General features: G+C 34.6%; 7 protein-coding genes across 13 annotated transcripts in view; 3 read left to right on the top strand and 4 right to left on the bottom strand.

The window, feature by feature from the left end:
- Nucleotides 1-807, bottom strand: part of LOC113872578 (beta-glucuronosyltransferase GlcAT14A) — a 6,431-nt gene extending 5,624 nt beyond the window's left edge. Inside the window, exon 1 of the mRNA XM_027510230.1 lies at nt 102-807. Within this exon, the coding sequence (XP_027366031.1) occupies nt 102-702 (601 nt within the window). The 5' untranslated portion in view covers nt 703-807. The remainder of the gene's footprint in view (nt 1-101) is intronic.
- A 16,622-nt stretch (nt 808-17,429) lies between these two features.
- On the top strand, nt 17,430-18,931 carry LOC113871541. The gene is made up of 3 exons (XM_027508635.1): nt 17,430-17,524; nt 18,328-18,468; nt 18,574-18,931. The coding sequence occupies exons 1-3, from the start codon at nt 17,430-17,432 to the stop codon at nt 18,929-18,931; spliced, it is 594 nt and encodes a 197-aa protein (XP_027364436.1).
- Nucleotides 18,932-37,301: 18,370 nt separating this feature from the next.
- Nucleotides 37,302-54,128, top strand: LOC113871957 (pentatricopeptide repeat-containing protein At1g76280). 5 transcript variants are annotated; one of them, XM_027509054.1, is made up of 15 exons: nt 37,340-37,508; nt 38,932-39,190; nt 39,258-39,300; nt 40,133-40,290; nt 40,789-40,896; nt 41,656-41,838; nt 48,300-48,636; nt 48,706-48,827; nt 49,181-49,267; nt 49,550-49,723; nt 50,314-50,541; nt 51,288-51,431; nt 51,542-51,730; nt 52,181-52,300; nt 53,209-54,020. In XM_027509054.1, the coding sequence occupies exons 2-15, from the start codon at nt 39,107-39,109 to the stop codon at nt 53,590-53,592; spliced, it is 2,361 nt and encodes a 786-aa protein (XP_027364855.1). In that variant the 5' UTR covers nt 37,340-37,508; nt 38,932-39,106; the 3' UTR covers nt 53,593-54,020. The 5 variants fall into 5 exon arrangements, with proteins under 5 accessions (XP_027364852.1, XP_027364855.1, XP_027364854.1 ...); XM_027509051.1 differs by having other exon boundaries at nt 37,302-37,508; nt 40,106-40,290; nt 48,300-48,827; nt 53,209-54,128; XM_027509053.1 differs by having other exon boundaries at nt 38,932-39,158; nt 48,300-48,827; nt 53,209-54,128.
- An 806-nt stretch (nt 54,129-54,934) lies between these two features.
- On the top strand, nt 54,935-59,393 carry LOC113873075 (hydroxyethylthiazole kinase). Of its 3 annotated transcripts, none has more exons than XM_027511046.1 (3): nt 54,935-54,939; nt 57,877-58,348; nt 58,601-59,393. In XM_027511046.1, the coding sequence occupies exons 2-3, from the start codon at nt 57,881-57,883 to the stop codon at nt 58,991-58,993; spliced, it is 861 nt and encodes a 286-aa protein (XP_027366847.1). In that variant the 5' UTR covers nt 54,935-54,939; nt 57,877-57,880; the 3' UTR covers nt 58,994-59,393. The 3 variants fall into 3 exon arrangements, with proteins under 3 accessions (XP_027366847.1, XP_027366848.1, XP_027366846.1); XM_027511047.1 differs by lacking the exon at nt 54,935-54,939 and adding an exon at nt 55,564-55,583 and having other exon boundaries at nt 57,916-58,348; nt 58,601-59,358; XM_027511045.1 differs by lacking the exon at nt 54,935-54,939 and having other exon boundaries at nt 57,828-58,348.
- Nucleotides 59,394-59,759: 366 nt separating this feature from the next.
- Nucleotides 59,760-62,783, bottom strand: LOC113871540 (dirigent protein 18-like). Its single transcript, XM_027508633.1, has 2 exons — nt 62,688-62,783; nt 59,760-60,590 (listed from the first exon to the last, which is right to left on the bottom strand). The coding sequence occupies exons 1-2, from the start codon at nt 62,781-62,783 to the stop codon at nt 59,760-59,762; spliced, it is 927 nt and encodes a 308-aa protein (XP_027364434.1).
- Nucleotides 62,784-64,665: 1,882 nt separating this feature from the next.
- Nucleotides 64,666-65,400, bottom strand: LOC113873450 (dirigent protein 16-like). Its single transcript, XM_027511575.1, has one exon. The coding sequence runs from the start codon at nt 65,398-65,400 to the stop codon at nt 64,666-64,668; it is 735 nt and encodes a 244-aa protein (XP_027367376.1).
- A 1,328-nt stretch (nt 65,401-66,728) lies between these two features.
- The window catches only part of LOC113871539 (probable serine incorporator), a 7,726-nt gene continuing 3,067 nt past the window's right edge, over nt 66,729-71,387 (bottom strand). Inside the window, exons 6-11 of the mRNA XM_027508632.1 lie at nt 70,165-70,238; nt 69,801-69,867; nt 68,893-68,964; nt 68,396-68,529; nt 68,205-68,278; nt 66,729-66,820 (exon numbers count right to left, since the gene is read on the bottom strand). Coding sequence (XP_027364433.1) covers nt 66,729-66,820; nt 68,205-68,278; nt 68,396-68,529; nt 68,893-68,964; nt 69,801-69,867; nt 70,165-70,238 — 513 coding nt within the window. The remainder of the gene's footprint in view (nt 66,821-68,204; nt 68,279-68,395; nt 68,530-68,892; nt 68,965-69,800; nt 69,868-70,164; nt 70,239-71,387) is intronic.

Raw genomic sequence — 71,387 nt, 5'->3', positions numbered from 1 at the left:
AAGTTCAAACTCTGTTTTAGCAAACTTAGTCGGGCCAGCGCATTTTACTAGCTCTAGAAAGATGGAACCGAAAAATAGAATTGAGCAGTGCCATACCGTACCATCTTGGGTAACAAGAGGGTACGCATCGGCACTGAGGCTAACGAACCAATCCCAGTTGACCGAAAGGCGAAGTAAAATGGAAGCGGCGTGGAGGTTCAAGGAAACGGGTGAGGACCCTTTGGGGTAAGCGAAATCGGGTTTCCCCATGACGTGGACGTTCTGCGCGGCTCTGAAGATTGGGTTGGACTGGACGGTGAGAGCCACGCGCTCCCGGTCGGCGTGGGGGGCAGAGGGGTCGAGGTGGAGGAGGTAGTGGTTGAGGGGGTGGTAGGTGGCGGAGAGCAAGCGGAGGATCCGAGCCGAATCGGCGTGGGAGCCAGAGATGAGATAAGCGATGGAGGGAGGGGGAGGGTCGTAGATGATGGTTCGGGTGGGGTGGAGAAACGGGTCGGGTCCGGATGGGGGAGGGTGTGAGGAAGAGGAGAGGGAGAGAGAGAGGATGAGTGTGAGGGAGAGGAGGGAGATGGCGAGGACTGTGTAGAGAAGAGTGGGTTTTGATTTTGTGTCTCTGAGGTTGAAGAATGACGGAACTGAGAGGGATGACGGCCAGTGGTGTTGCTGTGTTGGTGGGGATGGAGACGATGAATTTGGGGTTTGCATTTTTTGGTTCCAAAGGGTCACTGTTCGCTCAGATGCTATGCTTTCTTCTTTTTCTACTCAGATCTCTATGCCCTGTTCTTTTTCCTTCTTTAGCATCTCCTCTTGTTTCTCTTCGTTTTATTTTTCACAAAATTCAGAATTGCCTAAATCACCCTGTTTAACATTTTTTTAATTATCGGTTATAAAATTTGTAAATTTTACTCTTTAATTAATAATTTTTACTTTTAATTTCAAAATTCTCAGTCATATTTTAATAAATAATTATCATTTTAAAATATTTAAATAATATATTAGTAAAACTTTTTCAAAATTTTTATAATAAGTTTTTATCAATAATTTTTATTTTTATTTTTCTCTCTCACATGACACATTTTATCACATTTTGCTTTTAAAATTTTTTTTAGATTTAAAATAAAAAAAACTTTAAAAATGCCTTTTCTTCAAAAAATAAATAAAAGTCTTGTTTGTATGAAATATATAAGTTGTGTTAGAGTGAAATCGAAATATAATTTATACATATAAGTTGTCTAAAGTAAAAGTAATCTTGACTTGAGTATAAAGTGAATTAATGATAAGTAGAGGTTTATAAGTCAAGTCAACTTAAGAGTGAGACTTAATATATAGCACAAGTGTGCTAGATAGCTATATAAGCGTATAAATTTTATTCGACTTGTTTTGACAAAAATTTGTAAAAGACCAAATATGATTACAAAAATAAAAGAAAAAAACATAAAAAAAAATATTATGGAGCAACAAAATCTCAATCTTTATGGTGAAAAGGAGCACACCTATGTGGAATTACAAGAGCCTGTAATTTATTTATATTACTAATTAAAATAATTTTTCAAAAATTATATTTGTTATATTCATTTTTGTTTAGATTAGTTTTTTTAGTGTTTATTGAATTTTTTTATAATTTAATATTGTTTTGGTGGTTTAACATACTTTATTTTATTTGATACAACCTATGTGTGTCCTCTGTACTAGGCATAAATTGACAACAATTAAGCAACCTAATTCATTATTGCAACCTTACCTTGAAATTGTTAGATTTTGGTACTTATCCAAGTTAAGTGTTATAACTATGATAGAGCATTTACAGTGTGCTTGTTGAGAGATGGCAACCAAAAACAACATTTGGTTTCCAATTTGGAAAGTGCACAATTACACTTAAAGATGTGGCATTCTAGGGTTGTGAGTAAATGGACTAGTTATTAGTGGATGCACAAATGATTGGACGAGATTTCACAAACATGATATCATGACAATTGTGGTAGGATATGCTTGGAATCGTTCTAGAAAGGAGGAACATGAAAAGAAATTGTGTAAACTTCTATTGGTTTAGTTTAAATTTCCAATAATTGCCCAAAAATACAAACTTGGACACAATATTGTGTTATACTCGGGCATATTGTATGCAAAATACTTTATGACTTATTTTTTATAGACAAATTGGGTGCTACACATAATCTTAAATGGCTACAACATCTAAGTGATTTGCATGAGTGCAAGACACTTAGTTAAGGATCTATAGTTTCAACATTCTTGTATTAGTCATTATATCATGCTTGCAAGTTCAATGTTGTCAAAATTGATGGCTATAAGGCCCTTCTGCAATCTTGAGTTTGGTATAGAATGATTTGTATTCACCCTTCTATAGAATGCTTTGTATGCAACCTTCTGGTCAATTTTTACTTAGGTTTCCACTGGCAACAAGGTAAATATACATAAAAAAAATTAGTTTTATATATGTAAAATATCATGTAATTTCTAATGTGAACATTTTAATAATTGACGATTATATCGAGGTGGAAAGGTTTCAAATGTAATTCAGATACACACAACAATCAACTAGTAGTAGCTAGGATAAAAATTGACATTGTTGGTCTTGAATGGATAAGTAAAGTATAATGACATTTTTTAATATGGTTTAATATTATGTTGATATTATTTTATATGTAATCTCAGTGTAGGTGGAGACTATATAATCACTTAATTGTGAGATGAATTATGTTTGCATTACTGTTTACCACATTGAGGTTAACATGGTTGGCAATACTAGACAGAAGATTGATGGACGACTATAGAGATGAGGAAGGTATATCTTCTGAACTGACAAAATACAAGCTCCCCACCCTGTGAGTTTAAAAGATGATGGACCATTATATGAATGAGGAAGCTACTTTCACTGCTCTTTGCAAGCTAGGAACCAAGTGGGAAAGCAAATAGCATGGGAGGTGCAAATTTCTTCTCAAATCTAGTTTCTTACCTACTCCAAAGATCTGGAGCACATTTGTTCAATGCAACATATTCCTTGCATCTTAAAGAAGTTGTCCATCAACTTAGTGTTAGCAATTACAAATGAGATTATTTACATACCAACAATTAAGAAGATTTATCTTCCATATGGCACTTTGATAGCACAATGTTGCATGAGGTAGGGTGTAAAACTTGAACATTGTATTCATGTGCCAATGCCAAACCAATCACAAAGCCTACATTGAAAAATATGTACAAAGTGCCCAATAGAACCTTCATCCCAACAATGACCATCATCATCCACTCAAAGAACACCTATAGAGAAACTTTAAACTAAAGTAAAGAAATTTCAATATAGTAACAAAAGCATTGTTAGGGGAGTGACCAATATAGAATTGTTGGTTAGGATTATAACAAAGAAGCATGAGATTGATACTTCTTTGGTAGTAGAAGGTATTACAATTGATGAGGAAACGATAAACCTCATCAACTTTATTCAAGATAACAAAGAAGCTCTAATTGAAGTTGAGAGAGAAACATAAGCTTAGGAAAAAACAGATGATGCGGAAAGAGAAGTTAAGGAAGAAGCTGAGCTTGAGGAGGAGAAAGATGCACCAACCACTACATTCATTTTACCTTGCTTATGCTTAATAACATAATAAAATTGTTCTAAGAACTCTATCCACTTAGCATGCCTTTTATTTAATTTCCCTTGACCCTTAAGATACGTTAATGGTTCATGGTTACTATGGATCACAAACTCTTTAGGTAAAAGATAATTTTGTCATGCTTAAAGTGCCTAATCAAAGCATAGAGTTCTTTATCATAAGTGATAAATTCATATTCTACTAGGTTTTTAATTAGTTTTCTATGTTATTTCTTTTTATAAAAAAAGGTGATTTGGAAGTTGAAAACTGCAAAAAAATATATATAATTGTTTAATAAAGTCAATTTTTGTCTTTAGTAACTCAAATTGTTTAGATTTAATAGAATTATGATGTAATTTTATTGTTGAACTAGTTTTGCAGGAGATTCTACACAAAAACACATGAGTTAGAGGCATTAAAAGCGTTGTCACTTTTGGCACAAAAAGTGAACACTTTAAAGGTCTAGAATTCAATTGAGAACCAGGCGTAGCCACTTATGGGAGGAAAAGTAGTCACTCCAAAAGCTTATTATGCAGAATCATCATGTGTGTGGTCACTAATTAGGCAAAAAGTGGACGTTCTAAAGGCTTTATTGAAGAAATGTCATGCGAGTGGCTCCTTTTTGTGCAAAAAGTGAGTGTTCTAGAGTGTTGTTAGCAGAAATGGCCTGCGTGTTCCTCCTTTTCTCACAAAAAGTGACAACGTGTAAGCCTGCTATAAAGAAATGACCTGCACATTACTCCTTTTCTCACAAAAAGTGACAATGCATAAGCCTATTATGAAGAAATGGCCTATGCATTATTCTTTTTCTCATAAATAGTGATAATGCAAAATGTTGTCAGCAAAAATGCCATGCGCATGGCCTGTGTGTGGCTCATTTTTCTACAAAAAGTAACAATACCAAAAGTGCGAGAATGTTATAAATAGCCAGAAACTTGGAATTTTTGGGATCTTTTCTCATTTTTTCTTTTCCACACTCTTAGAGAGTTAGAGAGAGAGAGGATTGAGAGCGAATTTTAAGGCTCAAATCTAAAGGAATTAGGCTTGGAACTTGGATTCATGAAGTTCTTCCTTACCTTCTCTTTTACTCTTTCTTTCTCTCTTTCTTTTAGGAATATGTTCTGATTTCTTTTTGTTAGGGATTTGATGGATCCAATTTTGATATTGTAAATTGATTGTTGATATGGATTTTAAGATCTTGATTGTATTGAACATTTAATTATGTCCATAATGAAATTCTTAGATTAGCTATTCAATTGAATTGAACCTAGAGGATTTTTATAAATGAAAGTTGAGTTAATTTCTCAAATATAAATTGAATGTCAAGGTTATTGATATCTTAGGAATAAGTATTCATAATCTTGTGATCTCTTAGTTTCTAATGTCTAATGCAATATTTGATTGATTTACACCTAAGCAATTAAAGTAGTTAATTGAATATTAGGATCATTGAGTCAAGGAATTGAACTTTGATTAATCTAGTGAACTTGATCATCAATTAATTAAGGAACTTAGAGTTCATATCTAATTCAGTTTAGCACTTAATAAAGAGTTAAAGTCATTCTTAACTTCATTCACATATCATTTCATTACTAAAATTCGCATCTTTGTTTGTTGTTATATTTACATTTTTCTGTACTTTATGACTTGGTTTACACATGCTCAAAACTTCTCAACTTTTGTTTAGCTCAAATAGTTATTAATCTTGTGAAGTGGTAATTAAAAGAACTAATCTTTGAGGATGATACTTAGGACTTAAGCGAATTTTGAATTTATTTTATAACTTGCTACAATTACACTAGTACACTTGCTAGTTAGTGCTATTTGAGCTTGTGATAATAAGTAAGATATTTCAAACATGCCCATTAAGTTTTTCGTTGAGGCTTTGTTTTAGAGTTTGGAAGGAGAGAAAGAGGAAGGGTTTGAACGGAGTAGGAAGGGAAGGGAAGCGGGGAAGGAAGTTAAACTCCTCCCTTATTTGGATGTTTAATATTGAGAAAAGAGAGTGTTAAGGAGTTTAATTATATAAATAATTTTAAAATTAATATTTTTTATTTTTATTTTTTTTAAAAAAATTATCATTTAAAAAACTATAAAAAAAAAGTTAAAATCCAAATAATATGAATGAGTGGGAGAGAGAAAACCCTTCAAAATGGATGAACTCAAAAAATAAGCTTTTAAAGAATTTTGGAGAGCTTAGAAAAGCTCCCCAAAACATTCTCTTCTTAATTAAGTAACTTCCAAATAGGATTAGACCTCTTCTAACCCCTTCCTTCTCCTCCTTTCCTAAACCTAACTCCCAAACATAGCCTTAAGCTTTGTTTGAGAATTTGGAGGGGAAGGGAAGGGAAGGATTTGAAGGGAGAAGAATGGGGGGAGGGGGGGGGAAGGGAAGCGAAGGGAAGAAGGATTAAACCCTCTCCCTTGTTTGAATATTTAATTTGAGGAGAGGAGGGTGATAGAGAGTTTAAATATATAAATAATATTATTGGTCTTTATATATATATTTTTTAAAAATACAAAAGTTAAAAATATTTCTTCTTCTAAAAATTAATATTTTAAAAAAATAATATATTTTAAAACTATCACTCTAAAAATATATTTTAAAAATTATATATTTTTTTATAAATTTTTAAAAAATATCACTCTAAAAATTAATATATTTTGCAAAAAATTAATTTATTACTATATTTTTTAATTTTTTTCAAAAAATACACATTATATATTTTTCTCCCTCTAAAAATTAATATTTTTAAAATTCATATTTCTAATTTTTTTTATATTTTAAAAAATTTTGAATCTAAAAACTAACATTTTTTTTTAAAAAAATTGTTATTTTCTTTTGTAAAATTAAAATCAAACTTTTTTAAAAATATTTATTTTGTTCCTATTTCATTCATATAATAATTAATATGAAAAAATATTTTGATTGACTAAAAAACCTCTCAAAATGGAGGAACTAGAGATGACAATGGGTAGGGTATGGGTAGGGTACTATAATATTCATTCTCATATCTGTGTTTTTAAAAAAATACTTATACACAGCCCCATACCCGCGTGGGTACGAACATTAATCCTCATACCTGTATCCTCTAGGTACCTGCATACCCATCTTGTACTCATTACCCGCGCTTATTTGAGAAAAAAATATTTATAAAGAAAAATATGTTTATATATCTTCACATAAGTAGTATAATAATACAAAAATTCAATATGTAATTGTCGAATAAGGTACAACCATAGATAAAAAAGCAAATATTCAAATATCACAAGTGTTAAATGTATCTTAATATAATAATTTTCTAAACTAAAATTCTTAAAAATAATAAATGAAACTAAACACACAAGTTATTTATCAGCGATAACCCTATCTTGTGTGAAATTCGATCGATCAGTAACGTCAGAGCAACAATGAAATAGATCTGTATAATGGGTGGTCCTTTGTGTGAGATCACTTGGTGATATCTTGTGATGGCATTGACAACTAACTCTAATGAATAACATTTCATAGTTGTTAAGTTTTAATGAGACAGACATTGAGAATGAGAATAGAGTTATGGTAGAGAAGTTTAAGTACTAACAAGGAAAAATGGATACATAAATTATTTTTTTTAACTTTTGAATTTAAAATTGTAAGAAAAATAATAGATTTAATTAAAATAATATAATTTAATTAATCTATATATATATATATATATATTAATACTAGTATTTTTAATTCATATTCTACACAAAACTATTTTGTCAAAAATACAAATTTTTAAAAAATTATTTTAATGAATTAAATATTTTTAATATATATAAATTTTAAAAGAAAGAATTTGAATAAAAGATAAATGGTCACAATAAAATTTTATAATAAAGAAATATATGTGTATATAAACAAATTATACTTTTTTATCTGAAGAAGAAATTAACAAATAAAAATTAACGATAATTTTTTATATTTTATATCTTTTCAAAAATTTCTTTGAACATAAATAAATTGTAAAAATAATATTATTTAGATTCAATAGATTATAGTTGTGCTTATAATATATATGTTGCATAAAAAATATTATTTTAAATTAAAATATAAAAATAAAATTTAAATATTATCAATAAATAATAAGTTTACGATAATAGTAGGTGATTGTAAAATTTATAAAATATTTACAATATGTTTATTATTTGTTATTCACGTTATGATTTAAATATGAATATGATTTTATTAACAAAAATATTTGTGTAAAAAATATTTTATGTGTGTCATATATAAATAATATTTTAAAAAAAATCAATCTCATATCAACTATATAATAATTAAATTGTATTAGCCTAATTAAATGATATAAAATAGTAAATAATTTTTTTATTAAAAATATAAACTAGAATAATTTTTTTGGTTTACTTTATTATTAAATATATTTTTATATTAATCTTATATAACTTCACATGTAATATAATAATACAAAAATTTAATGCATAATTGTAGAACAAAGTTCAAGCATATATATATATATATATATATATATATATATATATATATATTTGGGTATGGGGCGGGGTGGGTACTTAGATACCCATACCCGCACTCATCTCCATTAAAATTTGTGGAGTTTTATCCACACACCCATACCCGTATCCATATAGTGGGTAAATACCCTACCCATTGTGGGTAAATTTTGCGGGTGCCCATCGGGTACTTTACCTATTGCCATCCCTAAGAGGAACTCACAAAATTAAGTTTAGGAGAGTTTTGAGGGGTTTAGAAAACCCTCCAAACCTTCCCCTCTAAACCCAAACAACAATTAAACCTTCCTAACCCCTCAATTGCTCTCTTAAATATAACTCCCAAACATACCCTAAAGTAAGCAATAGGATTTCTTTCTTGCATCAAAACAACCCTTACTCTAACATTAGATGCATCACACTCCAATGCAAAAGATTTAACAAAATTAGGAAGTACAAGTATAGGTGCATGCATAAACTTATTCTTCAAAGTATTAAAGGCTTATTATTATTCCTTTTTTCATTTAAAAGTCACATTTTTTTCTTAACAGCTTCATTTAAGGATGCAACAATGGTACTAAAATCTCTCACAAAGCGCCTATAAAAGCTTGTTAACCTATGAAAGCTCCTCACTTAACTCATAGTCCTAAGGGTTGGTAATATTTAATAACTTTAACTTTTTCCTCATCCATATGCGCACCTTTAAAATTAACCACAAAGCCAAGAAAAACTACATGATATTTACGAAATGTGTATTTTTCAAAATTTGCATATAATTGTTTATGCTTCAAGATCTCTAATACACACCTTAAATGCAACATATGCTTATCAAAAGATTTGCTTTAAACTAAGATATTATAAAAGTAAACAACAACAAATTTACTTAAGAAGTTTCTAAGCACATGATTCATTAAGCGCATAAAGGTACTAGGTGCATTAGTTAATCCAAATGGCATAACCAACCATTCATACAACTCATTTAATCTTAAAAGTTGTTTTCCATTCATCCCCCTCCCTTATTTTTATTTGGTGATATCCACTTTTGAGATCAATCTTAGAGAAATAACAAACACCAAACAATGCTTCAAGTAAATCATCCAAACAAGGTATGAGATGTTTATACTTTACAATGATATTGTTGATAACACGAAAATTAGTGAACATCCTCTGGCTCCCATCTTTCTTGGATATCAAGATGACTAGTACAGCACAAGGATTTAGGCTTTTCTTAACACATCCTTTCTCTAACAATCTTTCTACTTGTTTTGGATCTCTTAAGTTTCTTAAGGATTGTTTCTATATGTAGGCCGATTGGGTAATATTGCTCTCAGAATCAAGTCAATTTGATGTTTTATCCTTCTAATTGGAGGTAGACCATTAGAAACTTATTTAGGGAAGACATGCTCAAATTCCTATAAAAGAGAAGAAACATCACTAAGTAAAAGATTGTTAGCAATAAACTCATTATAAGGAATTTCTTTACATAAAAGTAGATACATAGGTTGAGAGACCAATAAAGTTTTCCTCACTTCTTTTTCTCTCACAAACAAATTTTCTCTCCTTTCATATTGACTTTTCTCTTTACTTTTCTTTTCATTCTTATCTTTTTTCACTCGTAAGTGTCTTTACTTTTTCCTCTTTCTTTTTAAGTTTGTCCTTAAACTCACTTTTTTCTTTTCAATTTTTTTTCATCTTTTCTCTCTTACTCTCTTTTCAATCTCCTAACTATTTGATCTTTACATACTTGACTAAGAGTCATGACACTGAAGTGATTGTGAACTCTTTATGTTTAAATGTAAACTATTGGAATAACTATCATGATTAGCTTTCTTGTCAAATTATTAGGGTCTTTCCAAGAGGATATGACTTACTTTCATAGGCACTACATCACATAAGACTTCATCCTCATACTTGCCAATAGAAAAAGTAATCAAACCTGTCTTTTAACAACAACCTCCCCTTCATCACTCAACCATTGTAGCTTATAGGACTTGGAGTGGGGAGTAGTAGTAAGATTCAATTTTTTAAGAAGTCTAACACTAGCCATATTGGTAGACCATCACTATCAACAATAAGAGAACAAATCTTTCTTTTTTGTGACCGATGAGCATTTTCAATGATAACATTGTCATCTTTACGGTACTCGTTTTCTTTATTTGAAGAATTTAATATAAATTCTTCATTATCCTCAGGTCTACACTCTTTATCTTCTTCATCTTCAATCTGTTGATCTTTATATTTCTTGTTCTTGACATTCTGCATTAGACCCTTGAAGAATAAAGTCATTTTAAACAATTCCAAATATTCTAATTTTGCTTCATTCTTTGCAATTTTTTACAGTCTCTCTTTCTTGATATCTGACATAGTTTTGCCAAAGTGATACCACTTAAAAAATAAAATAAAAGTTTCAAATGAATAAGTAGGTATAAAAATCCTAACAAAACAAACAAATGAGGAAAAAAGTACATTAAAAAGGAACAACAAATTGTATAAAAAAAAAAAAGTTAAACTGTTGCAGCAACTAAGATTATAATGTACACAAACAAAGAATGTTAAATATGCCTTTGCAAAAGCTACAAAAGAAAAAGAACTTACAACGTATTACAATACCTTAGATAAGGAGGAATAAGGCATGGCTACGGAAGAGAAAATCCTTGAATTTGAGCAAAATAAACATATATTAAAGATGGTAGGGTGGAAGATCTAACAAATGATTGTTCTTATACTTGGAGAAGTACTTGATGTGTGCAAGAGAAAAAAGGTATAACTGCACATTGATAAATGCAGATTTTACTAGGTTTTTATGTAGTTTTCTAGGTTATTTTTAATAGAAAATGTAATTTGGAAAGTGAAAACTACACAAAAATATATAAATGTTCAATAAAGTAAATTATTGTCTTTAATAATTCAAATTGTGTGAATTTAATAGAATTTTGATGTAATTTTGATAGTTTTGCAGGAAACTCTGAGCTGAGATCATTAGGTTGGAGGATCAAGAGAGAAAGTAAAAGAAAGTAGAAAAATTAGAATCAAGGAACAAGGTTTGGTGAAACAAGAGCTGGGCGTGATCACTTTTCCTTGCAAAAATGATCATTCCAGAGCCTAATATTGAAGGTCAACCTGCGCATGGTCACTTTTTCTTACAAAAGTGATCGTTCCAGAGAGCCCTCTAGCAAAGCAAGTTGCGCGTGATCACTTTTCCTTACAAAAGTTATTGTTCCAGAGCCTAATATTGAAGGTTGAGCTGTGCGTTATCACTTTTCCTTACAAAAGTGATCGTTGCAGTTGTGCGTGACTCCTATTGTTCACGAAAGTGAACACGCGCAGACCACTAAGAGTAACTAACCTCTGCGTTATTACTTTTATGAAAAATAGTAATCACACTAGAAAGGTGGGATTTTTACAAATAAGAGATTAGCTCAGAAATTTGGGATCTTTTTCTCATTTTGCATTTTCACACCTTAGGAGAGTTAGAGAGGGAGATGGGGGGCGACTTTCAAGCTCTGGACCTTGAGGAATCAAGCTGGGGATTGGATTTATGAAGAAATTCTGCAGCTCCTCTTCTTCTACTCTTTCTCTCTCTTTTTCTTCTATGAACATGTTCTTATTTCTTTTTGTTATGGATTGATGGATTCAATTTTGATATTGTAAATTGATTGTGAATCTAGATTTTAAGATCTTGATTGTATTGAACGTTTAATTCTTTCCTTAATGTAATTCTTAAATTAGCTATTCAGTTGAATTGACCTAGAGAATTTTCATCAATGGAAGTTGAGTTAATTTCTCATATCTAAATTGAATGTCAAGGTTATGGATATCTTAGGGATAAGAATTCGTGATCTTGTGATCTCTTAATTTCCAATGCCTAATGCAATGTTTGATTGATTTACACCTAAGGAATTAGGGTAGTTAATTAAATAAGTGAAATTGATCATCAATCAATTAAGGAACTTAAAGTTCAGATCTACTTCCATTTTACAATTGATAAAGAGGTGAAATCAATCCTAACTCTATTCACACATCAATTCATTTCTAAATTCGTCACTTTGTTTTACTGTTATTTTCTGATTTCTACATTTTATTGCTTTTGTTCTCAAATGACTCAAAACATCTCCAATATTCGTTTGACTCAGCTAGTTATTGATTTGTGAAGTGGTAATTGATAGAACTAATCCCTAAGGACGATACTTGGGACTTAAATTGAATTCCAAATTTTATTACTTGCTACAACTATCTAGTACACTTGCTAGTTAGTGTTCTCTTAACTTAGTGACACACATTGAAAAAAAGGTCTTATTTATAGTTTGTTCATACCTGAATATTTATAGCAATTTGAGCATAAGTACTAGCAAGTGCAACATTTCCTAAAGGAATGAAAATATTCCACAATATATTTGCGAAGCTTTTCTCCCTGCTTCCCCCAACCAAAAAACTACTCCTCCCTTTTTCCATTTCAATCGTATAAACCTTTTCTTTATTATTTGATAAAATTATGTACGAAAGTTATTAAATAAAAATAGAATCTAATGAGACACAGTATATTTGGATATAAACAAGACAATCTTACTTGAAGATCCAAAGTACAGAATCAAACAAGAACCTAGAAAGTAAAGAAGAAAAGACATATCTTTCCAATACCTATAGGAGCTCTTTGTAACAGCTCCAACACCTATTGTATTTGGATAGCGGTTTCACTCTTTCTGCGCATTATGGCTGGTTGCGTTAGTGAAAATAAAGACAAAAGTATAGAGCGAAAAAAGTAAAAAAACAAGCGGGAAGAAATATGAGCGCTAAGTTTTTCTTTGTTTCTTAGGTATACATTCTTTATGAAAACTTTTTTTTAATTTTTGCTCCTTGATTTATTTCACTTACAAGTTTATCTATCTAATATAGTAGTTTCTTCTGCAAAATAGTGGAATCATGATTTCATTGGTAGTTACTTTTTCATCTTTTTTATTAATTAAACATTTAATTATAGATTAAATATTTTATCAATTTGTTATATTAAATAAGGTTATGTCTGAATTTTAAACTTTTACACGGTGGGATAACAAATTTTTGCATCTAAAATGAGTTCCTTATTTTTATATGAATTTTCTCCAATTTTAAATTATTTTTATAAGATAATTATACCACACTAATGCATTAGTAAATTCTATACATTTTGTATATAGTCTTACGTAATATATCTCATCAGTATTACGTGTTTTTTTTATATTGTTTATAATATATTAGATAATGCTATTACGTACTACTGTATATATTATATATAATTTATTTAAATAATATATCTTAATATTTTGATACTGTATATAATAATAAACTTAACATGGTTTATTTTTGAATTATTTTTAAAATAAAAAGTATTAATAACAAAAGTTTGTTATTTTAGATGATATTATTTTAAAATTGTAAACTTTAATTTATATTTAAATGATCAATTAATATTGCAATTCATATCTCTATATTACATAGTGCTTGAAGTTCTTCTAAATCGATAAAAACATTAATTAGTTGTAAGTATCTATTCTTTAATTTAATAAGTTTAATTCTAACGAGTGATTACTTGTTATTTTGTTTGACATATATTTTTTTGTGGTATATAGGTATGAGATTAGATAAAAGTTGGATGCAAATTACTGATAGAACAAATCTTTTATATGATAAGGAGTATGTGAATTTCTTGAATTCGCATTCAATGGTTTTGAAGAAGGAAAGTTACTTTGTTATCCATATAAAAAATGCAATAATAATCTTCATTGGTCTCGACAAATCATATATGAGCACTTGACCACAGTTGGAATAAAAAGAGATTATATTCTTTGGGAGTATTATAGAGAAGTGGGTAGTGAATCTGATGAAGACAATGACAATGATGATGAGTAAGATTGTAACAAAGGAATTCATGATATGTTACATTATCTAAAAAATTTCATCAACACTGAAAGCATCATAGAAAGTATGGAAATGAGTTATATGGCCAATCCACACATCAGTCAAATGAATGAAGAAGCTGGTAACTTTTATAAACTATTAACGAATGCCAAAAAAGATTTATATCTTGGTTGCGATAATTTTTCTAAGTTATCATTTATAGTACCACTACTAAACATCAAGTATATGTTTGGTATGAGTGAAAAATCAATTGATGCTTTACTTTCTTTATTGACAAAGGCATTTCCACGAGGTAATAAAGTTTTTGAATCTTATTCTGATGCTCAAAAAATTATTCGTTAACTAGGGCTTGATTACACAAAAATATATGCTTATCCTTGTGATTGCATACTTTATCGAGGTGATTATTCAAAATCTACGTCTTGTCCAACTTGTGGTGTTCCTCGATATAAAGATCCAAAAAAAAATTATCCCAAAAGGTCTTGCATTATTTTGCTTTAGCACCAAGGTTACAACGATTATATATGTCCTCAAATATTGCTACAAAAATGAGGTGGCATAAAGAAAGACTGTTTGAAAATGGAAAAATGAGACATCTAGCTAATTCCTTGGCTTGGAAAAGTTTTGACTCGCAATATCGTTCTTTTGCAGTAGATCCACGCAATGTTAAGCTTGGACTAGCAAGTGATGGTTTTAATCCTTATGGAAATATGAGCACTACATATAGTGTGTGGCCAGTACTGTTAATTCCTTATAATCTACCACCTTGGATGAGTATGAAATATCCTTATTTCATAATGTTGTTGATGTGTATTTGTAGCCATTAGTTGATGAGTTGAAAGAATTATAGGAGAAAGGTGTAAAGACATATGATGCATAAAAAAAAAAAGAAATATTTATATTATATGCATCTATTTTGTGAACTATTAATGATTTTCCTGCATATGAAAACCTCTCAAGATGGAGGACTAAAGGAAAATTTGCATGTCCATGTTGTCACTCACATACATGTTGCTTGAGACTATCCAATGGACAAAAACTCGCATATATAGTAAGTCGTTGATTTTTGCCATATGTTAAAGACCAAAAAGCTATATGTTTTAGCTAGTCAAGCTCACTAAGTGTATTATGTTAAAGACACCAAAGATTTCTCATCGTCTCCAGGCTTTATATCCTAGTGTATCTCTGTAACTATTCACACTAGATCCATTTAGTACTTTATGCTCATCCCATACTATGTTTTGTGTCAATCTCATCATTCTAGTGGAAAATCGTGCTTAGTAAAGCACTCTTGGAATAAGTTCAAAATATGTATACTACTGAATATAATTCTAACACCCAAAATCAGCTAAATATGCTTCAATAACCTTTCACTACCATTCAATATTATTCAATCATGTATTTACATAGAAGAAAACACACAAAAGTACCCTCATTGTAACGTCTCAGAATTTGTAATAATATTTTGATATATTAATATAAGTGTATATGTGTATTGCCATGTGTTTGAATAAATATATGATGATGTAGATATATGTGTATACATGTGATAAATGTGGATGCTGATTGTGCATTGAGATTGGATATGACTGGGCTGGATTGAAAATGGGCTAAGTGTGTGCTACAGGGTGTTCTCGCTATAGCGAGAAGGCCCTAGGCGAAAAGCATGAAACTGTGTCATTCTCGCTGTAACAAGAAGGCACTGAGAGAAGAGGGGTGAAATTGTCGCATTCTCGCTGCAACGAGAAGGTGACAGTGGAGGGTGTATTTCTGGATACAATCTCATTGTAACGAGATTTTGCAAAAACCAGAGTGCAGAATTGTCTAAGATTTTTGCTGCAGCGAGAATATCTTTGTGTAGCGAGAGTGTTGCGATCAGAAGGGGATTTAAGGGGTTTAGAGTTTGAAAAACTCATTTTCCCTTTCCTCTCTTCAAAATCCCTTCGATTCTCCTGACCATCACCCTATTTCACTGATTAAACTGCCTCTAAAGCTGTTTGTGAGCTAAATCGAAAGTTGAAATCACGTTTGGAGCGTTTGGAGGATGAAAGTTTATGTGGGAGCACTTTCATCGTATGATTGAAATGAAATGTATGAGCATGTGTATTTGATTGTGATAATGCTTGGATTGATTATGGTTGGATTGTGACGGAAACTCTACGTGGAATGCGATGTAATTGATGTTGAGTATGATGTGTGAAACAATTGAGCCCAACGTGGGTGGATGTGTGTGTTGACATGCCATTGATAATGTTGCATAATATGAAATGGTTGAATGTGTGTGAAATGGCATGTTGAGGTTGATTGTGATTGTGTTTGAATAAAAGGAAAGTTATGAATGGTTCAGCGATATACTGGAGGTGTGGAACATGGGGGCGATAGAAATACATTGGAGAAGAGAGGGTAGTGGTGATACCGATAGTGAGCGTAGGTGCATCACAGGCCACACGCTCTCCTCCTGACTCAGCCTCTGACTAACACCTTTGCCAAGGGGTCGTGACTGCACATGTATCTGTGAGGTGGGGGCTACCCGGCGACCATCCATGGTATAAAACTGAGTAACTCTTTGAGGTTGAGGGCATCAGGAATCTGTGATCACAGTGTCATAGTGAGCGTGGCTAACGTGCAGTGAGTGCTGTGCGTGTGAGATGATTGATGGTGTAGTGAGAGCACCTGTGTGTGTGTATGAGAATGGAATATTGAAATTATTGTGTTGTGCCTATTTGATGCATGACTGAGTTGTGGCAGTAAATTTGTGAAATGTGCAATGTGAGTCTTTGTGTTTTGTGTGATAGTGTAGAGTACTCACTCTTACATTTATTTTTTAGGTGACTAAGACAATCAGTACCAAGCTTAGTGAAAGGATGGATAAAACGGCTATAGGACTTAGGAATTTTTTTTTTGAAAATTTGATGTATAAATTAAGTCCTATAACAATTATTGATTCAAATTGTAATTCAACCTTATTTTGAAATGTTTATTGAACTTATGCGTTGGGAATTTGTTTGAATGAAAAACGTTTATTATTCCTATTTTTGTAAAATTTATTTATTTCTAAAAACATAATTTAAGGTGTTACAATTTTTGTATCAAAGCAGTTCATCCAAACCGGACTGGGGTAACGGGCTGAAGCGTCCAAGCTGAGTGTTGATTTGTTTTGTTTGCCTGAATTATAAATGTTGCTATTGATCTAACGTGTTCGAGTGTGGTTTGTTACATTGTTTGCTAGCTTAGATTAGAATGGCCTGTAGAGGTAGAGGAGCTAGAATCACCAATGACCTCCTAAAGCAAATGACCTAAGTTTTGGAGGCCTTAGTGCATAACCAAGATGCGGAACTGGCTGAGTACCGAGGGTTGTTTTCCTTCACTAGGCACAATCCTCCTAAGTTTGAGGGAGGGTTTGATCCCAAAGGAGCCCAGAGGTGGTTGGCTAACATGGAGGAGATCATCCATGCTATGGGGCACAAGGAAGAATACAAGGTGAGCTATGCCACATATATGCTATGTGGGGAGGCAGAGGACTGGTGGAGGTTTGCTAATCAGACTTTGCAACAAGAGAGTAGATACATTCATTGGGAGACATTTAAGGCAAGCTTCCTGGGAATTAATTTTCCTAGGACTAGAAAAAGCAGAAGGTCAAAGGGTTCCTTGAGCTAAAACAAGGAAGGATGATAGTGGGGGACTATGCAGCAGAGTTCCAAGAGCTGATGAAGTACTGGCTTCACTATCAGCATGAGGATGGAGAGGAAGACCTGTGTGCTCAGTTGAGCATGAGCTGAGGCCAGATATCTGAGCTGCAGTCAATGTGTTCCAACTGACTAACTTGCCCACTCTGGTGAGCAAGTGTAGAATCTTTGAAGCTAATTCAAAGGGGAAGACTGTGGACACTAGAGGGAGTGGTCTAATGAGGTAGGACAAAAGAGCCCCTAGATTCTCGAAGACCCCTTAGATTCTCAAAGGGGGCGTATTCGAGCTCCAGTCAGTATCAGTCTAGAGGGACTTCATCACAGGAGAGGAGCAGTGGTAGTGGCTTTGGCTCAGGATTGGGCTTTTTCAGAGGGTTGATCCAATGCTTCAGGTGTAGAGGACCACACATAATGAGAGACTGCCCACAATCAAAGATAAATTGTAGTAACTGTAGGAAGTTGGGGCACACTGCCAATGTGTGGTGAGCTGCCAAGAGCAGTGGTAGTACAAGCACAACCCAAAGGCCTGAATCAAGAAGGAGCACGGGGCTGAAGCCGAGTATACCTAGGAGAGTCTTTGCCATGAATGGAGCAGAGGCTTCATAATCTGAGGAGCTGATTCAAGGTAAATGTATTATTAAGGGCAGATTGCTTGATGTATTGTTTGACTCAGCTGCTATGCACTCTTTTGTATATGTGAACTATGTGAAGAGTCTTGGTCTGTATGTAACAGAATTGCCATGCAATATTGTGGTGACTACCCCTACGGGTAAGCCAGTTGTGACATTGTGGGTGTGTCTAGGGTGGACTTGATCTGTTTGCCTCTCTCCCAATTGGATGTGATTTTGGGGATGGATTGCCTTACTGCCAAACCATGTGTTGCTGGATTGCAGAGAAAAGACTTTGATTTTTGGTGCGTCAATGACGAAAATTCTGAGACTTTTGAGTCATGGTGCGTGGGAGAACACGGTAAACGTTAAGGCCTTTATGGTCATGTTTTCAATAGAAGCTGAAAGTGTGGTGGAGTCAGAGTATATCTCGGTGGTGAGAGACTTCTTGGACATCCTTCCTGAAGATGTTTATGAATTGTCACCTGAGAGGGAGATCGAGTTCGTTATTGACCTTATTTCGGGAGCAAGCCCAATTTTTGTGGCACCATATAGGATGTCACTAATGGAGTTGGCAGAGGTCAAGAAGCAAGTGGAGGACTTGTTGCAGAAACGATTTGTACAATCAAGTGTATCATCATAGGGAGCGCCAATGCTATTGGTGAAGAAGAAGGATGGAAGTATGAGGATGTATGTAAATTACCGACAGTTGAATAAGGTGACGATCAAGAACAAGTATCCACATCGCAGAATCGACGATTTGATGGACCAGTTGAGAGGGACTACAATGTTTTCTAAGATTGACTTGAGATCAGGGTACCATCAGATCAGGATGAAGGATAAAGATGTACCCAAGATGATATTCAGGACACGGTATGGTCACTATGAGTATTTGGTGATGCCATTTGGAGTGACCAATGTGCTTGCTGTGTTCATGGACTACAAGAACCGGATCTTCCATGAATTTTTGGATAAATTTGTGGTGGTGTTCATTAATAACATCCTAATTTATTCAAAGACTCAAGAGGAGCATGTCGAGCACTGGAGGATTGTTTTGCAAATTTTGAGAAAGAGACAGTTGTATGCTAAATTCTCTAAGTGTGAGTTTTAGCTATCTCAGATTCAATTTCTGGGGTATGTAGTGTCAAAGGAAGGAATCATGGTGGATCCTACAAAGGTAGAAGCAGTAGCTAGATGGCTGAGGCCAAAGAATGTGACAGAAATCCATAGTTTTCTGATTTTCTAAAATAGCCTTGCCCTTGACGAAGTTGACCTGCAAGGGTAAAGAGTTTAAATGGACCAAATGGTGTGAAGCTAGTTTCCTAGAGCTAAAAATAAAGTTGATCTTAGCATTTGTGTTGGTTTTGCCTGACCCAGAGCGGAAGTGTGATGCATACTATGATGCGTGCAGGCATGGACTTGGGTGCATTTTGATGCAAGACGGGTGAGTGGTCGTCTATGTCTCGAGGCAGCTGCGCACACATGAAGTCAACTACCCTACTCATGATTTAGAGTTAGCCGTGGTGGTTTGTGCCCTTAAGGTATGGAGGCACTATCTCTATGGGGCAAGGTTTGAAATGTTCAATGATCACAAGAGTCTAAAATATTTGTTTGATAAGAGAGAATTGAATATGCGGCAAGGGAGATGGATGAAATTCCTCAAGGGTTACGATTTTACATTGTCTTACCATCCTGGTAAGGCAAATGTGGTGGCTAACACTTTGAGTCGAAAATCATTGCACGTGGCGGCAATGATGGTGAAAGAGATGGAGCTGATTGAGGAATTTTGAGACATAAATCTGGCTATGGAGGTAAGGCTGAGGAGTTTGTATATCAGAGTGATGACCATCCACAATAACTTCCTGATGTACATTTGAGATGCTCAGCAGAGATGTCTTCTTGCAAGATATGATAAAGCAGAAGAATGAGGGGAAGGACTCAGAGTTCCACTATGATGAGAACGGGGTGATTAAGTTTTGGAATTGGGTATGCATTTCCCAAGTGGATAAATTGAGATAGATGATACTTGAGGAGGCGCATAAGAGTAGGATGAGTTTCCATTTGGTGCAACCAAGATGTACCAGAACCTCTGAAAAAGCTTTTGGTGGAATGCGATGAAGAGAGATATTGCGGAATATGTGGCTAGGTGTCTAACTTACCAGAAGGCGAAGGTGGAGCACTAGCATCCATCTAAACTATTGCAACCTTTGAAGATCCCTGAGTGGAAGTGGGACAACATTTCCATGGATTTTGTTTCGGGTTTGCCGAGGACTAGGAACAACCATGATGCTATTTGGGTGATTGTGGATCGGTTGACCAAGGCTGCACACTTTCTCCTGATCAACATGAAGTATAAGTTAGAGAGATTGGTGGATTTGTATGTGAGGGAGATAGTCAGGCTGCATGGAGTGCCCACTAGTGTTGTGTCCGATAGGGACCCAATGTTTACTTCAAGGTTTTGGGAAAGCTTGTAGAGGGCGTTGGGAACTAAGTTGAAGCTTAGTTTGGCTTATCACCCACAAATCAATGGTCACACGGAGAAAACCATTCAGTCCCTAGAAGACTTGTTGAGAGCCTATGTGATTGAGCAGCAAGGGACTTGGGAGGAATGTTTGTCGTTGGTGGAGTTTACTTACAATAATAGTTATCACGCCAGTATTGGAATGACACCGTTTAAGGCCTTGTATGGGCAGAGTTGCAAAACTCCATTGCGTTGGTATGAAACTAGAGAGACGACTCTGTGTGCACCAAGTATGATCTGAAAGAAGAATGAACAGATCAAAATGATCAGAGAGAAGATGAAGGCTACACAAGATCGACAGAAGAGCTACTACGATATGAGGAGGAAGCCTTTGGAATTCCAAGTGGTTGACCATGTGTTTTTGAAGGTCTCACCTGTGACTGAAGCTGGGAGAGCTTTGAAATCTCGGAAGCTATCTTTTAAGTTCATTGGGCCATTTGAAGTGCTGAGTAGAATCGGTCCAGCAGCATACCAGATAGCGTTACCTGTGAATCTCTTGAACCTACATCTGGTGTTCCATGTGTCACAACTCAAGAAGTATGTACCAGATTCGTCTCACGTGATCAACCTTGACTCAATTCAAGTAAGAGAAGACTTGTCCTATGATGTGTACCCGGTGAGGATTGTGGATCACTGTGTTAAGCAGTTGAGGGGTAAGGAGATCTCATTGGTAAAGGTAATATGGAGCCCAAGTGATGAGGGAGATGCCACATGAAAAGTGGAGAGTAGAATGAGGGGAGAGTTGTAACGCCCCAAATTTTGTAATAATATTTTGATATATTATTATAAGTGTATATGTGGATTGCCATGTGTTTGTGTGTTTAAATAAATATATAATAATGTAGATATATGTGTATACATGTGATAAATGTGGATGTTGATTGTGCATTAAGATTGGATATGACTGGGCTAGATTGAAAATAGGCTAAGTATGTGTTGCAGGGTGTTTTCGCTGTAATGAGAAGGCCCTAGGTGAAAAGCATGAAACTTTGCCTTTTTGTTGTAGCGAGAAGGCATTAGGAGAAAAGGAGTGAAACTGTCGCATTCTCGCTGTAGTGAGATTTTGTAGAAACTACAATGCTGAATCGTCTGATGATGTTGCATGATGTGAAATGGTTGAGTGTGTGTGGAAATGACATGCTGAGGTTGATTGTGATTGTGTTTGAATAAGAGGAAAACTATGAATGGTTCAGTGATACACTGGGGGTATAGAAGATGGGGGCAGTAGAAATACCTTGGGGAAGAGAGGGTGGTAGTGACACCGATAGTGAGCGTGAGTGCATCATAGGCCACGCGTTTTTCTCCTGACTTGGCCTCTGACTACACCTTTGCCAAAGGGCTCATGACCGCACACATTATATCTGTGAGGTGGAGACTATTTGGTGACCATTCATGGTGTGAAACTGAGTAAGTCCCTGATATTGAGGGCATCAGGAATCTGTGATCACAGTATCACAGTAAGTGTGGCTAATGTGCAGTGAGCACACGTGTGCATATGAAATGATTGATGGTGCAGTGAGCACACTTGTGCTTGTTTGATGCATGACTGAGTTGTGGCAGTAAATTTGTGGAATGTGTAAGGTGAGTCTCTATGCTTGTGTGTGATAGTGTAGAGTACTCACCTTTACATTTATTTTTAAGGTGACTAACACGATCAGTACTGGGCTCAATGAAGGGATGGATGAAACTACTATAAGACTTTGGAATTTATTATGAAAATTTGATGTATTAATTAAGTCCTGTATTTATGAGATGACCTAAAAAGTTAAGGAAGAGGAAAAATGATGAAGCTCCAAAATAATATATGTAACACACCTTAATTTTTACTTTCCAAAATAATGAATTTCACAAAAATAGGGAGAATAAAATTTTTCATTCAAATAAAATCCTCATTAAAATGTTTCAAATTTAAGGAAAGGGGTTACAAAATTCATAACAAATCACTGCTATAAGATTAATTCAAATACATTAATTTCAAAATGATATCATAAGTCCTATAGTAGTTCTATCCACCCCTTCACTGAGACCGGTACTGATCGTCTGGATTACCTGAAAAATGAATATAAGGGTGAATACTCTACACTACTCATTACACAAACAAATACACAGAGTCTCACCTTACGCATATTTTACATCATTTCTAATACAATTCATATAAATATATTCATAGGCAGCATTACCACTCAATTCACTTTTTATTAAACTCCAATGCACTCACAGCACCAAATAGTTTACACACACGTAATTATCTAAAAAATATCCCGTGCACTCACTGCACCAAGCTCACTGTGGCACTGTGATCACAGATTTTTACTATGAATGGTCACCGGTTACCCTTGCCCCACAGATACCACGTGGGCAGTCATGAATCGCTCAGCAAAGGTCTAGTCAAGGAGAGAGTGTGTGGCCCGTGGTGCACCCACACTCACTGTTGGTGTCACCACCACTCTCTCTTCCCCAAGGTATTTTTACCGTCCCAATCTTCCACACCCCTAGTGTATCGCTGAACCATTCACAGCACAATATAACAACGTTAACATGCCCTATCCACACACATTTAAGCATTTAATCACAATTCACAACACAAAGCCCACAATCATTTATTTTACACGGCTCTTAGGCCCACATTTGTTTGCAATAATTATTTTCAATACACAGCACAAGTGCCCACATGTATTTACAACATAATTCATTTCAACTACACACACAATATTCACCATTGTACAAGGCTCTCAACCTACACTTATTCACATTGCACGGCACACACATTGCCCTTATTTACTCACATAATAATTTCAACATAGTTCACATTTACATTCCTCATTCATCAAGTATTGGTGTACTCACACCACACAATCAGCCATCACGGGATTTCCATATGCTATCACACCTCACAACACATAGCAAATTCCATCAAATACATATTTCCTACCTTGTATCTCAACCACATTGCAATATTCATCAAAATACATGACAATCGAACCCAAAGAGATAGGGTAAAGTCCTCCCTTACCTTGGATTGAAGACCCACACTCGAATTCAATCACGGAAGTGCTCCCTACACGGATTTTGACCTAAATACATAGAAGAACTACATGAGAATCCAAGGAAACCGAGAAACAGAAAAAGGGGATGAAAAGTGAAAACCCTAACCATTAAAACTCACCTCCAAGCATTTCCAACACGAATCCAACCTTCAATCAAGCTCCGGAATGGCTTTGGAGACAATTTAATCGGTGAAATAGGGTTATGGATCGAGAGAATTGAAGAAATTTTGCAGAGAATATGAGAAATAACCTTTCTCAAACCCTAACGCCCTTTAAATCCTTTCTGGTCGCAAGACACCCTCCCTTGCTACAGCGAAAAAATCAGACAAAACTGTACTCTGGTTTCTGCAGAATCTCGCTACAGCGAGACCCTTTCACTACAGCGAGACTGCACCCAGAAATGCACCCTAAATTGTGGTTTTGTCGCTACAACGAGACACTCTCGCTCAGCGACATGGCGACAGTTTCACGCCTTTCTCCTAGGGCCTTCTCGCTATAACGAGAATCCTCTCAGTACAGCGAGAATGCCCCAATATTACACCCTTGACCTATTTTTCAGTCCAATCAATCCAATCCAATCACATACAAACACATTATACACATCCATTTGCATCTATACACACTAGCATTCGGTGTTTATCACGCACTCAAGTGCAAACTTCAATATCCATTCACATCATACATACATACATACATATATATATATATATATATATATATATATATATATATAAATACACAACACAGAAAAGTCAACGCAAACATATTAATAATCAACTATATTACAAAATTTGGGACGTTACAATATAAGCTTAAAAGGCAAAACACTTCCATCATTTGCTTAAGGTGTGGCATGTATGTTGTTCCTGTTAAGGATACACGAGTCTTCTGAATACTCCTTTGTAGGTGTTTAAGCTGATGTAACTCTCTGAATTGTAGATTCCTCTTCCTGACGTAGGGGGTGTACCTGTAAAAGGCACTCCAATGATAAAGTCAGGTGTCGGTATAGACAGTGAATTCTATTTTTATATTTAGAAGTCAACCCCTTACCTGTCCTTCATACCTTCCTTTTATAGGTATTTTTATGGGCTAATGGGCCTTGTGAGTCAGCCCAGTTCCTAGCTTGATAATTAAGCTGATAATATTCTTGGTTTTTTTTATCTAAATAGATTTAATTGCTTATTAATTTATAATTAATGTGCCTTGAGAGGTACTCGTCCTTCGTAGGCTGAATAGGTACTCGGTTTCCTTTTTCTATAAGTAGGATCGAGTAGTGTCCTATTCAGTACACTAGCCCCCTAAGCCCAAGGAGGTAGGACGAAAGGGCTTAAATTAATTGGTGAAGTGCTCGACTTTGAAAACACATGGTCGTCAAGTAGTCGGCTTACTTCTAACGATATCTACATATCAAGTATTCAATTTTAGCAGAAAAAATGATGATGTCAGCTTCGACGAATTAGGGTTTCAAATTTTAGGGTTTCCTCATGGTTTGAGCCTTTGAAACGAAAGGTTGCATGATCTTAGTCATCAGATCTGAGAGAGATTTGACAGTTAGGGGAAGGTGTGACCCTTCGCTTGCCCAAAGCCCTGGCTTTTATAAATATGTGGTGGACCAGGCTTCAATTCACACTTTTTGCTCTAGACCAAAGAGTACCTTTTGTGCATTGCCTTTCACGCTTTTCCATAGTTATTTTCTTCAAACCGAAAGGTACACTTTGCTTCTTTCATTCCTCTCTTTTCCTGTTATCATCATGACTATTTCAATTGTGTGGGAAGACTCCTTGTCGGATCATGTGAGGCTGACTACTACTACCGAGGGTGGGGACCTTGTGAATGGTAGAAGGTTTGAAGAAGTTTCTTCACAACCGAATAAGGATAGTTCTAAGGTTAATATTGGGGAGGATGAAGACAATGCCAAACTGTCCCGTGCAGGTACTGAGTCTGATGAACCTCTTCCGGATGCGAGCCCCCCACGAGAGAGACCTGTTTTCTCCCTATGTTTGATACCTGGATATGAATGAGTGCATGGTGAGATGACCGCCTACTTTTCTCACTTTTAAAGGAGTGAATACCTTCAATCTTTTGTAGATAACTTTGACATATCCTTGTGGGAGGGTTCAAATCTGCATCCTATAACAATAAACACCTGTCGGGGGGACAGATCCGACAACCCAGACTTTGTATTTTTCGGGGAAGGTGTTGAAATGGTTAACACCTTCTACGTGTATAAGTATACATTTAGGGAGTTAGGTATTAGACTCCCTTTTGACGACTTCCAAATGGGAGTTTTAAGGGTTTTGAACGTTGTACCTACTCAACTGCATCCGAATGGGTGGGCAGTCATGCAAGCGTTCATGATCCTTTATAAATTTCATTATATAGAACTTAGTGTAGGCTTATTTCTTTATTTTTTTTGTACTTGTCTGTTTGATAAGGTGAGATGGGTGTTTTTAATAAGGCAGGCCGAGTTTTCCCTATTCAAACCTTACACTTCGTCTTTTAAGGGTTTCAAAATCGGTTACTTTAAGGTAACCGTGAACCCTATAAGTAAGAAATATTTTTTTGATAAAGAAAATCGACCCCTCTTTCCTTTCCACTGGACTCGGGTACCTCGTCGGTATGACTTTTATCCCGAGGAAATGTTATCGGCTAAGGAGTTGTCGGCTCTGGAGTATATAAAGACTCTGTCTAGGGAGCTCCATGCCCATTCCTTTGTTCTGTTGTTGAAGTTCCCCCAACCTCGGTTGGATATGGATGGTATGTTTCATATTTTTGTTTTTGTTTTCTTTGAGCACTGGTTTATATTGCTTCGACTTGTTTGCATTGTAGGGATAATGGCACAAAGAGGAGCTGGTTTGGGTTACCAGCATGGTCTCAAGCTGAAAGCTCACCGACACCCAGTAATAGATCAGTTGCCAAGTGTGGCTGAAGCCCGCTCCCCTCCTCAGGATCCTGCCCTTGCCGAAGGTCGATCAAAGAAAAGAAAAGACAAAGGCAAGGAGAAGGAGTCAGAGAAAGAAAAAAGACCCAAGCATGCTCGTGAGGCTGGGTAGAGTGGTCGGGGGAGTTCCTCTGCTCACACCATTGTGCCTCTTGATACCATATCTGAATCCTTCTTTGTTGAAGGTTTTTGGGTTAACCGAATGGTATGTTCGGATTCCATATCAGAGTCGGGACGAGTCCTTATAAATAAGCAGAACCACAAGACTCGCTGGCAATGGTATTGCGAATTCCAAGCTCGGGCCATGGCAATGGTACGCAACTTTGCTTTGGAACCCTTACAAGAGATGGAAAGAGTCCAAAGCCGACTCTCCTCCTCCGAACAGGCGCTTGCACAGAGTGAAGAGTTGCGGTCAAACTTGGCCGAGACCAATAAGTCATTGGAGGGAGAAGTTGTTCAACTGAAAGAGCACTTCTATATTATGGGGAATTAGCTGCATGCCACCGAGGAGGCGCTGGAAGCTAAAAACTTGGAGCTTAAGGCCAAGAGTTTGGAGTTGGAGGCTAAAGGCTTGGAATTGGACAAGGAGAAGCAAAAGTCTGAAACCGAGCTGAAGGCTTTGACCAACGAGAGTAATATTAAAATCGTTGCAGAACACGAGGCCGGTTTCAATCATGTCGTCCACCAAGCTGTTGAGTTCTGCTAGATCCCCTTAGGCGAAATTTTGATCTAACTAGGGACGTTTTTGGTGGGAAGTTCCTACCATATGACGAAGTTGATGAGGAGGTGGAACCCGATGCCTTGGCACCAAGCCAACTCTTGGACCCCGTTAAAGAGGACGCCCCGACCCATCTGGACACTGAAGGGGGGATGTAGGTTTTTGTTCTTTCTTTTTTGTAAATAGGAGGTTGATAGTGCCTAATTTTTTGTAATGCTTATTGGCCTTGTCAAATGAGAATATACAATTTGGTTTTCCTTTCTCATTCTTATGATATTCCTTAATCATTTTCCAATTCATTGAAGTGTAAACCGAATGGGGTGCTTGTTCTGATAGTTTCTAATTAGCACTTGCAATCAACCGAGATATGTAGTAGTGAAAAGGAGTGAATAATAAATAACTGCACCTTAATCGAGTAGGGGTACTTGGGTGAGAATTTTCATAGAATTCGTCCTTGACCGAGTAGGAGTACTCGGGAGGGAATTTTTAGATAATAAATTCAACCTTGACCGAGTAGGGACACTCGGGAGGGAATTTTAAATAGATTCATCCTTGGCCGAGTAGGGGTACTCAGGAGGAAATTTTTAGATAATAAATTCAACCTTGACCAAGTAGGGACACTCAGGAGGGAATTTTAAATAGATTCATTCTTGGCCGAGTAGGGGGTACTCAGGAGGAAATTTTAGATAATAAATTTAACCTTGACCAAGTAGGGACACTCGGGAGGGAATTTAAATAATTCATCCATCCTTGGCCAAGAAGAAATACTTGGGAGGAAATTTTAATGATAAATTCAACCTTGACTGAGTGAGGTACTTGGGAGGGAGTGTAGTTTATTTATTCAACCTTGGCCGAGTGGGGTACCCGGGAGGGAATGTGTATTTATTCAACCTTGGCTGAGTGGGGTACTTGGGAGGGAATTATAAAATGTACCCTTGCTAAGAAAAAGACGAATGATATCTAAAGTCCGTAGAAAGATCATTTTATTAATAGGGTGCCTCATTAAAAACCTTCCCAGGAAAACCTCTTTTCACGTTTTTTTAAGAGGACAAAACCTGAGTGAGGAAAAGAGTGCACCAATGAGTACATTACATGTGCTTTAACTGAAATAATGCTTTAAATGTGTAACATTCCAGGTCCTCGGTATTTCCTTCCCGTGCAGCATTTCAAGCTTGTATGAGCCATTGTCGAGTTGCGCTGTTATCCAAAAAGGGTCTGTCCCAATTAGCAGCGAGTTTTCCTTCTCTTCGGTCTCGATGTGCTTCCCCTGTTGCCCTCTATACCAAGTCATCAACATGAAATTGTCTTGGATTTATTTTTGAGTTGTACTTTCTAGCCATTATTCTTTGACTGGCCTCGGCCATAATTGTTGCTTGGCCACATATCTCATCTAATAAGTCTAGGTTGACGGCCAGGGATTCGCCATTAGTTTGTTCCTCGAATGTTGCCTTCAAAATGATGGTTCTCCTATTTCAATTGGCACCATGGCATCAGTACCGTAGGTTAGCCGGAAAGGTGTTTCTTTTGTATTTGTCTGAGGGGTACATCTATAGGCCCATAAGACTTCTACTAATTTCTCTGCCCATTCTTCTTTTGCCTACCCCAACCTTCTTTCTAACTTATGCAGGATGACCTTATTTGCAACCTCAGCTTGATCGTTGGACTGAGGGTGCTCGACAAATGTGACCCTGTGTTTAATTTGTAATCCCTCCAGAAACTCGTTGAAGCGTCAATTTGTGAACTGTAGCCCATTATCTGTGATGAAGGTGTATAGAATGCCGAAACGTGTGATTATATTTTTCCAAGTGAACTTCTGGACATTTTTCATCGTGATGGTGGGAAGCGGTTCTGCTTGAATCCACTTAGTAAAGTAATCAATGGCGATTATCAGAAACTTACATTGTCCTTTTGCCAAAGGAAAAGGCCCGAGAAGATCCATTCCCCAGATGGCAAAGGGCCAAGGAGAGTTAATGGGGTGGAGTTTGTCAGCATGTTGACGTATATATGGACCATGTTGTTGACAGGGGATGCACTGTCTGACAAAGGTGTCACAGTCCTTGGATAACGTCAACCAAAAGTACCCAGCCCTCAGGATTTTGGTCGCCATTGTTCATCCACCTGAATGGGTATCGCAAATTCCTTCGTGAACTTCTCTCATGACATAGTTGGCCTGATCGTCATCAAGATATTTCAACATAGGAGTTGAAATTACCCTCCTGTATAGTTCTTTGCCGAGGAGGTGTATTTTGCCTCCTGCATTCTAACTTTTTTGGCTAGTGTAGGATCACTCGGTAAGCTACCACTAGTGAGGTATTGGGTAATCGGGGTCATCCAATTGTCCAGCATGTTTTCAATCACCATGCATTCTGATGTGGAGATACTGGGCTTGTGAATTGCTTGATGAATCATACTTTGCAACTGTCCTAGCTTCCTTTGACTGGCCAGCTTAGCTAGTTTGTCGGCCTGCTTATTCATTATTGTTGGCGTATACCGGACACATACTTCATCGAATTCACCTTCAGTTTTCTTGAACTCCTGATAATACTGTATCATAATTGAGTCCTTTACTTGATAATTATCGTTGACCTGTTCAGCCACGACCTTTGAATCACTCCAACAAGTGATTCGTTTAACTCTAATTTCTTTCACCAACTTGAGGCCGGCCAGCAGTGCCTCATACTCAGATTGATTGTTGGACGCTTTAAACCCAAACTGAATAGATTGTTCTATCATCACAGTGTTCAATCCTTCTAAAGTAATCCCTGCCCACAGCCTTGTCAGTTTGATGATCCGTCTACATGCAGATTCCACATATAAATGCTAGTTTGTTTCTGAGTAGTGAATTCGTTGACAAAATCAACCAGTGTTTGAGCTTTAAGAGGCCCTCGACCTTCAAAGCAGATATCAAACTGGGATAGCTCGATTGCCCATGTCACAAAACGACCAACTAATTTAGGTTTTCTCAAGATTTTGGCAATTGGACAGTCGGTACATACTACAATTTGATGGCTTTGAAAATAATGCCTCAACCGACGGGCTGTGTGAACTAGTGCTAGTACTGCCTTCTCCATTAACTGGTACCGGGTTTCGACGTTTTGGAGTGCTCGGCTGATGAAATATACCGACACTGGTTCAGGTGTTTCGTGTAATAGCACTGAGCTAATGGCAATTTCTGATACAGCCAAGTAAATAATCATGTCTTGTCCTGGTATTGGCTTTGTTAAAATAGGAGGGGCCGCTAATGTGTTTTTATATTGAAGAAAAACGTCTTCACACTTGTCCGTCCATGTGAATTTTTGTGATTTTCTGAGCAGATTCATGAAAGGTCGAGACCTTTTCGCCATTGTAGGCAAGAATCTAGCGAGGGTGACAATTCAGCCAGCTAATCGCTATACCTCTTTTACATTCCGAGGGCTCGTCATATTGATGATGGCTCGGCACTTGTCGGGGTTTGCTTGGATCCCCCTTTCAAAAAGCATGAATCCCAGAAATTTTCCCCCTACTACTCCAAAGGTGCATTTCTCTAGGTTGAACCTCATTCCATGTCGTCTTGCTTCACCGAATACTTCTTTTAAATGGGCGACATGTTCATTAACCGAGATCAACTTAACCACCATATCGTCAACGTAAACTTCCATGCACTTACCGATATGTTTATCAAAGATTTTAGCCATAAGTCTCTGATATGTTGCCCCAGCATTTTTAAGGCCGAATGACATTACTTTGTAATAGAAATTTACTAAATCTGTGATAAACGTCATCTTCTCCTCATCTGGGGGATACATCCAGATCTGGTTATAGCCTGAGTACGCATCCAAGAAACTTAATAACTTGTGGCCAGCAGCACCGTCGACTAATGTGTCGATGTTAGGGAGTGGGTAGGCATCTTTGGGACATGCCTTATTCAGATCAGTGAAGTCTGTGCACATTTTCCATTTTCCATTGGCCTTTTTTACCATTACTACATTAGCCATCCAGGTGGAGTATTGCACTTCTCGAATAAATCCGGCTTGTAATAACTTACTAGTCTCCTCTTTCGCTGCTCGTGCTCTATCACCACCAATTTTTCTCTTTTTCTGCGCCACTAGTTTCACTCCCTTGTAAACTGACAAATGATGACACAAAAATCCAGGTCTATTCCCAGCATATCGAAGGCCGACCAGGCAAATAAGTCTGCATTTCTTATCAACACATTCTGAAGATTTAGCTGGTCTTCCTTAAACAAACCAGTTCCCAAATAGGTAACCTGCTTGGGCTTCTTTCCTAGCTGGAAAGGTTGCTTGTTTTCATTGGGCTCAACCCGACATCCCTCATCTATTCTTGGATCTAGTTCAATGTCTAGATCCGCTCTTGACCGAGGGGATACTATGTTAACATCTCGTCTGCGTTCCTGAAATGGCTTTACACTTAGGCTTGCAAAATAACATTCCTTGGCCATCTTTTGATCAGCATGAACGGTAACAATTCAGCCTTTTTCAGATGGGAATTTCATAGCCAAGTGAGGAGTAGACACTATGGCCCTCAATTATTGAGCAATGATTGACTGAGTAGTATATTGTACGAAGTGTTTGCATGTACCACCAGATAAGTGACCTTGATGCATTTTCCTTCGTTTTCTGATCCGAACAGGGTGTAAAGATCAATACAGCCATGTGTCTCAACTTGTTATCCCAAAAATCTGACTAGTGGCTCATGATACTCGTTCAACTCTTCCTCTGGTAACCCTAGTTGTTTGAATGTATTCTAGTACATATGTTAGTCGAGCTCCCTTGGTCAATTAGGGTTTTTTGGACTGTGCAGTTAAGGATATCGACACTTATAACCATGGGATCATCTTGAACTGGATCCACTCCTTGGAAATCTTCATCAGTGAATGTAATGGGAGGGATTCGGATTCTGCTGCCTAATAATATGTTATTCACAGAGTGAACTTGTCTCATATGCCTCTTCCTAGCTGAGTTAGTCGATCCTCCTCCAGCAAACCCACTAGCTATGGCATTGTTAATCCTCTTGGGATATTTTTCACGCTCATCATATCGCTTGACGGGAGGTTCTCTTGACCGGCTACATTGTCGTTCAGGCTTATTGTCATTGTATCTTCTTGGTGGGTTAGGGTAACGGTCTCTACCTTTTTCAGAATGACCGAGGGGTTTTGTTTGTACAAAACCCTTCAATTGCCCTTTTGTAATCAAATCCTCGATGCAGTCCTTCAGGGCCGTGCACTCCTCGGTGGTGTACCCTCTATTTCTATGATATTGGCAAGACTTGGACTTGTCTACCCGAGGGGGGTGTTGGCATGCCTAGGCATGGTCAGTATCTCTGTTGCCAGAGCTTGGTCAAGCACCCTAGATCGATTGGTATTGAGGGTTGTATGAGAAGGATACTTAGGTCCTCTAGGTGGTCTTTCAGCATCACTGCTTCGATCCTTATTTTCTTGCCTAGGCTTGAAAGCTTCTCTTTTGTCTGCTTCTTTTGAGTTAGATCCTTATTCCAATCACACCTAATTTCGATATTCGGCCAATTCTTCCGTTTGCATGTACTTAGCAGCTCGACTTCTCAGTTCATCTAAATCCACAGGTGGCTTTTTGCAAATACTATTAACAAAAGGGCCTGGTTTCAGGGTTGTAGTGAGATGGTGCATAGCCACTGCCAGCTCCAAATTGTGGATTGACAATGCAACTTTGCCAAAGCGCTCCATGAACGCTCTTAGTGTTTCTCTTTTCTCTTGACGGATGTTGACAAGTGCCAGGGACGTTAGAGGGTGGGGACAGCTTGCAGCAAACTGTAGGTTGAATCGTCTGGTCAGGGTTGCAAATGAATCAATGGACGAGGGGGGATAACCTGGTAAACCATTTAAGTGCTGGTCCCTTAAGGGAAGTGGGAAATATCCTGCATAACAAGGCGTCATTTTCTATATATAGGCCGACTTGAGTTGTGAAAATATCCAACTGTTCTCCTGGGATAGGCTGAATAAAAGGGCTCTAACTCGAGACATCGTCTCGTTCAGTAAGGGTTCCAATTTGTGGAGTTCCCTTTGGTTTTTCTTGCAGTGCCGAGGGCTCTCCCTGCTCTTGAGCGAAAGGGGTAGTCTGAGAGGGTATATGGGTTTTAATTTCCTCCCTCAAGTTACCGTTCTTCCTCCTTAAGGTCGACATCTCAAGAGCATCTCTTTCTCTAGCCTGTTGCATTTCCCTCATCTTGGCCTGGAGCTATCTTATTACAGAAAAAAGGCTTTCATCTCTGATGATGGGTTTTTCCTTGAGGTGTTTAAAAGATTTGTCACAAATACTCATCAAAATTTAAACAAATTAATGTAGTACTAGGGTTACCCTAGATTGTCTCCCGTGAACATTGGCTATTAATATTCATTAAACACGTTGAAGGTATTAATTGAACAAGCAATTAAATTGGGGGTTTTGTGATTTCAATTCAAAACAAAGAGTAACAATCAAACGAGTTGAATTAATTCAAACAATAGAAAGCAACAATCCTTAGTTCATCCACAAAGATTCTATCCTCATTCCACTCAAGATTTAACATTCATCCTTTCTCCCATGAATTAGGTTAATTTAACAAGCGAAAATCAACCTTATGTTCCCAACGAAATTACGCAATTTGTTAGGCTCTAATCTCTCATCCCAAAGTTACGCAACCTTAGGATTAAATCTAGGATTAAGCAATCCCTAATTTAGAATCTCCTTAAACGAATTAAGGTTAATTAAGCAATATCCCCCTCATTCACCATTAATTCAATTCAAGAGACAAGGAAGAAGTAATTCATAAGAAGAAAGGAATTATATTATCATTAAAAACAAGGAACTCAAGAATCAATGTGAACTTACTAAGGATTACACAAAATGTAGTCCTCCATGGAAATGGGGGTCAAAAACGCAGTTGGGAAATGCAGAAAATTCATTAACATTAATGTAAAAGCAAGAGAAATGAGAAACTAAACCCTAGGTTGGACCCTTGGTTGTCACCCAAGGTTGCCCTAAGCTCTGGAAAACGTCCTAAATTTAGTAAAGAAGAGAAAAGGTTCAAAAAGTGTAAGAACTCTCTGCCCTAAGGCAAAAATCTATTTATACTAAAGCTGACGCCCTCCAAAGTAATTACTTTCATTCTTTCATAGTAAACATGCACAAGTTTAGTGGATTCTGGGTTGTTGTAGTTGTCACTTTAAGCTTTGAAAGTGATCACTTTGGTCCCTTTGCTGGAAGTGGCTTGTTGTAATTGTCATTATCAATCTTGAAAGTAGTTACTTTCACCTCAAATTCCTCAAAATCCAATAATTCTTCAAAATAAGCTTGGGAATTCCTGCCACAATATTCAAATGATCCAAACATGTAAAATAAACTATCTAAATCAATGTAAATTAACCAAAACTAAGAAACCTATATTATTTAGCCTAATTGGAATATTTATCTTATTTACACTATCTAAGTCTATTCTTTTCTATAAAAAGTAATAAATGATGTATAAAAATTTAGTAAAATATGGATTCATCAATCTCCCCCTCTTTCTGCTAAAACCTCAGGGATCGATTGATTGAGTGTCACATTTTCTTGTTGACGAGAAGTTCCTCCTTGATAATTCTGTCCCTCCTACTGGCTTCTTGTGAGTACCATGATTTCTTTTTTTAAAATTCGAGGCAATGCAGGCGCCACGGTGGGCGCCAAAATCTACAATTCAAAGAGTTGCGTAAGCTTAAACACCTATAGAGGAGTATCTAGAAGACTCGTGTATCCTTAACAGGAACATATGTCTATAATGGAAATGATTGTAAAAATGTATTGTCTGCTAAATAATTTACTGTAGTTCCTCTTTAAAGAAAGCAAGCAAAACAAAATTTGCATCATAGGGAAAGGTTGAAACCATTGCAAGATCTGGACCTAAAGGGAAAGGGGAAAAGTATTGGATTTGCACCAAACGGAAAAGGCAAGAAGTTTGTTGGATATGCACATACAACTACTAGATTTACACTTGCACATACTTCATCAACTCTATCTGCAACTTAAGCCATTGAACTGTAGTTTCACCTACTTCAACAATGAGTGCATCATTGCCTACTAATTCTTCTCAACAAACCACTATTGCTACACCACTGCCTTTTACAAGTATTGGTTTTCTCCTTCAACCTAGGAACTCTAAGATCAAACTCTCTCCCAATTGATTAAACAAAAAACACAACTTCAGAATTTGTGGATGCAACACTTTTAAGTCTTTTTTTTTCTAGTACCTTTGTATGTGTACAAAGGATCTTTTGGAAAGGGCAATGATACGAACCATTTATTTTTTGCCATACTTTTTAGATGACATTTGTGTGTTATTATACAAGTTGTCATCATATCTTAATATTACAAGAGAAATTTTGTCATTTCAATAGAATTAATATTTGTTTAGTTATAATAATTACAGTGTATATATACTTGATTTATTTAATTGTAATAATTTTTGCTTCCAATTTAATCAATTTGCTATTTAAGTCAAAAGATCTTATTTTATAACACAGTAACATATATTTTATCCTTGAAAAATCAACTATTACATAGCTATTTTGTCCCACAATTGTACATTTGATTCTTGTTCACATACATACATTCATTGTCTGACTCTACTCTACCCATCATTAAATTAACTTTATGTCAACTACATGCTTCAAACTCTATAAATTTTGCAAAGCAAAAACTTAGTACCACCATTACTGTCATACACCATGATAACATTACTATCATCTTGTGCTTGCATACTTATTTTTATAATGCTATTTTGTTACTTTTTAATTGTCTTCATTACATGATAAAATTTGGCTCATCTAACCACTAAAAAAGCTATAACTCTATTTTTCCTAACAAACCAAATAATTGATTACTGTAAACTATCACAAACTAAAATAGAATAAGATGATAAAATATTCTATTATCACAAATAACTTACTCAAAAAGTTTGGACATCAACAAAATATTCTATTTGAATTTTGAGGAGACTACGATGTGTAAATCTTCATCTAACTCCCACAATCACATAATGACACTCTATTCCCCCTCTTGCAAGTATAAACTCTTATAGTTTACTCTATTCTTTGCTCTGCAATTGACTTCTCATTACAAACTAAAATATAGAGATGGAGGCAGATGAAAGATGTATTCTAAAGTTCCATCATAACCACCTTCAAGTTATAGTAACATTTAAATTGTATCATCCAATAATAACTTAACATCTAACCTCTTACAAATGCAAGTTAGAGCATATTAGTCACTTAGGATAAAAGTTCATGTTATCATAACTCGAAGTAACTATTGAGACCAAATCAAAAATTAAATTTCATATAGGAATTAATTTACAAACTTTTACCTATAGATATTAAATTAAAAAAAAAGAATAATGTATGAGAACTAAAATATTATTTAAACCTTGTTTATTTATAAGATCATTTTAACTAAATCATATAAATGAAGAAAATTATTAAAATTAATTGGTATATTAATACTTTAAAAATAAATTATACTATTTCAAATTTTTTCTAGTCAAATTTTATATCATATTAATTATTAAAAAGTTAAAAAAAGATAATATTATAAAATATAAATATATTAAAAATAATAAAATTTCTAAAAATTTATGAAAAATTGCATTAAAAAGTAAAAAAATTATTAAGATAGAGCCTAATTAATATTTTTATATTCTAAGGAGCTAATTAAATTGAACCCACAGTGGGTTTTTGGGTCAACAAAAATGAAACCCATTGAAAGCTGGTATTATACTGACTGAAAAAGTTAGTTGGGTCCTAAATTGGAGATAACCCATGGGTTGGTCCAGACCCTGAAAAAACCCAAAATCTTGAGTGAGGCACTATCGTTCGCCATTTTCGCGGCAACGGCAGTAAGACGCCATCTCCAACTCGTTTGTGATTTCCCTATTCATGAATCTCGTTTTGTTCGTTTGGTTCCCTGTTCATACACTGGTCACTCTCCCTCAGAATCTGTGATTGCTCAGGTAACTAATCTGTGAATTCTTGATTCGGGCAATTTAGTTGCATTCCTACTCATTTTCCCGCTTATCTTTATTGCATTTCATTCTTCTGTTTCGTACCTCTTTGCTGGTTTGGGTCTTGTAATATGGGCTTTATTGTATTGATTGAGGTACCCCCCTTTTTTCTTACTTACTTTGTCGACTCTATTCTCATGTTAAGGTACACTTTACTGATTTTAGCTTTGTTTGTTTTAAAGCACTTACCAAGTGAGCATCATAGTACGATATCACCATAGAATTTCCTGCATTAGAGTCTCCGTGCAATATAAGTCCTTATTACTGAAATTTAGATTTCACAAAGCCTGCAATCCTCTTTTCAAGGTTTTTTTTGAGAAATGTAATACTTTCCTTTATGAATAAATTCAAACCAACTTAATTATTGATTGCAGCGTTGTCTTACTACAGCAACAAAAATTCACTACTATAGTCATGCAATGCTTATATTATTTTGTCTTTTGTTTGTTTTAATAATGTATAGAAAAAATACAAATTATATTATTCATCTACATTTAGTTAAGTTTATGTCATAGGATATTGCTTTTGACAAGTTCCAAGATTATCCGTGTTATTTTGCTAAATTGAAGACAAACTAGTATGTAAAACGTGCTGTTGCACGTGTGAATTTGTTGCATTTGATAAAATTATCCACACTATGCACAGAATAATATATTATTTATATAGAATACACAGGGACTACAACAACTTGTGTTATAAATTGTAATGTAGAAACTTTAGATACAGAGGGACAAATCTACTGTATTTCAAGTATCAATTAGAATGCATGTATAAGACTTGATAACACAAGGTATGCCAAATGATTCGACAACAGAAATATGAATTAAATTGAAGAGATTTTCTTATTCTAAGTTAGATTTATCATTTATCTGATGAAGGTTGAGATCGAGATAAGTACAGTGATCAACTAAACATGAATTTACAACAAATGTTTACTAATAGACTAATAGTCTAAGTAACATGAAAAATTAAGACTTGTTGATCATAAAAGAATGATGAAGATGTTTAATAGTATTCTTCTATCAATTCAAAACTTTGATTAAGGTGTTTTGAGTTGAGTTGCTGTACGAGTATAACATATTTTGTTAGAACAGCAAAAGATATAAGTGGGGAAGAAAATGAGAAAAGTAAAAAGGACTTACAACTATACCATGATTTTATTAAACTACTTGAGTTGCTATAAAAATTCTTTCATTTAAAAAATAAATAAAAAAATTTGGCCAACAAGGCCATATTCTATCCCTGTGGGGATTTTGGCCCTAAAACATATGCGCTAGGACTAGGGTTGGGCTAGTTGGGCTTTATGACAGCTCTAATTTTTATAAAGGAAATAAACTCTAGGCTGAACATGATCTGGTAATTATCTCTCAAGGCCCAGGCCCAAAGACGAAGGGAGTGCATGAGGGGAGATCCATGTCTAAACCAAAGCAAAGCAAAGCAAAGCAAATGCCATGTTAGTGGAGGTTCAGCTATTAATGTCCCTGGCACTACTGCTTAACAAGTGAAGTAGAGACAGAGTAGCCGGTGCTGCAGGCGAAAGTGAAAGAATGCATATGCATGGATTCCGAGGAAGGGTTTTTCTGCGCTCAATTTCACTTTGTAAATCAAAGTGGCATCATCACCATGTCCATGTATTTATCTATGTTCTGTATTCTTACTTTTTCTCTTTCCTAATCTAACGCTTTCCTGTTATTTTAGGGAGGTGAAATCCTTTTCTCTCGAAATCTCACCACCACAACAGGTAATAGAGATTTAATATGACTATTGATTTGTGATACTCTTCTCTTTTCAGCTCACCTAACAAATCAATTGCAGCTCAATAGCTTTCTTTCTTATTTTATTTTTTGATAAATATTGCACATATTATGTGCATTTGTAAATGCGTGAATTTGATTATTATTACTAGAATTTAATTGGAATACATTGATAATGTTAATATAAAATCATTCAGTCATAAATTGCCATATTAGTGAGACTTATTAACTTTTCTAATAATTAATTTTAAAGCCATGCTGTTAGGAAACCACCAATGAATACGGTCTATATTAGGAAATGACAGAAGGGGAATTGAATGATTGATGTAACAGATTGCATGTACAGCAATCATGGGGGTTTGAGTGATTTATGTAAGGAAATAATTGAGTGATTGAAGTACAACAATAAAAAGGGTTTTATGGGTGAAAGTTGACATGGATAGCTTTAAGAAAGCAGTTAGGAAGAAGAAGAAAGGGGAGGAAAAAAAAGATAGAAGTCAGTTAGGGAGAGTGTAGGGTCTCTCAAACACCATGTGTTACCTTTCATTTTCAATTATACTTCTGTTCTGGTGCTTCAATCTATCGGTACCAGAATTAATTAATAATAAAGTGAATTTATCCCAATTCAGGGCGCTTTTGATACAGTTTCTAACACGTACCCACAGTATATTCTGATTAATTAGTTGACAATCTAAAACCTTCTACAACAAAATTAAGGTCTTATTTTTAGCTGGTCAATCAGTAACTTTCATTTGCTTAACACACCAGTTGATAGTGTATAATAAAATGCAGGTCTTGAATTTATGGAACCTGTACCAGGATTGTCCATGCAGATGCAAATAGTCAAGGCACTCTGCTTGGGTGAGAGAAGAAAGGCTTCAGACTTACTTTCTGGTTTTGGTTCTGGAAGCCACTCATTAACAGCTGACAATTTTGTTGATATTTTAAAGTACTGTGCACGGTCTCCTGATCCATTGGTATGCTAAATAAGAAAATCTGTAGTTGCTGATTCCTAATATCTTATAAACTTCATTTTTTAAGGGCCCCAATCCCCTTTTATTTTCTCTGTTAGCAAAATATGTAAAATTTATTTTAAGTATGGCTGTATAAGTATGGGAGGAAATGAAGATTATAGCTTCAATTCAATTATATCCCTTACAATTTTACAAGTTGATCCAATGTCTGCACAACTTTGATTCTCATCAATGTATTAACTTCCAACTGTGATATTAGCATAAACTGTAATGTAACTAACCCAACCAAGTCTAGATGACAACAAATCATATTATGCTTTTCAGCAACAATTAGCTAATAACAACTATATGTTCTCTTCTTTGTGAGTTGGAAGCAGAATAAATATCTCAATTTTTCTTTTTGCATGAGTATGGATACTATCCTTGAAATTCTCTCTAATCAGGATGGTAAAATCTATTGTGAATGTCAAATTTATTCCTTCCCATTTTGATTTGTTGCAGTTTGTTATGGAGATTTGGAGATTCATGGAGTCAAAAGGAGTTAGCATGAACAATATATGCTTATCTCTTATGATGCAGGCCCTTTGTAAAGGGGGTTACTTGGAAGAGGTAAACTGTTAGTCTTATAAATAGTATAACTGAGTATTTTTTTCCTTTACCTTCCTATCAATCTTGGGTTTCACTGAGGAGAGGGGATGGATTAAGGGGATATTGGTATTAGATAAATCCATTACATTTTCAGTGATTTGGAAGAAAAAATTAGTTTTCCCTTTATATCTCCTGAAAATGTATTTGCATATATTGCTATTGTTGGAATCAAGTGTGAATTGAGTCCCACATAGAATGGGATATGAGCAAGTTAGGAGTTTATAAAGAGATGGACTCATGTACCTATTGCCTTAAGGTTTTGGGGTTGCATTGTGGTGTCCTACCCATTACCTAAATACTCCCCCAACTCATTGTAAGGACATAGAAAGTGGTTGGCCATGTCAATTGGTATCAGAGCCTATTCAGTTTGAATGTTGGGCTGCCTATAGATGTCCAATCCTATTGGGTCCACTTGTGCAAATGTCCAGTCCTGCAAATTTTACGCACCAGATGTCTAGTCCTGAGTGTGAGGGAGGTGTGTTAAGATGTCCCACATTGGTTAGAAATAGAGCCAGAATATTCCTTATAAGGGCTAAGGCAGGCCTCCTCTCATGAGCTAACTTTTGGAAGTGAGTTAGGTCCAAGTATCTTAACAGCTATTTTTGTCGTGTCATTGAATTGCATGTCAAGTGCTGTATATGGGGCATTTGTTTGTGAATCACCTTCATCTTAGTTACAAGAATTTAATTTTTCTTCTGTTTTCCTGTTGTATTTGTTCAGGCCATTGATATGATGGATTTGCTTGGAGGAAGTAAATGTCTCTTTCCAGTTCTCCCACTGTACAATAGTCTCTTAAGATTCTGCACGGAAATGCAGAGTATAATTCTAGCAAGAAAATGTTTGGACTTAATGGAAAAGCAAATGATAGGAAAGAATGAAGTTACTTATGCTGAGCTTCTCAAGGTGTGCAGACAGAAAGTGCTAGCATCATTCTTATTATTCTTTGTGTATACCTGTTGAAGTTGTTTTATTTGTCAGGTTATTAAGTCTGAAAGCATTTTCACGTGTGTAGATCTGTGATTCATTTTGAACCATTTGATCTAGATTCAGATGCATGCTCTTAAGAGTACTATTTACAAAATATGCTACTTTGCATCAGGACTAGATCTTGGCTGCTTTTTATTCCTAATCATGGCTATACATTTTTTCACATGGTGAAATTTCAATTTTTAGCATGATAATTTTTACTTACATTGTTGTGGACAGAAGAAGCATATAATGTAAGGCTTTGTGATAATTTCAATCCCTTTTTCAACTTTGCCATGATTTTTCCTATTAACCTTAGTGCTTATTGAAGGAAAGCATATAGTTTCATCACTTCTAAGAGTAGTTACGATTATTAAGTAATGGGTGACAAGGCTTTTCTTTCTTGCCATTGACATCTACCGTCCCTTGACAATGAGAAGTTCCCTTAATTCTTGCATTTTTCTTCTACACAAGGCTTTGTCATGAATTGAAATATATATGCATATGTGTGTGTGTGTGTGAGAGAGAGAGAGAGAGGAGGAAATATGGACCATACAATTGTATGCAGATGGTCAAGATTAAAAGATTTAGAAAGTCATATGATCACTTGAAACAATCATGTGACTTTTTAAATGACTCATATGACTTGTATGTTTTAATCTTCACCATTAATGTTAAGATCTAATGATCTAGATTTGTTTTTCTCACTCTCACCTAGTCACCTGTTGTCAAATTTGGACACGTACACCACTTAATAACTTTTCATAGAATGTAAGATTGACCATTCTAACCATTAAAATCATCTTATATTATCTTCATAATTATATATGTCAAGTTTCACTTACTTTAAATATTTGTGGGTATGTGATCCAAAATTTGATATTTTTTCATATTTTAAAAACATCTTACCTATTAAAATAAAGTGTGGAAATATATTGTATATTTATCTCACTGAACCAAGGATACAAGAGTGGTATAAATAGGGTACAAGAAGAATAAACCTGAGCGCTAATCTAGCCTTGAAAATCAGGAAAATAATTTTTCCTATAAATATTGTACCTAAATAAGGAAAAGACAGGAAATAAATTGATACTATTTATATTAAATCATAAAAGATTGTACAAATCAAAATCGGGTGATTCTGATTGATATGTGCATGATATTTCGCTAATCTTCAACATTCCCCCTCAATTTGGGTGGCAAATGTCTATCATTCTTAGATTGGATCTTATGTTTTCATACATGTTCCTTGGAAGAGCCTTTGTTAAGATGTCTGTTGTCTGCTTGCATGATGGAACATAATCAACACTTATAATATTATGGTCAATCTTCTCTTTAATATAGTGTCAGTCAATCTCCACATATTTTGTCTTGTCATGTTGGACTGAGTTCTTTGCAATGCTTATAGTAGCCTTGTCACATAATATTCTCACTATGTAGTTGATAGGAATCCTGATTTCATTCAACATCTGCTTAAGCCAGATTCCTTCACAAATACCTTGAGCCATAGCTCTGAATTCAGCTTCTACACTACTCGGTACCACAGACTGTTTTTTGCTTCTCCAAGTCACTGTAGTTGATTTTCGGTCAGAAGAGCATCCTGCCCAATCCGAGTCTGTATAGACTTCAATGCTTCTGTTTGAGTCCTTGAAGTAGAGCCCTTGGCCTGGTGTACCCTTGAGGTATTGAAGGATTTTATTCACAGTTTTCATGACGGTCTCAGTTGGATCAGACCTATAGTGACTAGCCAAGCTCATAGCAAACCCAATGTCAGGCGTAATGTGAGTTAGGTAGATTAGCTTCCCAACTAGGCTTTTATATCTATCTTTATCAGCTGGTGCACTCTTCACTTCTTTTTACTGGTTCTATGGGAGTATTGACTGCCTTGCATCCAAGCATACCGGTGTCTTGAAGCAAGTTTAGTGTGTATCTCCTTTGTGACACAGAAATACCAATTTTCGTTCGAGCAACTTCTATCCCTAAAAAAATACTTAAGCTGATCTAAGTCCTTGACTTCAAATTCCTTGGCCAAGAGTCCCTTCAGATGTTTGATTTGATTATAATTGTTTCTTGTGATAACGGTATCATCAACATAAACAATGAATAAGGCTACCTTCCTTTCCATGGAATGTTTGACAAACAGTGTGTGATCCGATTGGCATTGATTAAACTTGTCTTCCTTGACAACTCAAGTCAGTCTATCAAACCGTGCTTTGGGTGATTGCTTGAGGCTATATAGAGATTTCTGAAGCCTGCACACCATGTTTCATGTGCTGGATGATTCAAGTCCTAGGAGAATTTTCATATAGACTTCATCTAGCTCACCGTTTAGGAAGGCATTCTTGATGTCTAGATGGAATGGCTAGTCTAAGTTTACAGCTAAAGAGAGAATGACTTGGACTGAGTTGAGTTTGGCCATTGGTGCAAAGGTTTCTTCGTAGTCCACTCCATATGATTGGGTAAACCCCTTTGCCGCCAGCTAGACTTTATACCTATTTATACTACCATTGGCATTGTGTTTAATGGAGAATATTCACTTGCACCAACCGGTTTCTTCCCTTCTGGCAGAGTAGTGATCTCCCATGTGTCATTTTTAACCAAAGCTTGAATCTCTTCTGTTATACCTACTTCCCATTCAGGTTGTTGAAGTGCCTCTTGAATATTCCTTGGGATATGTGTGTTGTCAAGAGTTGCCACAAAAGTCCTATACTCCTATGATAAGTTTCTGTAGGACATATACTTCTCAACGGGGTGCTGAGTGCAAGATCTCATCCCTTTCCCTAAGGCAATGGGAATGTCAATGTTATCAACAGGTTCAGGGTTAGGAACAATATTACCTGGGGAAATCTCATTTTCTGGAGCTTGGGTGGATTCATGGCTTTGCCTTGGAGTTGTGTTTGACTCTACTCTCTTCCTTCTCCTTCCGAAGTATGTTGTGTAGTTGTTTTCCCATGCAAGTTCTGTTGCATTTTCTTGTTCAGTTTTTTCTGCATTTTTTGATGGTTCTATAGTTTCTGCTGTAGCCTCAGTTGGCTCTATATTTTGGCTTTCATGTTCAGTTTCTACTGCAGCCTCATCTGGCTCTGTATTTGGGCCCAAAAGTTGGGATTCTACCACCTTAGTTGGATAAGTTTGCTCCCCCTGAATGCCAACTTTGGGGTAATATGGCTGATTTTCAAAAAAGGTTAAATCCATAGTGTGGTAAAATTTTCTGGTGTGGGAGCCATAGCATCTATAGCCCCTTTGGTGAGGAGAATAACTGTGGAAGATACACTTTATGGATTTGGGGTCAAGTTGGCTGCGATAGGTTTTAGGTTGTGGACAAAGACTAAACATTTGAATATTTTCAAAAAGGAATGGACGTAAGGATATGACTAATTGGGTATAAGGTTTGGAGAGTGGAATGGGGCGGGGGGTGTTGAAGTTGAGGATCCGAGAGGACATTCTGTTGATGAGGTAGGTTGCAAAGAGGACAACTCCCAAAAATTGGTTGGGTACATTTTTGGCAAGCACGAGAGATCTGGTCACTTCTAGGAGATGTCTATCTTCCTCTCAACAACCCCGTTCTACTGAGGGGTATGTACACATGAACTCTAGTGTATTATTCCATGTTTTTAAAGGTAGGAATTTAGGGCAAAGTGATAGTACTCGCGGCCATTGTCAGTTCTCAGCACCTTAATTCTACTTTGAAATTGGGTTTGTACTGTGGTATGAAATATTCAAATATTCTTCTAGCTTCTAATTTCTCCTTCATGAGGAAAACCTAGGTGACCCGTGTATGATCGTCAACGAAGGTAACGAACAATCTCAATCCAGTGATATTGCTGACCTATGATGGACCCATAGATCACTGTGAATTAGGGAGAATGGTTGAGAAGGTTTATAGGGTTGAGGTGGATAGGTGCTGCCTGTATTTTTGGACAAATGACAAATCTCACATTGAAATAACTTTTGGTTTTCAAAAACATTTTGTGTAAGTACATAAAATTTGGGCAGCCCAGCCTATAGTGCCATAACATTACAGAATCTTCACTACTTGAAAGAATAGCTGCATAAGAGCTGGCTTTGGGTTCTGTTTCTGACTCTTCAACTTGGAGGAAGTATAGCCCAGCACATTCCTTAGCATTGCCAATTGTCTTCCCCGACTCCAAAATTTGAAATTCACATAGGTCAAGGAAGAGTTTAGTGACACTTTAAATCTCTTGTCAGTTTGCTAATGGATAGCAAGTTATAGTCAAGTTTAGGCACATAAATGACTGAATTTAGTGTAATATTTTGTGAGATGGTAACTGATAAAGAGTACCATCAGCTATTCGAATTGTGAAATCATTTGGACATGGAGAATAGTTATTAAACATAGTTGAGTCTCCACTCATGTGATCTGAAGCTCCTGAGTCAATGATTTATGTCTTTGGTTTTTCCTTGCTAGTTGTTAAGAAACTTGGACTTAACTCACTTCCAAAAGTTAGCTCATAGGAGAAGGACTACCCTAATCCTTATAAGGAGTATTTTGTGTTTATTTTTAACTAATGTGGGACATCTTAACACACCTCCCTCACACCTAGGACTAGATATCTAGTGCGTGAAATTTGCAAGACTAGACATTTGCACGGGTGGCTCAACAGGATTGGACATTTGTGGGTAGCCCAACATTATGATATTATGTTAAAAAACTTAGATTTAACTCACTCCCAAAAACTAGCTCATAGGAGGAGGACTACCCTAGCCCTTATAAGGAGTATTTTGTCTCTTCCTAACCAATGTGGGACATCTTAACATTAATATTTAGGGCATGCAGGAAGTTACCTTTTTGTGCTACTGAGGCTGTACCAATTGTTTGCTGAAGAATGTTTTTTGTAGAGCTTCCATTTGCTCTTTGCTGAAGGGAGATGAGTCAGTATTTACTCCAGCTGTGTTGCCTCTGCTGTCCCGGCTTCTGGTTTGTTTTGGCTATGAAATTTACCATGAATGTGCCATCATGTGTCCTTAATGTGACCTGTTTTCTTACAGTGATTGCACCATGGCCGATTTTCTTTTGAAAGAAACGTGACAGGTTCCTTTCTGTTGATCCTTCAATGGATGGGGCTGCAATGTTCCCCTTTGCTGTCATTGGTGATCCTTCAATGGATGGGGTTGTGATGGTTTTCCCAAGCATCACTTTCCTCCTGCTCTCCTCCATTCTTACTTTCGAGAATACTTCCCAAATTTTAGGAAGGGGTTTGTTTCCGAGGATTCTCCCCTAGACTTCATCAAGTTCTGTGTTCAACCCCAATAGGAACTTATAGATCCTATCCTTTTCTACTTGTTCTCTGTACTTCTTCTTATATTCAGTACAGTTCCATTTAACTTCTTCATGTACGTCTAGTTGCGGCCAATGTTGACGAAGTGTACTAGAATATTCAGTGATTGAGAATTCGCCTAGTCGCATGTCACGGAGTATGCTTTTGATCTCAAACATTGCAGACGTATTGTCCACATTGGAGGCATGACATGACTAGACTGTTTTCCAATTGCCATTTGTTGTGGTTGGGGTCCCCCTTTATAGTACTCTTGGAGTCTCTTGTGATGTAATCTTCCTTCTCTTTTCCTTGAAGGAAGATCTTGACTGCCCATACCCATTAGATATAGCTTTGGCCTTTCAATTTGTGACTAGTAATCGCAAGAGCAGGTCCTTCGATCAAGTTGGTAGTTGAACCTTCTTCCTTGTTCTCTCCCATGGTTGGTGGCACTAGGTTAGGATGATTCAGATCAAGCTCTGATACCATGCGGAAATACATTGTATATTTATCTCACTGAACTAAGGATACAAAAGTGGTATAAATAGGGTACAAGAGGAATAAAACTGAGTGCTAATTTAGCCTTGAAAATCAGGAAAATAGTTTTCCCATGCTGTTACCAATAATCACACAGTAGACAGTACTGATCATCTCAAAGGAGATATTCTGTCCTTCGGCCTTGCAGACAATTTTCAGTACCATAACATTTATCAGAAGAGATATTATATTTTCATAGGATAGGTAATCATCACTTTGTTATATTCTTTAACTTGTTCATCAGTTTTTCTCCCTTCCTTTATCTCGTAGAAAGAGGGACGAGGATGTCAAGGAAATGGATCTTATATGTTCTTGGCCATTGCCTCATAATATAATTCCCCTCTCATTTGTCTTTATGTTGTCAATCCATTTGTCTAGTGAAAGTGGATTTAAAATAAAACTTCAAGAAATGATCCTATTCCTATGTATTGCTAACTTTTATGATATCATAAATGGTCTGGAATCAAGTAACAACACTATGTGGTTAATTTATTGCTGTAGCCATATTTTGAAACAAGTTTGCTTTGTTTGAATGTGGAGTTTTTTTTTAAATGTCAAGTATTATTCATCTTCCCTTGTTCTCAGCTTGCAGTTTTGCAGAAAAACCTGCCTGCAGCCCATCGTATTTGGCAGGAGTATATTAAAAACTACAGTCTGAGTATCATTGCTCTGCGTAAATTCATTGGGTCACTTACAAGGTTAGGAGATTTAGAATCTGCGTATAAAACACTACAACAAATGGTGTCATTAGCCATCATGGGAAACATTTCTGTTGCTGAAACAGTTTATGGGAAGTTGTATTCTACAAGATTGGACATACCTGTTCCTTCAAATAGAGAGGTGGGCTCAACTATTTTGGACTTGGAGGAGAAGAAACAACTGGGCTCTTGTATACACCCTCCTCTTTTGTATTTGCCAGAGAGTATTTCTGCAAGTACAGAGCAGAAAAATATTTTTGCGGCAAATAAAAATGCTAAGAGTGCTGAAATAGATGGGCTAAATGGACAAAAACACTCACTGTCTATGAAGGTATTGAGATGGTCCTTTAATGATGTAATACAGGGTTGTGCAAAACAAAAGAATTATATGCTTGCAAGGAAGCTTATGTTACAGGTATATATTCAACTAAGCTTGTTCATGTTATCGTAATGCATCACGTAACACAAGATTGGTAGACTAAATTATTTGTTCTCCTAAATTTTGTAATTGTGAAAGATTCTCTACATAGTATTATGTCAAATATCAATTTTGTCAAACTTCCAACCCCTAAGATTTCAATTATTGAAAGCTGCTATTAGTTGATTCTCAATTACTTATCAATCTTACTGTGTTCTTATACACCTTCCTTTCCCTATTTTTTTAGCATAAATATATTGTATTTATGAAAATTTAAGGGAATTATATCAATTGAAAACTTCATTTGGATTAATATCTTTTAACATCTCGAAGGGCACTTCTCTGTTCAGATGCAAAATCTTGGTTTGCAGCAATCCAGCCTTACATATGATGGCATCGTTAGAGCATTTGTTTCTTTGGAGGATGCCATGGAAGTGGTGAGTTCGATTACGATCATTATGTTCTGAATTTCTTGTTTTTATCTATTATTACTTTTTGAAATTTATTCTGAGTAAACTGCTATCAGTGGGAGTTCCGTGACTTCCGTCCAGAAACTTCAACCACTTAAGTGTAGGTCCAACAGACCCTGAAGTCCAGTGAAAATGGAATTTGAATGTGAGATGAGCTGTGACACAGCTTTCTGATATTGTGTCTGTTGATACTCGTTTTGATAATAGAAAAATTCCTTTGTCCTTATATTTATTTCATATTATGTGCAGTTCGAAAAAATGCAGCAGAAAAATTTGAAGCCATATGATTCAACTCTAGCAACACTTTCTGTCACTTGCAGCAAAGCACTGCAACTAGATTTAGCGGAGGCTTTGTTGAATCAGATTTCTGAATGTCTATATCCATATCCTTATAATGCTTTGTTAGCATCATGCGATGTACTGGTTAGTCTAAATATGAAACTTCAAACCAAAATTCATTTTCTTACCATTTTATTGTTTGCAAGACTAAAATTAGTTAATGTAAGGACCCATTTATATTCTTTAGCAAGAATCTTGTCAAAAATAGCTATTGGAATGTTTTTATGTTGAGAGAGGAAAGATGATAGAAAAACCGTAAAATATATGAATCAGTCAGTCCAATATGAATACTTCTGTATCCTATTTTATATTTCTGAATAATATTGTGGTACCAGGTGATGCACTATAGTACTGTACATTCATATTTCTACACTTCGGATAAATTTTTAGCATGGTTAATAAAATAGGTGCCTTCAAACAATAATGTCTTTCTGTTAGTATTATGTGGTTGGTTACTGTTTGATTGGCTTGGATTTGTTGTAATGGTATGTTAACTCATTATCAATGGGCTGCATGGTATAGCACCCATTAAGACAAAAAAAAATGTAATTCATAACTGAACTATCTGTACCGAATTCCTCTCTTATTGCCGACTCAAGGTTTGGTTTCTGTAATTCTCTTGCATTATGGAGCTTCTAATGGCTTATGCTTATTTATCTAATCAAAATTTGCAGAATCGACCTGAACGTGCTGTGCGAGTGTTCGCCAAAATGAAGCAAAACAAAATTGCGCCTAATATCAGGACATTTGAGCTTCTATTTTCCTTATTTGGTTTTGTAAATGCCCCATATGAAGACAGTAATGTGCTGTCACAATTGGATGCTGTTAAAAGAATAAGAGCCATAGAAAGGGAAATGGCAAAAAATTGCATTCAGCACAGTCATCTTTCAATGAAAAACTTGGTGAGTTCAATTCATGTTTCCTTTTTCCACAAGTTAATGTGGATTTCTTTGTGCTCCAAGCTATGCAAAACTTGTGTATGTGATTTTTGTTTTTGGGGGCGGGGGGGGAAATGTTTTGTTAGTTAGTACTACATCTACATTGCAAGGTCAAAGGAAAATTTTAGTGAACAGCCACATGCCTTGTAGTGCTGAATGATTGGCAGCAAAGAGTAGATACGGATGAATGGACGAGTGACATTCAAGAAAAAATTAGTTTAGGATGTATGTGATAGAAAGTTGAACCAGCACCTGTTGAGGAAAAAAGACAGAATTTTGCCTTAGATGGAATAGCCATGTGGGGAGAAAAAAATAAGAGGAGTTAATCTGATGGAGGATGACCTTATAAACAAAGTAAAGGAAGACTAAGGAAAGGATTTTAATTGAAACCATTAAAAAAGACCTTGACGCAAATGGCCTTTTAGAAAAATTGGTTGTTGGTAGAACACAATGCTGTCATCCAATCCATGTAGCCAACCTTAGCCAGTAGGAAAAGGGTTTTGTTGTTGTTGTTGTTGTGTTTCCTCCATACACACACAAGCACACACTTCTGTGAGCATTCTAATGAGAGATCTAAGTAAAATGCTAATGTTATTGGTAAAACTTATGTTTCAGGGCTCTCAAAGATCACTTGGATTAGATAGGACAGAATTGGTATCTTGTTCATTTACATTGCTTATGAATTGGCTATGTCCTTTGATTCTTTTCAGTTGAAAGCCCTTGGAGAAGAAAGGATGATAAGAGAGATGATCCAATATTTAAATGTGGCAGAGAATCTTTTCATTCATAGAAACCCTTCATTGGGATCAGATATGTACAACATAGTGTTGCATTATCTTGTTGAAGCCAAAGAAGTGAGTGATTCACACCTCTTTACTTTCTCTATCATGACATCTACTTTTTGTAGTAGGTGTGATTATGTATGTCTGGCTGGAATATGAGGTTTTCCCATTTGATAATGTAGAGTGAATTGGCGGTTGGAATTTTCAAGAAGATGAAGTTATGTGGCTGCCACCCTGATTCTGAAACATACAATATAATGATTGACTGTTGTAGCCTCCTAGGAAGTTACAATTCTGCTTGTTTGCTGATTGCAAGGATGATACGGGAAGGGTTTTGTCCAGTGACTTGTACATATACTGCTCTCATTAAGGTTCTTCCCTTTTAATCTGACAGTGCAGTCCAAAGTATTATCTTTTTGTCTAACTTTTTGCAATTGTACTTGATTTATATGAAAAGAGTAAAATGGAGAGATTTTGGACTAGTAAACATCCTAATTCCCTTCCACAGGTCATCTATTTAGCCTGCAAGTGACAAATGCATGCATTTGGTGTTATATGCTTCTACTGATATATAAATTGCAGATTATTATTCACATAATTTGTGCAGAATTAGGATCGTTTACTAAATAAAATAGGCATTGTGTTAAAATCATACTTCTAATCATTATGAAAGTTTGGTTATCAGTGATGCTTGTATCTTTCTGTACAGTGCCCGTTGTGCATGTGCTGATATCTTTATTCTTTGTTCATATCAGTCGTACAATTTATAAATTTATTCTTAGAATTTTGTGTATTCTAAATAATGAGTTTGCTCGCATCAGATTTTGTTGGAAGATGAGAATTTTATTGAAGCCCTGAATCTTCTGAATCAAGTCATATTGGATGGCATCCAACTTGATGTGCTGCTGTTTAATACTTTTCTTCGACATGCATGTTACAAGGTACTTCACCTTTCATATTAAAATATTTCTGTATTGAAAGGGGATAAATGATGGAAGAAAAAAAATCTGTATCCAACTATGTTTGATTATGAAATGAGCAATCCCATGCTGCCATTAAAAATTGATTATGATTCAAAGTGGATGACTCAGTCCATCCAAGTTTCAATAACAATGCCATTTCATTCTATACAAATTTTTCTGTAGAAACTGCTGGTGTTTGGCTATAGTAATTGGGCTTTAAGCCTTAAATAAGGTTTTCTCATTTGGTCCCTCCTTTTTATTTTTTCAATCTAGTCCCTTAAAATTGTCTTTAATTTTCATTTACTTCCTTTATTAGTAATATGATAACTTATTTCATTATTTGCTCACATAACGTTCAAGTTGACTCATAATTTGATTGAGATATAACATAAACAAGGTGTATTGATAACTTCACATCTTTTGTATTTTTCAATGAAATTTTAACTTATGAAGTTAAAGCTTCTGAAATTGGGATTTGGAAATATGAAGAGAATGAAAGTGTAGATATCACATCGTCATTTATGTCAACTCTATGTAATTGAGTCAAGTTGGATGTTACTGAGGTACATACTAGAAAAAGGTAATGAATAAAGGAACTGCATAGAAAAGAAAAATTATTTTTAGGAGATTTGTTTGAAAAAATTTAAAATAAGACATCAAATGAAAAATTTGTGAATTTTTGAGGGACCAAAACTTTATTTAAGCCTAGTAATTGTCTTTCATGTTTGATAATGGTTCTAATATCTGCACACTGTTTACTCCTTGTTATTCAAGGAAAATAAAGTTTCTATATCAGAAAAGCCTAATTGTGCTTATTTTAGTCCATTTATGCTGAAAAATTTAGAACATGTCCTAATTGTTGTCTTATAATTTCTTCCATGAATTAGGAAAGGATCGATGTAATTGAGTTTATTGTGGAGTGTATGCACCGAGAGAAAATTCAACCTGATCCAGCAACATGCGGCTATGTTTTCTCTGCATATGTAAACTCTGGTTTTCACAATACAGCAATTGAAGCATTGCAGGTTTTAAGTTTGCGTATGATGTCTGAAGATGGCAACATACTTAGAGAGAAGAAAAATTTTGTGAACGAATTCATCCTTGCTGAAGATTTGGATGTTGAGTCACAGATACTCAAATTATTTGAAGATTCTGAAGATGAACTTGCAGTTGGATTGTTGAATTTTAGATGGTGTGCCTTAGCTGGGTTCCCAATCTGCGAGTCAGCTGATCAAAGCCTGTGGGCTAAAAGACTGGAAGGAAAGCAATAGTACATCTGAGTCCCATCAAGACACCCAGTTAGATACAATTGCGTGATGCTTGTAATGGAGTCAATTTCCTGTGGAATGGAACTGTGTCATTACATTCCATGAATAGGCTAAATGCCATTACAGGTGAATTTTCACTAGGGAGGCCTCCATAAAAAGGGATTTTTTTTTTCACTCTCCTGTGGTGCATACTCCCTTTCCTTAATTAAAATAATAATACCCATTTTTGTATGGTATTTTTTCCTTACCTTAAATTTTTTAAAATTAATAAAAAAGAAAGCACCAAACAAGGAAATCAACTGCAAGGGAGTATGGATTCAGGAGATCTGAAAATATAATCCTTAAAGAGGTTGGGGGTTCAGTACCGCGGAGAGACACATGGCTCTTGCCAGGTGTAAAATTTTCAAAAGATAATTTAGGTTCTTTTTGGTTTTATCATATCCCATTTTCATTTTCAACGAAAATAGAAACAATAGCGGGAATATATTTGGTTATTCAATCTTATTTTTTTTAGAAAACAAGCCGTTTCTGGAAAATTTTGAAAATAAAAAAAAAAAAAACTTTTTCACTGTTTCTAATGTGGTGATGAAATATTTTGTAACGCTTGTTAATAAACGTATGTTTCTTGCATTTTGCGAAAAATGTATTTTGTGGTTTCTTTATGGTAAAAAAATCATGTTTTTATATAAAAAAATATAAGCAACAAATTATTAAACAAGTTTTAAAGACTTTTAAAATGTAAAGAAAGTTATAACATCACTAAAGCTTAATTCACTGAACGATATAGAAAGTACAATAACCGGGGGGAGATCTTTTTCTAATTACGTACTAAGTAAGAGAAGAAAGCATATTCAGATAAATTTAAATGACAGTTTGCAACTGTATTAGCAATCATAATACTCTAGTTTGAGACTTTTTATAACTTCGTCACAACCGTTAAGAGTATGGATCCTCAGTTAGAGTGTGTATAAAAAACGAATCTTTACCGTTTATTTTATTTTAAAAATTAATATATATATATATATATATATATATATATAATGAAAATTTTGAATGCAAAGATCCAGATTCCAACTGTTATTGTGACTATATTTATTTGTGCCTACTTTGTCGTAATTTCAGCGATCGATATACAACTGTAATTGTATGAATAGGAACAATTTATCAAAATCATATGCTTTTAAAAATAAATTATTAAAATAATATTGTTGCAAAATATTTGCCAAAATGGGTTGTTATAGTAAATATAAATACAAATATTAAGACTAAAATAAATATTTACCAAAATAATCTATCACATTTATGAATGGAATACATGTTTGTGTATTTTTAAAATGGTTTAATGAATTTGTAAACATAAATACATTAAGATAATAAAATATAAATATTAAATTTATGTTTTTAAATACATGATACTTAATAGGATAAAACTAATATATTAAAACATCTAAATGCACTAAATTGGGCATTATTTTATAAACTAAATTAGAATAAGAGTTATTTACCTAACTATCTAAAAGTTATATGAAGTATAATAAAAAAATATATTTCCAACCATAATAACTAAATATTAAATAATAGCTAAATTTAATTTAAAATTAGATGAAATATGAATATGACCTCACTAAAAAATCTATTAATTAGAGGTATTAAAATGAGTCTGACTCAACGAGCCAATCTATTTAGCTCAATAAAATTGACGAGTCGAGCTGAATGTTATTGATCTATTAGCTTGCTTAACTCATTTTGCTTTAACCCGCTAAAAGCAGGCCAATGACAGCCTAAATTTATTTTTAAAAAATAAAAAATAATTAAATATTAAAAATATTAATTTTTATTAATATAAAATATTAAATTTATATATTCAAATACACGACACTAAGTAGGATAAAACTAATATAATGCACTAAGTTGGACATCATTTTATAAGGTAAATTAGAATAAGTGTTATTTACCTAACTATCCAAGAGTTTTATGAAATACAATAAAAAAAAGTATGTTTTTAACCTTAATAATAAGTGTCAAGTAATAGCCAAATTTAATTTAAAACTAAGTGAAATTTATCTTTGAGAATGACAAGATGTCTAGGTCATATTTCTTAGACTAGTACAATTGTCTAAAGATTAACATTAAACATGATAAGGAACTGTGTCTTAAAACATCCTATTTGTAATAACCTCTTGCAAATGCTTTTGGAGCCGATTAGGATGCTTATAAGATGCATTAAGAGTGATATTCTAGACGTTGAGTACCTTATACTCATCACTGTGTACATTAATTTCTAAAAGCAACATGAGAATATGAATATATACAATATGATTGTATAATTAAGGAGACTATCAAGGCTAAGCAAGACACTGGCAAGTAAAATTGTGCAAAGTACTTATCGGTATGTTTTAAGTTTTTATGTTATAGAAGTTAATCTATTTCCTTTTGCATATTGGGCATTAAATATTAAGTGTGGATCTTACATAAGGTAAGAGATACTATTAGTTGCTTAAGTGAATAAGAGCGCTACTAGAGAATTGAAAAAAATTGCTTCAGTGAATATTTTTCTTAACTTTTTTGTCATTTTCTTAAAATTTACTTGAGCAAGCTTATTTTTGCTTAAGTAAAAATAACACTAGATGTTCAATTTTTGCTACAAACGAGTGAAGAGAGAATCTGTATTCTATAATGACTCTTTAGGTTGAGTGTGAACCTCAAGTATTAGAATCATTTCTTACTATAATGTTATTTGTAAGATTCAACGAAAGATGCATTCTCGTTTATGTGGAGGAAGACATAGGAAGTTGTAAAATTAAAATTCTACAAGATATCATACTCAAATACACAAAAATGTTCCTTGAAACCTAAATAAAATAAAAATAGAAAAGAATTATCATAGAGTATTTATTATATTAAAAATATGAGATTGAATTCAATATCAAAGGTGTCAAACTTGTATATTTATATCACTTAATAACTTTTCAAAAAATATAAGATTAATTAATTTAATCATTGATTTAAATGTTCTAATTAAGTAGATTAACTTTATATAATTTAAAGAAAATATAAAATTATTCAATATTTTATTGCATTACTTTATTTTAACTAATAATATATTTTAAAATATAAATAAATATCAAATTTTGAATAATATATTTATAAATATTTAAATTACATGAAATTTGATGTATATAATAAGAAAAAGATAATTACACAATTAAGTTGGTCAATTTATGAGGACGAGTTATTAATGAATAATATTTTTAAGTTCTACGATTAGGTGTTAGTATATTTTTAACTCTACAAATATAATGAATAATATTTTTTTAAAGTAATTAGAAGAGTTAATAAAGTTTATTTAATAAAAAGACAAAAAATGATCGTTAAATAAATGTTTAGTAATTAAAAGATTTAATTGAATATATTTAATTCTCATATGATTTTAAATTGTTTTAAAACTTATTTTTATAAATCCCGTGTACAAAAGATAAAGATTAAATGTATTTTATGTTTTTAAAATATTCAATGCATTCAATTTTTTTATTTAATACTTGATTTACAATTTATTTTTTATTTAAAACTTATTATCTATTAAGGTTGATACACATTTAATACTGTCAATTAAAAAAGATTTACATAGTTAATTAATTTAAAAATACTGTAATATATTTTTTAAGTATTTATTATAACATTTAATAAATTTTCATGATGAAAAATTCTATAATTAGTTTACAGTGTAATTTTACACTGTTAAAGTATTTCAATTAAATTCATAAAAAATATTAAAATATTAATTTTTAAAAATCAAATTAATAGTATTTAATATTACAAAAATAATAAATAAAAATATATTAAATATCATAATAAAGATAGCAAATAAAGAAAGTAAACATTAAAATATTTTTGTGGCTAAATATTTTATAATTATTCACATAATATATTGTTTGTTTACAGTGAATAGATATATAACTGTGTTATATTGTATTCTAAGAAATGTGACTGAAACAATTTTCCTTGAAAACTTTATATTGGATCATCATCCTCTTCCTCTTTTTCACTGATTTAACGATTCAAAACATTTCAAGTGTAAATAAAAGATAGATTGCAAATAAAGCAAAGCAAGTGGAGAGTCATCAGTAAAGTAATGGTATCAAATTACAGCCATTAGATAATTTTCAGGAAAATCTAACGGTCATAATTTGTTCACTGGAAAATTCAGCACTAAACATGGTAATTCAGTTGAGAAGAGGGAGTGAGAGGTTGAAGATAGAAGAAAGAAAAGGAAACAATCATCGATAGCTCAATGGAAGCGACGAGGCAATCAACGGTTCAATCAAGAGAAAGCGAATGGGACAGAAAGGCATGGGAACTGCTATCGCTGGTTCGAACCCAATCCCCACTCATCCAATGCATAACCAACTTCGTCTCAATGGACCTGATGGCCAACACACTCCTATCCGCGGGTGCATCGCCCGCCATGCTCCACTCCCTAGAGGAACTCCCGGACTTCACCCCACGCGCCTCCGCACTCTGCATCAACGTCGGAACCCTCTCGCCCTCCTGGTTCCCCGCCATGAAAGCCGCCGCACAACTCTGCTCCTCCCTCGCCACGCCCTGGGTTCTCGACCCCGTCGCCGTCTCCGCCTCCGCCTTCCGCCTCGACGCTTGCCGCCAACTCCTCACCTTCAACCCCGCCGTCGTTCGGGGAAATGCTTCTGAGATCATCGCTCTCTCCCTCGCTTCCACACAACCCCACAACGCCACTGCTAAGGTGAGCAATGCTAGCAACACCGTTGATTTATATTTATAAAGGTCAAGGTAGTTAGTTGCATTGTAAATTTAAAATTTTGACTGAGTAGAGACATGGTGAAGAGTGTATTAATACACTGTTCTGTGAATTAATTGGCGCGGAATTGTGAGACTAAAATCAAATTTTTTTAGAAATAGAAAAATTAAAATTATACGTTACAATAAAATATAGAGCTTAGTTTTTAAAGTTAGGAGACATTCCTTTGGTTGCAAGGGTGTGGACAGTGTTCACGAGTCAATGGATGCTGTTGAAGCTGCAAAGCTGTTAGCTCGGACAAGTGGTGCCATAGTTGCAGTGTCAGGAGCCACTGACGTTGTCACAGACGGAAATAAAGTTGTTAGTGCTCACAATGGGGTGCCATTGATGCAGAAAATAACAGCAACTGGGTGTTCAGTCACTGCTTTGATTGCTGCCTTTGTTGCTGTTGACAAATACCAGGCTTTAGAGGCAACAGTATCAGCATTAGCTGTATTTGGTGTTGCCGGGGAGCTAGGAATGAAGCTGGCAAAAGGTCCTGCATCGCTGCGAATTCACTTGATAGATGCGCTCTATGGCCTTGATGAAGCTGCCTTGCAATCTCATGTTAATATCACTTGTTTGTGTTGAAATGAAATGTGAAGATCTGCATGCAAATTGGTAATCATCATTAAATTTGTATCTATCATAGTTGTATAACTATGGTCTTGGTGGATCTTTAATTGCTTGACATGTGTGGCAGTAGAAATCCCTCTACAATTTATGTCAATAATCACTGGTAGCATTCCCTAGTAACAACAGGATGTTCATATAGTTTAAAATATCTCATGATCAACATTTCCCGTGTATATCCTTATTTTTTCAAAGTTTACTCTTTTCCGTTTGATGTATAGGAATTGATTTGGTGGAAGTTTTTTATGAACCCCTAATGCATTGCCAATCATATTGATGGCCAGTAGAGTTGAGTATATATATGAACTAATGAATAACACTTTTTACATGTCAGCTTCATATGCAGTAAGATTTTTCTCTTTCTTTGTCTGGGTTTTTCCTGCTTATTTTCCATCTTGCTTTGTTTTTCCTTTATGGCTTATGTTTACACCATAGCTAATGCTATCAGCCCTCATGATTATTTCACTTTTACTGGTAACCTGTCATTGTCTGGGTCTGATGCATTTATTGTTTCTGCTTTTATTCAAAATTTCACCACCAAGACTCCCAAGTGTCATAACTTATCATTTTAAAAATAAAATACCATATGGTTTCATGTGATTACAACTAAGATTTCAAATACATTCTGCAATCAAAGTATCAAACTGACAGTATACAAGACCAATCTCATAGTCATGTGTAATCAAACAGCACTCCGATGCTTTTACATTTCCACAGAACAGTTTTAGTAGTTCAAATAGATAGTGATCCTCAGCAGTGTCTCAGCACCATCAGTGGCAATTTGCCCTGGTGGGATAAGGGGTCTCAGTTCTGCAAACCCCCTTGCATTCTTGAATTTCCCTGTGCCCCCTATCACAGACAATTGTGACATGGTGCTTCCTATCTTATACAGGCCATAAAAGTTCAAGCTATCGCCATATTCCCCTCCTTCAAAGAGAGCCGTAAATGCCATCATCTGTCTAGTCCCATCTGCTGAACTTGCCACATACACCCCTTGAGCTTTTCCAACTATTTGTGACCCCAACTCAGGTTGAGATGTCAAAACATCATCAATAACAGTGATTGTTCCAAACCCAATTCCCAACCCATCAGGTCCTAACTGCAGCTGAACATTATTTTGATTGTTGTTGTTGCCTGAATTTTGTGCAAAGGATGTACCGGCCAATCCGGTTCCTAGTGGGATACCAAAGACTCCATTGACAGTGGGAATAGCACCATTGGCATTGGGGATGGGAATTCCACCTTGTGGGGTATTGAATCCAACTGGCATTGCAAAAGGCACTTGACCACTGTATATGCTTCCTAGCAAGCCTGTCACTGGGCGTGCCGTTGGGTTAGTGCCCCCAAGAATGTCATGCATGTACAACTCAATAACAGGTTCTTTCCCAGTAGCTGCAACAGGGTCAACTGCTACTATAGTCGTTGCCAAATATGCTAATGCAAGGGACATTGTCAGGGAAGCTTTAGTTAATGATTCCATAGCCTTCTTGTTTCCAAGTGTTTCTGATGTAGATGCCAATTCTTCTATTTGGTAACGAATTCTATATTTGGATGACTGCAATGGAATGCAAGTCTTGGGGTTATATAGGAGGGAATGCAGAGTGTGTTGGAGTGGTTGTGAGACACGGATGATAATGAAGTTGTTGAAATTAACAGGAAAGTAGATTAGTTGTGTCGTATACTCAACCAAAAAAACGAGTCAATATTTGTGTTTAGTGGCATTGTTTAGATGTAATGGAAGAGAGTAACTGTGCAGTGAGGTTCTAAGTGTGTTGGGATCCATGGAGAAAGTATAGTTTTTTTCACAACCACTTTTCTTTTTAAGTGCTTTCGTTATTACAGATTAGTTCTAAGACACAAGGCTATGGAAGAAAGTTAGAATTTGGAGAGGTGGTTGCTAGTACAACTAAACCAAAATCTTAAGATAATAGCTAATTTTGACCCTCTAATGAGGGGAAATTACGATTTCATTGTAGATGACATCGTTTATTGTTGTTCCAAGTTAGCATTTTCTTCTGTTAAATCGATTGGACGTTTTGAATTCAAGCTTCATCTTTTAAAAATGAAAATTGTAAAAGAAATGTTTGAACTTTATTCGATCTATAATTTGCTTCTTGATATTTCAACTAGTTCCATTCCATTTATACCTAAATAGGCAAACAACAACAATAAAATTCAATTCTTATTTCAACTGGTGAAGTCGGTTACGTAAAATAAAATACTTCATTGAACTTATCAATATATTTTCAGAAAAATTATTGAGAGCGACTTTAATGATTATTCGTAATGTTGTCCTATGTACTGTTTTACTCCTTTTCCCTGCATTAAGAACTTAACAAATTAAGAGATTTTAAAATGTCTACATAGTTATTTTTTAATTTTCATTTTCCTTTATCCAGATCTTTTAAGCAGCAAACACTCAATCATTCGTTCTTGTCATTTTATATTAAAAGAAAACTAAATAAAAATTGTCTTGCAAAGTTATAAATTTTTTATAAAATCAGAGATTAAACTAATCAACATTTTACGAGACTAAAATAAGTATTTATTTAAAAATATCTATTATTCCAACTTGATATTAATGAGATATATATATAAATTCAATTCACATACACTCACGACAAACATGAGAGAGAAAGAGATCATCAATTTGTATAATGGAATTCAAAGCAAGGAATTTTATTATGTTGAACTTTTAAAGGAAATAGAATTAGGAGTCATTTTTACCTTGGCCATGAATCTCCCAATTTTATCAATCAACATGCAGTAGCCATGAACATATCTGCATGTTGTAACTTTTTTCTAATAATTGTCCTATGCTCAACAAGTTGTGATGTAAACCAGGAGCATAAAAAACATCAAAGATTTGAAATTTTGATAACCATCTTTCAGTTTGATGGTAATCTTGCCATTTTAAAAAATTAGAATCTTTGTATTATTTTTGAATTTTACGATAGATTTTAGTGTTTTATCTAGTGAGAAAAATAACTCTTTTTTTCTATATATGTGGTTATTGCAGTCAGTATCTAAGTACCAAATATTTTTATCATTTGAGAATTGTTTGCTATTAGAAGTAAAGTTTGTGACCAGAACTCTCATCAGTATATTGATATTAGTTTTCTGCTATATTTTCCTATTGTTTGAATTTACAATATGTAGTTTTGTGTCTAAACTTTACACAGTGATAGCAATTGAAATTTGTCCTTTCTTTATAGTTGTTGTCCCTTCCTCTTTTACAATTAGTAGATTTGAAATTGTATTCACCTCTTCTTTGATTAGGTGGCCTGGAATTGCTATCTTTCCATTATTGATTGAAATTGCAATGACCCATTCCTATAAAGTTGCTATGTCCTCTACTTCTGATATTTATATTTCTACTTTCACGACATCTATTATCTTTACTTCAACTAGATTATGCTATATTGGTAAAATTTACTTGACTCTTTAAAGCTTTTTCATTTTCTTTTTCAAAATTCTGTTTACATGACTTTCAACGCTTTCTTGCAACTTTGCAATGATCATGGTAGTTGTGTCATTAGATTCTATATAATTATGGTTACAACGTGGTCAAACTTCTGATATTTATATTTCTACCTTCATGACATCTATTGTCTTTACCTCAACAAGATTATGCTATATTGGTAAAATTTACTTGACTCTTTAAAGCTTCTTCATTTTCTTTTTCAGTCTTTTTCAAAATTCTGCTTACATGGCTTTCAACGCTTTCTTGCAACTTTGCAATCATCATGGTGGTTGTGTCATTAGATTCTATATAATTATGGTTACAACGTGATCAAACTTCATTGGCATGGTGTGTAGAATTTTCTCCACCACTTTTCTTTCAAAGATATCTTCTCTATACACCCTCATCTTATTGACAAGATCTGTAATACAAGAAAAATATTCCTCCACACTTTCTGAGCTTGACATTGCAGTTTGGATTTCTAAGCCTTTGCTACTCTTTTGTATGACAATTTCAAAATGTTCCACGCTTCTTTGGTTGTTTTGACATATGCTATTTTGCCAAAAATTTGAATAATCAACTCCTTGGTGAATTTGTGATAGCACCACCTGGTCCTCCTCTGAGTAACATCTTCAGTGCCTTGTTGTAAGCCTGGTTCAATAAAGCTCCAAATATTGTGAGCTTTCAAATAGGTGGGCATCCTCAATGCTCAATAATTATAATCAAGTTTTCCATTTAATTTGAGATCAACCAAACAAAATTGTAGTTTATGGCCATCTTCCTCTCAAATAAACCTAATTTTTTTTTGGTGAAATGAGAACACTCTTATTCCTCACACACTTAATATTATTTTTTCCTCTAACTTTTTTAACACTAACTCTCCCGCAAACTCAGAATCAATATTGAATCTAACTAGCTCTGATATTAATTTGATTTGATATCAATGGGACATATAAAAATTAAATTCACACACACTCACGAAGACACAAAGAAAGAGCATAGATATATAATAAACTATAGCAAACTTAACTATAAAAAATGTTATGAGTCAGTGGTACATTTCTCAATGTTTAACTACTTGTTAATATATGGCAGCAACTCTTAATAATTTATGGTCTTGGCATAATTCACATGCACCTCATGGTTTTGAACGATTTCCTTCTATTTTGTTCGATAAAAATTTATTGCTTAGTACAAAGATTTTTTTTTGAGGCAAAAGATATAGTAAACATCTACCATTTTTGCTCTGACTACAACTTAATTTAATATTTTTCTGGTGCAACTTATATCAGAGAGTTTGTCAATTAGTCACATTTGAAAAAATAGGTCAACATATTATTTTTAGCATTCTACAGTTACGTTATAAAATCTAACATTTTTAAACATTTCGTTGTAATTTTTATCTTTTAAAATATTGATCAGGATACAACATCAAAAACTAATTTAAGAAATTATTTTTCTCAAATGTGGACCGAAGTATAACGAGTCTTGTAAATCAAATACGTACATACCTCAGTGAATATTTTATTTATACATTTCTCATAATTTTCTCCTTGTCCTTCAACTTTGTGTTCCGTCACTCCACGTGTATCAGTAGTGGCTAAGCAAGGAAGATAAGCACTGGTAGACAATCACAAAGTGGTGTAATTTAGTTGCTGTCTCCCAAAATTGTCTCTAATTTCGTCACTCATTAGTGATTATAATCTAACTAAAAATTTATTTGCATTTGAAATGGTCCAGAATGTTTTTTTTTTTGTCACAAAGTGAGTCAAGTGATGACTAATGCAACTAGCAAGGAATAAGTAATAATAATAAAAATCAGCCATGTGTGTGATTTCTGAGAATTTGTTTAAAATCTTTTTTATTGCATTAATTATGCCTGTTGCATTGAAGATTAGCTGAGCTGAAGACATGAAATTGCTTAAGGAATAGCAAACATTTAAAAGTGAAGAATACAAATTAAAAATACTGATCAGTTGTCCATTCTATCACGATCCATCATTAACTAGGCCAAGTTGCCAAATTCAAAAAAGATCAACTCACCACATGGTTTCATGAGATTACAACTAGACCTCAAAATACAACCAAACTGAAAAGACAAGACCAATCTCATAAAATCGTCTGTGATTAAATAGAAAAAGTTGCTTCGACACATCCACACCACAGTTTAGTAGTTCAAATGGACAGTGATCCTCAGCAGTGTCTCAGCACCATCAGTGGCAACTTGTCCAGGTGGGATAAGGGGTCTCAACTCAGCAAACCCCCTTGCATTCTTGAACTTCCCTGTACCCCCTATCACAGACAATTGTGACATAGTGCTTCCTATCTTATACAGGCCATAAAAGTTCAAGCTATCACCATATTCCCCTCCTTCAAAAAGAGCCGTAAATGCCATCATCTGTCTAGTCCCATCTGCTGAACTTGCCACATACACCCCTTGAGCTTTTCCAACTATTTGTGACCCCAACTCAGGTTGAGATGTCAAAACATCATCAATAACAGTGATTGTTCCAAACCCAATTCCCAACCCATCAGGTCCTAACTGTAACTGTACATTGTTTTGGTTATTGTTATTTGGTGCAAAGGTAGTACCAGCCAAGCCAGTTCCTAGTGGAATACCGGTGACTCCATTGACTGTGGGAATAGCACCATTGGCATTGGGGATGGGAATTCCACCTTGTGGGGTTTTGAATCCAATTGGTGTTGCAAAGGGTAATTGACCACTGTATATGCTACCTAGCAAGCCTGTTACTGGTCTTGCTGTTGGGTTACTTCCCCCAATAATGTCATGCATGTACAACTCAATGATGGGGTCTTTCCCAGTGGCTGCAATTGGGTCCATTGCTGCTATGCTCAATGGTATTGCCATGATTACAAACACAAGAAACATTGCTAGTGACATCTTGTTTCACACTAGGTTAGTTCTTTTGTTTGGTTAAGGAGAATAGAATAGAATAGCTATATGGATTGAGTGAAATGGAATTCAAATCTTGTTCATATATAGTTAGGAGTGCAGTGTGTGGTGGGGTAGTTGTGAGAGTGAGACATGGGCTGTAATGAAGTTGGTAATATTAACAAGAAATCAAGTTGTAGATTAGTTGTGTCTTAAGCAAATTAGATTAGCTAGTACCATTCAAACAATTTGTTTTAAAATATTCTTGCACTTTTTTTATTCTCATTTGACCTAGTCAACTTAGACATGTTTCCTTCATTTTTTGGTCAAGCTACTAAAATTATCTGTCAACAATCAGCTGTCCAAATTAACATTACACTGAACAAGTTTTATAAAGCCCAACACATAGAAGCTTTTATTGAGCAAACATGGAATCCTTTTACGTTGTTCAATATTTTTTCCTCAGAAAACTGGGAAGAAGAATTGTCCTAATAATCATTTCATAATCTTCTTAAATTTTTTATTACGCTGAGGACGTTGAACCATTTTTGCAGAAAACATGCATTTGATGAACCTCATGGTGATTTTTCACCGTACATATTTCAAGAAATGGTGAATCCATATGTCATTCATAATATTCACGGAGCAATTTATAATTAAGTATTTTCTGTCTGTATATTTTGAAGCAAATTTTTTTTTTTTGTAACTAAGTTTTACGCAGAGTATGTATATAATTTGTAATTTTTCACTTGGGAGTAACATTAAAGTTCCATACCTTTGTAACAGAAAAAAATAGTTTCATGACTTTTATATACAAAAATAGAATGTACAAGATTTTCTATGTACTATAATAAGCCTGATGCATTAAATAAGTCCCTGGGGAATTGATTTACCTATTTTGGCTAATTCTTTCCATATCTCTCTTAATGCACCCTACCACCCAAACCCCATGTCTGTAATGTCCATAGATATTGATACAAAACCTTGTACATGAGAGGAACTTTGTTGCTTATACAAATTAATAATATTGAGGCTAACAAAGACTAAAAACTGGTGACCACTTGTGGTCCACTACAGCTAAACCAATCATGAATTGTGTATATACAAGGACAAGTGAGATATAAAAACCAAATCTACTATCTATATTATATTAGCCTTGAAAATATATTTCAGCCAGGTCTGTCACTTAAAGCAAAATATTTTATCATTTTATTTCATTCTTGAGCTTTGCCTTTCAACCATTATAGAATAAGTGGGTTGAAGCATAAAACATTATTAAGGAGAGGGAAGGGAAGAACATATATATATGGTAAGAATCTTGGTGACTTTGTCTTCAATCATGCCATAACCGAGTCAGCTGTCTCCTGTAGACTCCCATCATTATCCATAACTTTGTTCTGTCTCACAACTGGGGAAATCAGCATCCATACTGTTTAAATCAAATAAAATGAAAGCAATATAAGATATGAATAGGAGAGGTAGGTGAATCATCAAACTGCCCAGTTATACTTCACTATGGTATGGCAATCCTCTATTAGTTATTACTACTACCATGGGTTGATGTCTATCTTACACGGATATGAATAGATACAATACAATAAACAAATATAATTTTTTTAAAAGACTTTAAGGTTCTTTTAAAAATTCATAATGTTTTCATTTGATCCCTCATTTTTATTTTTTTCAAACAAGTTCTCCAAAATCATTTTTTTTCCATATAATCCTTCTATTAGTAATTTGTTACATTTCTTTAATATGTACACATTTAACATCCAACTTGATTTATATAATATGACATATAGTTGATGTTGATAATTATGTGGTATCTACATTTTCATTCTTTTCATATGTTTAAATCTCAAATTCAAAAGTCCTAATTTAATAAGCTCAAATTTTATTCAATAATACAAAATATGTGATGTTATTAACATCACATCTCGTTTATGTTACGTTTTAGTCAAATTATACAAGTAAACTCAAATGTTATGTAAATAAATAATTTTTGAGAGGTTAGATTGAAAAAAAATAAAGAGAGACCAAATGAGAAAATTAATCAGAAATTTTTATCCATAATAACTAAAATATACTTGTATTTATGTTTATATACTGAATATTTTATGATAAATCTGATCAAATCTAAGTCAAATAACAATTTTACAAAAAGAATCCCTAAAAACAAGTAAATATTCTAATAAATGTTATAAAATATAAAAATTATCACTAATAATTAAATTTTGGCAGATACGCATTGGATTCAGTTGCAATATATTGTATGCGTATCGGTATTCGACACAAAGTATATGTCAACCGTTCTCGCATATCCGTGCATTAGAGGTTCACTTTTATATGTACATCTCAAGCATAACAATTGTCCTACGGCACATTTGCTTTAATTTATTCACATTCACTGTATCACCTGTAAATTTGAGAAGATATTTATATATTTTTTAATTAACAGTTGTAATTTTTCTGTTATTTTAAAAATAAAAATTATTCATATTTTTTTAATTAAATTATTATTTTTATTATTTATCAATCTAAAATTAATAATCAAGATTGTTCTAAATATAAAAGAGTGTATCAAATCCTTTTAATTATAAAGGGTAACGTAGATTTTACCTAATTTATTTTGAAGAAATAATCTTATATTTTATCAGCTTCCTGAGTTCTTGAAAAATTAGCAATTATTTCTCCAAAAAATAACAATTTCCAAACATGCAAGTGTTAGTGTGAAAAAGAGTAGGGTAAGCTAATGACATATAGGAAAAAACTGTTTCTACGTAAGTAAAATTTATAGTAAGTAATTTACTTACTATAGATTGTTGCTGCAAACCACTCGTTGATTACTTTCACCCATGTACTTATCCATCCAACATCGATGCTCCACCTAGTGGTTTGATGAGTGCATGGTTCATGCAAGAAGTAAAAAGCATATAAGATTTAAAAAATATCATACATCAAGCACTGAATCATCATATGTCATATGATGAATTACGTTTCTTACTTCCTGGCTGAGTTATTCAGATCCCAACTGATGAATAACATTGCAAAGTACATTGCCCCCAATGAGAATACCATATGAAAAAATCCATAGCTGTAAGGAATATCATCTTCATGTTCAACTCTGTTTTTCGAAAACTGGAAAGGACCAAAAAAATCACTTCAATATCTGAGATTTTTATGATTTTAACATCACACTAATCTTTTTCAATCGGTCACGCACAATAAGGAAGTGACTTAGATTAAATAATGCCGGTTTAGATATTGAGAAGTTAATGAAAGAAATATAATTTATCCTTTTGGTTACCTTATATTTTCCCAATACTACTAAAATATAAAGTTACTTGAACTTGCAGCATGGTTGAGGTATCTTGTAGTCATGTTAGATCAAGAATGAGGTTCTAGATCTCCCTAATTTCTAGGAAGAGGATTGGAATTGGGTTTAAAAGCAACCAGAAATTTTTCTGAATTTAATGGAGAAGACTCTGAAGAATTATTCACCTGAAAGCATTTCGAATCAATGCCAGTGGAAAAGGTTGCCATCACAATTGCAAATATGGCAATAAGGAAGCCCTGTTAAGAAAATAGTATGTATTACAAATAACAGGAGGATGACTTAAGCTTTCATGTAAAGAAACATCCATAGTATGAGATTATGTGTATTTGAATTCTAATTCACAGATAGGAAACAAAAATCCAAAGATAGTGCAGATTGCAGAGTCACAAAATGACTTGCATGAAAATCTGACAGTAGAATTGTTTAAACTGCCAAGAAAACTAGACAGCATATGGAACAGTATATGACAATCTCATATTGAGAAATGCTAGCAACACACGCTTCTAAACAAAAGTTATGTGATTAGTATATTTTTAAAATAGTCAAAGCACTTTGACTATTTTAAAAATTGACTAATCACAATAAGTGTGTACAAGTATTCAAAAGAATGTGTTGCTAGCTTTTAGAACACTGCATTAAAAATGGATTTAGAAATATATATCAATTAAGTAGCATTGGTATATGCGATGCAAAAAATGAAAGACAGACTAGACTAGGTACCATATCTCATCACTCTATCATATCCTATCAAAATGGTTTCCTCTATCTTTAGTTACCAAGTATTTTAAACAAAATGTTGTTAAGTTTCTAGAGCTTTAGTTTTACAAATAGTGGAAGAATGCATCCCAAGCTAGTTCACTTGCTAGAAAAAAGACAATTATATTAACTTCACATCATATATTTAAGAAAGACACCTTGCTTAAACATTGTGCATTTTATATCAACACTCAAAACAGAAAATCTACTACTTTTGTCCTCAATAATTACCCATGGAAGACTTTAGGAAGAATGAATCTTCAGGGACTTTTGTAAACTAAGTTTTTTCAAATTTAACATAAAGGTAGAAACTTACAAGTATAGTTATCCAACCGCTGTTTTTCTCTTGGTTCTTTGTCTCACATCTTATGGTGGCAGGTTCACTGAAACTCCATGAAGGAGATTTATAAGCATACCATCTTTAGAAGGAATTTTATATACGTATACCATCTATAATTGCATAATAGAAATTTCAGTTGTGAGAAACCTGACAATTTAGCATTTAAGTTTTGGGATGTTACTACATTCTACAAGGTTCTTAAATGAGAGGTTGATATCATAATCATTCATAGTAAAATTTTTGAATTATATTATATAGGACTGATATAATGCCTAAAATTATAAACTTTGAAAAGAGTCTAGGAACCGTTATGGGGATGTTTGGGTTAGAGAATCCTGACCTTCTGATTGCACACCAACAAAGGAAAACAATGTAAGAAGCCATAATTCCTGAAGATAAAAGACCTCTATTAACCTGTAACAATTAAACATTTAAACGACAAAAAATAGATTTTAATTGTGATAATGGAAATTAAAATGTTAGTATTGTTGGGAAAATAGAGTAATTGATAGACTTGATTCACTTAATACTTGCTCAAGAATTTTAAGGTAAGGTTCATAATATTTTCTTTGGTTTTTCTAACTTGTGCATGCACAAGATAAGAAGCAGGTTAGAAAAATCATATTTTCTTATGCATGTATCTCACATTTATTATCTTATCTAAGAGTTTTGTTGTTTGGATTAATGTATCTTATACAAAGAGGTGTCTTGTGAACCTATAAATAGTCATGACTAGTAGTGCATTTGCATGTAAACCAAGTAAACCAAGAAAAGCCAAAGAAATAATATCAAGAGTTTATGAGTAAGTTTGAGTGTTTTTCCTTTCCCATCTCTGCCTATTCCTTTTTTATTTTTAATTTCTTACGAGGATAACTTCTTGATATATGTCCTGAAAATGTTTCAGCAAATTGAATATGAAGTTTCATTCTGGCCTTAGTGAAATAACAAACACTACTTTATAGAATCACATTGAGGTAGGTTCAAACTTTCATACTGGGGTGCTGCTTCACTGTCGAACGATTTATATGAGAAGCAAAATTCCTTTTAAGCAGAAATATAGAAGTTTAAAGGAAAAGAATGCATTCAAAAGATGCAAAATTTCACTTTTCATTCCTTGTCGTTATCTTAGGCTTCATTTTCATCCCACAACATTTTGTTTCAATTTAGTACCAAGTCTTTCCAAACCTCGTTAAATTCATCCAAACCATTAAATCCAGCTAGAATCAATGCAATGCTAATTGAGAGCACTTGTCAAAACTCAATGAATAATTCAAACCATTAATTCCAAAAAGAAACCATTGCTTCTCACAATGCAATGCTGAATAACACAAAATGGCATGTCAGAAAAATTATAAGCATTTCTAATTAAGTATTGGAATAATTTTAGTGGGTCTTGGCAAATTCAGCATAAAAATGAAATAAAATATAATAAACCCTCAAGTTGATATCCCAATGTTACTTGTGCCGTCATTATTCCTCAAAAGAATTTGGTCATCAAATTAGTGCACCAAAGATATAATTTATTATGAAATTAATTAGTCCTTCAAAGATTCTTGTGTCAAT

Source organism: Abrus precatorius, unplaced genomic scaffold (assembly GCF_003935025.1).
Source record: "Abrus precatorius isolate BTA unplaced genomic scaffold, Abrus_2018 Scaffold7, whole genome shotgun sequence".
NCBI classification, from domain to species: Eukaryota; Viridiplantae; Streptophyta; class Magnoliopsida; order Fabales; family Fabaceae; genus Abrus; species Abrus precatorius.
Note: the sequence above shows the minus strand (reverse complement) of the source record. Positions and strands in the feature narration are given on the sequence as shown.

What these genes read in the sequence shown, in the direction of transcription:
- LOC113871540 (XM_027508633.1), bottom strand. Translation starts at nt 62,783, where the DNA reads ATGATGATTGCAAAGTTGCAAGAAAGCGTTGAAAGCCATGTAAGCAGA. An exon ending in AAGAAGCTTTAAAGAGTCAA is followed by an intron (nt 60,591 to 62,687) that starts GTAAATTTTACC and finishes ATTCCATTGCAG; the next exon opens with TCATCCAAATATAGAATTCG.
- LOC113871957 (XM_027509051.1), top strand. Translation starts at nt 39,107, where the DNA reads ATGCATATGCATGGATTCCGAGGAAGGGTTTTTCTGCGCTCAATTTCA. An exon ending in AAATCTCACCACCACAACAG is followed by an intron (nt 39,301 to 40,105) that starts GTAATAGAGATT and finishes AATAAAATGCAG; the next exon opens with GTCTTGAATTTATGGAACCT. An exon ending in TTCGACATGCATGTTACAAG is followed by an intron (nt 52,301 to 53,208) that starts GTACTTCACCTT and finishes TCCATGAATTAG; the next exon opens with GAAAGGATCGATGTAATTGA.
- LOC113873450 (XM_027511575.1), bottom strand. Translation starts at nt 65,400, where the DNA reads ATGTCACTAGCAATGTTTCTTGTGTTTGTAATCATGGCAATACCATTG.
- LOC113871541 (XM_027508635.1), top strand. Translation starts at nt 17,430, where the DNA reads ATGGAGGAGATCATCCATGCTATGGGGCACAAGGAAGAATACAAGGTG. An exon ending in GAGGCAGAGGACTGGTGGAG is followed by an intron (nt 17,525 to 18,327) that starts GTTTGCTAATCA and finishes TATTAAGGGCAG; the next exon opens with ATTGCTTGATGTATTGTTTG. An exon ending in GGTAAGCCAGTTGTGACATT is followed by an intron (nt 18,469 to 18,573) that starts GTGGGTGTGTCT and finishes GCTGGATTGCAG; the next exon opens with AGAAAAGACTTTGATTTTTG.
- LOC113873075 (XM_027511046.1), top strand. Translation starts at nt 57,881, where the DNA reads ATGGAAGCGACGAGGCAATCAACGGTTCAATCAAGAGAAAGCGAATGG. An exon ending in CCCACAACGCCACTGCTAAG is followed by an intron (nt 58,349 to 58,600) that starts GTGAGCAATGCT and finishes TTTGGTTGCAAG; the next exon opens with GGTGTGGACAGTGTTCACGA.